The sequence below is a fragment of the Vigna unguiculata genome, chromosome 4 (genome assembly GCF_037176805.1).
Source record: "Vigna unguiculata cultivar grain cowpea cultivar isolate G323 ecotype 2 chromosome 4, ASM3717680v1, whole genome shotgun sequence".
In the NCBI taxonomy this organism is placed as follows: Eukaryota; Viridiplantae; Streptophyta; class Magnoliopsida; order Fabales; family Fabaceae; genus Vigna; species Vigna unguiculata.
Genome location: NC_140795.1, coordinates 15,824,590 through 15,896,678, shown reverse-complemented (window position 1 = coordinate 15,896,678; position 72,089 = coordinate 15,824,590). Strand labels below are relative to the sequence as shown.

The following is a 72,089-nucleotide window of genomic DNA, read 5'->3' as shown; positions in this document are numbered from 1 at the left end:
CCACGCGACGCGAGTCAATTTGGCTCGATTTTAGTGTTTTGGGGTTTTTGGGTTGATTCTATTCGGGGGGAAAGATAGTGCCAACTGTTTGGAAATGATTGGAAGCCCGAATTCGCGGAAGTATATAAAATTGAAGGTTCGATTGGGTGAAAATTGCATGAATATCAATTATTGGGTGGATGAATTGGGGATTTCATAGTCGCACTAGATTAAGTGATAAGGTTAGTGGAATTTTGAATATGGAAGAGTGTTATGAAGGAATGATGAATATAAACATGTGAAGGCAGCCTATTGTACCGTAAATCGAGTGGAATCAGAATTGTAGGGGTTGGAATAAGGTTCGCAGGTGTTGAGGAAATTTCTAGGTTCCTAGAACTGCAGGAACCGCCTAGCGACACCCAATTGGCCGCCAGGCGCCACACCAGAGGTGCGTGGTGTTTTCATTCAAGAATAACGCTATTTTTCGTACTTTTCGTGCAACAGTAACCGCCAGGCAGTAGTTTAGTCCCGCCGGGCACCAGGCTCCTGATTCTGGGCGCTAGGCGCCACCAATTTTTCTGGTTCACGTAGTTTTCATAAAACTGCATTTTCCGGTTCGTTAACTTTTGATTGGCGGTCCATAACATGTGGTTCTTCACTTTGAACGGTGGAGATTGGATTTGGAGGTCAGTAGCTAGAGATATACATTACTTAGTATTGTTGATTTTGGAGTTTGTAAAATACATGAATAAGCCCTTGATTAGTTCAAGTAACTTCTAATGAAGCATAATTGGGTTATGTGGTAAGTCTCTATCAATTTGAATGTTCCTTTGGGTTAGTCACATGTGGAAAATTGGTTTGGTGAAGGCATGGGTGTCAATATTAAATTGCATTGGTGCATAAGATCATGTGTTTAAAATTGTTAGAGTGTTGCTGCTTATATTTTGTTTGAGCATGTTTGGTATGGTCTTAATGACTAGGGGATGAATGCACATGTGAGGTGCTATGAGGCCTGGAACATTATAAATGACAATGCTTTTCATTAGGGGTACTCTAGAATGAGAGCAAATGAGAGCAACCTGTGTGAAGTGTGCTTAAACCTGAACTAAAACCAGTATTGCGCAAGTACTGGTGTAGCGCCTGGTGGTGGTGATCGACTCGCCAGGCGACAACATAGAAACAAGGGGTTCTGGATCACGGTGGTGCTTGGCGGTAAGGAGGGGTGTGCCAGGCGAAGTCTGAAGTTCAGTAAATACCAAGGCACGTGGCGCCTGGCGATAGAGGAAGTGTCGCCAGGCGATAGTTGTAGTGGCAGTGAAGACTAAGGCGCTTAGCGCCTGGCGGTACGTGTCCCCCGCCAGGCAATCTGGAAGCGGCAGCGCCTGGCGGTATGTGTCCCCCGCCAGGTGATTTTGCTGCAGCAGATTGGTGTTATGCTTGCTATAATGTGCGTGATCTACAAGGCTTCTAGGATATCTTAAAGGTTGGCCATCTGGTGTTTCTTGAGTTGAGCTCATAACGTATCCCTTGAGTTGAGCTCGGGATAGGGGTTAAGCACGTGGCATTCCTCTAGTTGAGCTCGGAATGGCATTCCTTGAGTTAAGCTCGGGATGGCGGATGAACACGAGGAACCCTTGAGTTGAGCTCGGGTTGGCGAGTGTTGCCGGTTTGTGTTTGGCGATGATCGTATAAGCGGTATACGTGAGCAGATGGTGTTGCAGGTGGATCTGGTGAGACATAGAGCCGAAGCGGGGGGCTAGTCTTGGGGAAATTTTCTCAGAGTTTTTACATTGTCTTTATGATTTCAAATCAGTTGTAATTATTAATATTACTAGACTATTTGTTAATGGTAATAGTAATTATATTCAAGGATTTTGGAATTATTATTGAAGTAAATAAAGTTTTGAAATTTCCTGCATTTTTTAATTATTTAATAAAGTTACAAAAGATATTGATAAAGGACTATTCCAAGATTCCATATAAGAAGAACTTGAAGATGAACTTTTGGGTTTTCTCTTAGAAATTAGTTATGTTTTATGTTTTGGGGTTTTGAGCTTTCTTTTATAATTAGTTTATGCTTTTATGTTTTGGGCTTGGGCTTTCTTGTAGGGTTTGTAGGTTTTCTTAAACTTATGTGCCTATAAATAAAGGTACTAAAAATTGATGTGGACACTTTTAGTCATATATTGAATTTGATTTCATTAAAGAGAGGGTTCTCTTTGTTCTTGGCTTAGGCCTCTGGTTCTTATCAAAGATTAACATCTTTGTGGCGAATCTTCACTTGACTTATCAATCTGCTAGATTGTTGTCCTCCATCTATGTCTTATTCCGCGTTCTTCTCTGATTTATTCGTGTCGTGCCTCTTGAGGATCCAAATTCAGAAACGATCATACTCTTTCCTGGATAGGATCGTATCATATGGTATCTAGAGCAAGGTTTTGGTTTGAATTTCTTCTTCTATGTTATTTTTCTGTCATATGAAAAAAAATTACAATTTTTCAATGTCTGCTTGTTCTGTGTTTTGTTTTAAATTTTGTTTGTTTCATTTGTAAGGAGTAAAACCCTTAAGGTTGTTTCCATTTTGGTTGAATTTTTTTTTCTTTGGCATTTTTTTTCCTTCTTTTCTGTTATCTGTTTAAATTGTGTATTTTGACATTTGATTCGTGGAAATTATTTGTTATTGTGTTTGGGATTTGCAAGTGCACTTACTTTGATTTACATGAGTATGAGGGTTTAAAGGATCAATTGTTTAAGTTTGTTTTTGTGTTGAACTGCAAAAAAAAAAACAAAAAAATTACTGTGGATCAAGTACAAAGGAAACAAATATATATTAAAAAAAAGAAGGATAAAATAAAACGGGGAGTTCAACACAACTTTTATTGCAATTTAATTGTGGTTTATTGATATCTACTTGCAATCAGTCTTTCTCTTAAAGTCTTCGTGTTGTCTCATTTAAATCTCTTTGGTAGTCCTATTATTTTCTAATTTTAATTTTCTTGTTTTGTGTCTTTAAAATTCCTTGAACTTTTGTCTAGAGTTTTGTATTTTCTTTGTCCTCTAAAGTCAAGATTTATATCTCGCAACATTTTTCACATTGTTTGTTCACTCTTTGCTTAAGTTACTAGAGTTATTTGTCAAGCCCTAAAGGGAATTTGAGTGGTAAAATGCAAGAGAGTACATTCAAGAAAAGCCTATAAGTGTGATACACGAGTGAAAAATTGAGTGAAACACTTAGCAGAGTGGTGAGTTAAAAAAAAATAAATAAATAAAAATATTGTTGCTAACATTTGCTTGTAGGGGATGACTTCTTCCCAGAATAGTGAGCCTCTATCACCTAAGACTGCGACATTTATGGTTGCACTTGATAAGCTCACATTACAAATGAATCAAATGCAACAACACAACCAACAACAGTTCGAAAGGCTCCAAAAGTTTAATAAAGATGTGAGCGTGAGATTAGAGAGAGTGGAGAGAAGAAGAAGGAGACATGAAGATTCAGACCATTCTTCTCATAATGATGAAGCGACAAATGTTTTTAGGCCACGGCGAGGCCAAATACGAGAGGCATTTGGGAACCACATGTTTAAGAGGGATAATGATGAGGGGGAGCATGATTTTAGGCCAAGACAAGGCCAAAGACGAGAGGAGTTCGGGAACCACACACCTCGAAGAGATAAGATGTGGAGGAAGATTATAATTCCTAAATTTAATGGAGCTAATGACCCGGAAGCCTACCTGGCATGGGAAATGAAGCTTGACCAAATCTTGAACTCTTACGATTATAAGGATAATGATAAGGTGCTTATGGCTTCCTTGGAGTTTGAAGGTTATGCTATGAATTGGTGGAATCAAATCACCATGGACATAGCTAGAAGAAGGTGGTTGCCAATTTCTACATGGGAACAATTAAAGGTAGCTATGAAGGAAAGATTTGTGCCTCCTTATTATAAAAAAGAGATCTTCAACAAATTACAAAGACTTACACAAGGAAATAAGAGTGTTGAAGAGTATGTTCAAGAGATGGAGGTCACCTTAATGAAAGCTGAAGTGGAAGAAACACATATGGCTACAATGACTAGATTATTGAATGGATTAAATAGGGAGATTCAAGATGTGGTGGAAATGCACCATTATGAGACCTTGGAGGATCTTATTCATCAAGCCACCAGAGTGGAACAACAGCTCAAGAGAAGAAGCGCCTATAGGAAGTCATCCACCTCATGGAGAGATATGAAGAAATATAAGAAGGAAGGAGCTACTTCTACCATTCCTAAATCTAAGTAGAAGGAGTCCTCAAAAGGTAAAGTAACTTCTCAAGCTAGTAATGATGATTCTTCACGTTCTAATGCAATAAAATGTTTCAAATGTTTGGGTAGAGGACATATCGCAGCTGAATGTTCCAACAGAAGAACTATGATGTTATTGGCGAATGGTGAGTACATTAGTGAGCATTCCACAGGTGAATCATCTGAATCATCTAGTAGTGATGAGGAGGAAAAGGAGTGTGAAGTCCCCCTTGTGGAGGGAGATCTCTTGATGGTTAGGCAGTTGTTGGGTAGTATGAATAAGGAGGAAGATGAGACCCAAAGAAGAAATATTTTCCATTCTAGATGTATGGTTAAGGGAAAGATGTGTTCACTCATCATTGATGGAAGAAGTTGTACAAATGTAGCTAGTAAACGGCTAGTAGAAAAGCTTGGTTTAGTGACATCTATGCACCCTAGTCCTTATACTTTGCAATGGTTGAGTGAGGATGAAGAATTGGTGGTAGATAAGCAGGTGAACATTGTTTTCTCTATAGGTAAATATGTTGATGAGGTAGTATGTGATGTGGTACCTGTGGAGGCGAGTCACTTGTTGTTGGGGAGGCCTTAGCAATATGATAGAAAGGTAACCCATGATGGTCTAACCAATAAGTATTCTTTCCTGTTTAAGGGGCAGAAGGTGTCCCTAAAACCTTTATCTCTTAGAGAAGTTTGTGAGGATCAAATTAAAATGAGAGTGAGAAGAGAGCAAGAGATAAAAGAAGAAAGAGAGAAAATTCCAGCAAAAGGCAAGAAAAAGGAAGGTAAAAATATAAGGAGTGATAAAATCCTTTTATTGAGAGAAAAAGAAATAAACAGAACATTGATTAAGAAACAACCCTTATATTTGCTTATGCCTAACAATATTTGTCTCGCTTCTGTGCAAGCTTATTTGTCTTTAGGTATGTAGCAACTTCTCAAGAAGTATGATGATGTCTTTCCTAAAGACATCCCTCATGGTTTACCTCCTAAAAGGGGTATTGAGTATAATATAGATCTCATTTAGGGTGCATCCCTTCCTAATAGGCTAACCTATAGGAGTAACACAGAAGAAACTAAAGAGATACAGAAGCATGTGGAGCAACTTATGGACAAAGGATCGGTTCAGGAAAGTTTGAGTCCCTATGCTATTCTAGTCATTCCGGTACCTATGAAAGATAGATTGGGGTCTATGTGCAATGACTGCAGAGCCATCAAATATATCATTATAAGGTGTGTATTTGACCCGGCAGGACCTTTCAGAATTCGGGTCAAATTCTCTTCAAACAGGGGAGAATGATAAAGAATCTTCAAGTGAGACGAATTTGAGAACAAATTCTTTTTAAGAAGGAGGGTACGATAGAAGTCTATTTCCTAAACTTCAAGTGGTACGAATTTGAGGAAAAATTCTCTTCAAGAAGGAGGGAATGATAGAGGACTTTTGGGTTTTCTCTTAGAAATTAGTTATGTTTAATGTTTTTGGGTTTTGAGCTTTCTTTTATAATTTGTTTATGCTTTTATGTTTTGGGCTTGAGCCTTCTTGTAGGGTTTGCAGGTTTGCTTAAACTTATGTGCCTATATATAAAGGTACTAAAAATTGATGTGGACACTTTTAGTCATATATTGAATTTGATTTCATTAAAGAGAGGGTTCTCTTTGTTATTGGCTTAGGCCTCTGGTTCTTATCAAAGATTAACATCTTTGTGGTGAATCTTCACTTGACTTATCAATCTGCTAGATTGTGGCGTCCTCCATCTATGTCTTATTCCGCGTTCTTCTATGATTTATTCATGTCGTGCCTCTTGAGGATTCAAATTCAGAAACGTTCATACTCTTTCCTGGATAGGATCGTATTAGATATTTTTCATTATAAATTTAAAAGTTTACAAAAGGAATATTTGTCATTTAAAATATTTTAAAATTTTAATTAATTTATAAGTTTACATTAATTTTTTTCATTTTCATTATAAGTACTTTTTACTTTTAATAATTTTATAAGTTAACAACATAAATATTTTTCATTATAAGTTTTTTTTAATTTTTCATTATTTTTTAAGTTTAAACATAAATATTTTTCATTATAAGTATTTTTAATTTTTAATCACTTTATAAGTGTACAAGATTAATATTTTTAATTATATATCAATATTTTTAATTTTTAATTATACAATTTCATACACGGGATGCATCTTATATGGCTGAACGAGTCATACTAACTCCAAAAAATGAAGATGTAGAAAAACTTAATGACATAATTATCCATCTATTTTCAGGAGAAGAACATAATTTGTTGTCATTTGATGAGGTAGACACATCATTTATACCAACAAGAGCACTTGCACACTATTTCTCTAGGAGGTTTGCCTCATAACTTAAAGGTTAAAAAAGGATTCCCATTAATGTTGTTACGAAACATAGACCCTCAATCTGGATTATGTAATGGGGCAAGATTACTATGTTGTGGGTTCTACAAGAACATGTTGGATGTTGAAATATTGACAAGTCACCATGCAAGAAAAATAGCTTTCTTACCAAGAGTTAAACATAAAACAACAAAGAGTGCATGTCTTCCTTTTGTGCTTATTAGGAAATAATTCCCTGTGAGATTGAGTTTTGCAATTACTATAAATAAATCACAAGGACGAACTATACCTACCGTTGGGATTTACATTCCACGACATGTTTTCAGCCATGGTTAGTTATATGTTGCTTTATTAAGAGGTGTTTCTCAAACTTCCACAAAAATCCTTATTAAAGAAGGATACCTTGAAGGACAACATGACATTTTTACGAAGAATGTTGTTTATAAGGAAATTTCGTTACCTCAAAACTATGTATTGTTCTTTTTTTACTTCATTTCTGTCATAAAATGTGTATATCTTCATATTTTACTTAATTATACTTCAATTTACAACTATGATAGTAAAAGTCATCATATTTATTTGATACCTTGCAGGTACGATCATAACTAAGGACACCTTACGCTTCAATGAAGAAATACATGTAAGTCATTTCCACAATTTCATACCACAAGAGGTCATATCCAATATGTGTAGTTTTAAAAGTTTAGTTCCTAATCTTGCAATAGTTGAAATTTTCTTTGTAGAATATGGAACTTTTAAACCAATGGAACACTTAGAAGGATGAATATTTGTAAAACCCGGAAAAAATTAGACCAAAGGGAAACACATGGAAAAACATAATGGCTTGATTAATATTGTTGATTTATTTAATTTAATTAGGTTATTAAATTACGAAATATGAAATAATTATTATTTGAGTGATTTAAGTTGTTGTATTTATAATAATTATTTAAGCGATGTGTGTTTATATACGTGTAGTGCGTGACAAATAACAAGAATGCGTCTAGTTCAGTGGCTAGCGCTATGAAGTTGTGTGTGCAGGTACATGGGTTCGAATTTGGTCGACTTGATGTAGTTGGACGATTGTGGTGGGACGTATGGCACTATCTGATTCATGGGAGTGAGAGCCAAGGATACAGCCGGTACTGCAGAAGGTTTTCTTCGCGTTTGTACGTTACTGAAATCATTCTAGCCTTTCGCTTGCTTATCTTATTATGTTTCTAGTTCTCGCTCGTGGTAAATTGTATATTCATACTTTCAGTTCAAAATTAATTTCCCCAGACCCGACATAAGAGAATAAAACAAAAGAAAGAGATGATGTTGTAACAATTTCATTTATTTTCCTTTGTCGCCATTACAAAAATCAGATTCTGTTGTTTTCTTCTCTTTCTGTTGTATTTTTACAATTGTAGTCGATTTTCACGTGCAATATTTCATTGTTCGTGCTATTTTTATTTCCCTTTATTTTTCTCTCTCCTCTGTGAGTCACTCTTTCGTTTTGGTTTGTCTGTTATGGGTCTTTTAAAAGAAAACATTGTTGTTATGGTTCTTTAATTTAAAACGTTGTTGTTATGGTTCTTTAATTAAAAACGTTGCTGCCATCTATTTTAAGTGAATAAAAACGGTAAAAATTTTATTTATCTTTTCCTTCCCATATTTTCTCTTTAGTAGATAACCTAGGGTTAGGTTTGGGTTGATGATAAAACACCCCTAGTTTTAGTTTTTTTTAAGTGGGAGAAAGAAGACAAAACATGAGGGAATGGAAGAGGAGCCGTGAAGAGTGAAGGTGAAAGTTGGGAAGAAAATGTTTGTGGAGTGTTGCAGAACCAAGTAGGGGAAGCCAACCTTGTTTTCTTCTCTTGTTTTGTTTGCATGATGAATGAAACTTGAAAAGCATGTATGTGTAGTATATGGGAAGCTAACTTCGCTTTCTATTTTTCTGTTGAAGCTAGGTCTTGTCTTCATTCTCTTTATCAATGCATGAGTTCATATAAGGATTTTGAATGTTATTGTTTGGTCTTCTGCTTTGCGCGTCTGAAAGTTGTGCTTCATATACTATGAGAGATTGTGCTTCATATACTATGAGAGATTGTGCTTCATATACCATGCGGGATGCTCTTGTTCCATTATCATTACTTAGCACATGATTCATTGGGTTGTTTTGAGTCAACCCTAGTGGGTGCTACCAAGTGCCTTGTAGAAACCTTGATGTGCATAGGGTCGTTTACCATGGGTGGATGAAGTATGCGTTTTGGTTTGGGGTAGTGTGCATGAGTAATAGGTTAAGTTATAGCTTTACGTTTTCTTTTTTGTTTCTATTGACCTAATTTTTCCTTTCTTCTAGGTCACCTACAATATTGACTTGAAAAATGTTACATATTTTTGTTTTGTGTGCAACCATACAATGAATCTTCTCTGATACGTATCAATTCATGCATCCTAATCCTTATTTGCTTTTTCTTTCTTCCTTGTACTTACGTGAGATGCATTGCACATGGTTAGTTGAGTGAGGGGCTTAGGTTTTAGATGTTGGGTCTCATTAGTGTGGTATAGATTGGTACCGTGGTTGGTTTGCATATAAATTTCTTCTTCTCGTTGTTTCCTCTGATATATGCACACACCAATATGCTTTCCTTCTTCTCGATTGTAGTGTGTTCACATATTCGTTATAGCCATTTGAGTCACAGTGTATTCAAGTTTCTTTTTTTCTAGTAGGTTTCATTGTTTTCTTTTTTGTTAGAATGGTAGGTTTTGACTTTTGCATGGTTGTGTACTATGAGGCTGAGGACTCACATTCTGTAAATAGGCGGACTACGTGCATTTTACTGTGAAGGAAATTCTTGTTCGTGTTTAACGCATAGAAATATTTGCGTTGGAACAGTTTCGTTTTTATATTGTATGCATGCAAATTGTTTCATTCTTTTAGTTAGTACAATTTCTCTTTCCTTGAGTGGGTAGTTACGTGCTTGGGTCCTATGAGGGGTAGCATACATAATAATCAAATTTTGGGTCTATATGAAGGTTTTGTTTTCTTTTTATTTTTCTTCAAGTTCACTTTTGCAATCACGTTAAAATTTTAGCATGGCATCTTTGATGGGACCCACGTGTAAACTTACTTTTACTTCTTTGTGAGGATTTTCGTTGCAACATTTACGTAAATGCATGGTTCAATTTTAGATGGTCACAAATTTTAGTTTCATTCACACTTCATACCACATCCTTATTTCTCTCATTACATGTGCTTGGAATAAAACCAGGGGGCCCACATATGCATGCCTTTTGTTTCCATTCTTGATGTTTGCGGACTTTACGTAAAAGCTAAGTGCATATGTTAATGTTTTAAAAGTCATCATATTTCTTTGATACCTTGCAGGTACGATAATAACTAAGGACATGTTTTACATTCCACGACATGTTTTCAGCCATGGTTAGTTATATGTTGCTTTATTAAGAGGTGTTTCTCAAACTTCCACAAAAATCCTTATTAAAGAAGGATACCTTGAAGGACAACATGACATTTTTACGAAGAATGTTGTTTATAAGGAAATTTCGTTACCTCAAAACTATGTATTGTTCTTTTTTTACTTCATTTCTGTCATAAAATGTGTATATCTTCATATTTTACTTAATTATACTTCAATTTACAACTATGATAGTAAAAGTCATCATATTTATTTGATACCTTGCAGGTACGATCATAACTAAGGACACCTTACGCTTCAATGAAGAAATACATGTAAGTCATTTCCACAATTTCATACCACAAGAGGTCATATCCAATATGTGTAGTTTTAAAAGTTTAGTTCCTAATCTTGCAATAGTTGAAATTTTCTTTGTAGAATATGGAACTTTTAAACCAATGGAACACTTAGAAGGATGAATATTCACTCTCATTGGTTAGGCCAATAGACAACAAGGTAATCAAATTAATTCATTTATACTATAATATATGTCATGTTTACATATATGAGTACAATTATATTGTACATCATGTTTACATATATTGTTCTTCAATTGTAGATTCATCATTTGCAAATTTATTCTATTGGTTGGGGATCCACTGTGATAACTGATAAAACACAACTTTCTAATTTAATCAAACGAGAATTACTTTCTCAAAAGACATGCAGGTATTATGCAAATTTAAAATTATTTACTTTCTTCAATTATTCTTCTATTATACCACACAAAATCTTTATTCTTTTTTTTTATCTTTCCATTACCAGGAAACAACAAAAATCATTACCATTCATACTCACTACAACAACAATCTTTGTGTTTATCAAAATATATGCACAAATGAGGTTATTACTATTTCTTCAATATTTGTATACCATTACACACACACACACACACACACACACACACACACACACACATATATATATATATATATATATATATATATATATATATATATATATATTTATATATTTAATGTCTCAAAAGTAAATCACAATATTCAATTGCAGCTTTTAGTTCCTTAAAACTCAACAACTTATGGACTATGTCTTCTACAAACAATTAAGAAGACTACTTCACAGGTAAATAATGATTTTTGTTTATTATTTATACATAAATTCAATTGCTACATAATATTTCTGTTATTTGCATATATATTAAAAAAAATATTTACTTTTTATCAAATGCATAGAAGCTGAAACACATTCTAGACGTCAATCTTGTTTTGGTCTTCCAATTAAAGAAAAGTTTTAGGATGTAAATCTATGATACTTTCATTTACTAATTTGTTTCTGCATCATGTATGTAGTAAAGATATATCTCAGTTTCTTAACGAATGTAAATTCATTCTATACATGGACTTTAAATTTTAGACACCTACTAAAATAGTATGTATATTTATAGACAAGTACCATTGACTCCATCACATATAGCACATTAACCCAAAATCTTGATCAAATGTATTAAACATTCGTTGATGCACAATCTTATGAATTAGTAATTTACTGTTTTCTTTTTCAACCAAGCTACGTAAACCCATGATTAATTGCCATATGTTCCACACCTTGTCCTCAATCCTATTACAACCTTGAAAAGTCCTTCAGATATTGATTTGCATGTGTTTTGGTTTGGTTATTGGTTCTAGAGGCTTGCCAAGTCTGTTTGATGTTTGTTTTTCAGGGGTGCTTTGAGAGTAAATAGTAGCCTAGAGATTTGAGTGATACAATGTGTATTTCGTGAGGTTATGTTGCTTTCAATTTATCCTTAAGTTGAACTGAGTACTTGACATGTTTTGAAGAGTTTGGATGATGTTCATGGATAACTTGCAATTTGGAATCATTTTGTGTTGGATATATCTCTGTCTTTCTGTTTCGTGTCTGTTTATGTGTGTGTCTCTTTGTGTTGTCTCTGTGTCCTTGTTTTGTTTTAAATTTGCCCAGGTGTGAAAAAGGGTAAGTGTGGTTGATTTTGATATGAGTCATTATTTTCCTCCATTCCACTAGCCTTTTGTTAGTTTTGAAATGGTGAGTTTAGCCAAGAAGGGGGGGTTGAATTGGCTTTATAAAACTTTTTCGAAAGTTAAAACCTCTTTTCAATTGAATCTAATGGACTGGAAAGTATGGATGTAAATGTAGCAGACTAGTACACTTTCAATCGATTAAAATATAAAACAGCATACTAAATTGTTCTTGATGCCATGAAACAGTTGATTAAAAAGACAAATCAGTCGGCTAAAATACTGGAGAATTATGCAGAATACAGAATTCGCGAATTCAACTCAAAAAGCAATCTTTTACATACAAGACATGTTCCAATCAATATTTATAACAAGTATAAAGCCTCAGATTACATAAGAACGCATTGAATCACACTAAAGATCAAATTGCTTGTTTTTCTTGAGATTTTAAAGAGTTTCAAAGAGAGGGAGATGAGGGAAAGAAGAATGCACAGCTGTTTTAATACTGGTTCACTTAATTACAGAGCTACATCCAGTTTTCTAGGACAACCTGAGCCTGGTTTCCACTATATTCAAAAGTTTTACAAATCAAACACCAAGATTACACTTTTGAACAACAAAGCACACAAGATTTTTGACTCACACAAAAATTTAGAACCACAACCTACAAGAATCACACTTGTAGACCTGAAATCACATCAGGCAAACCATCTAGAGGCACAAGAACATCCAAACATGATAGTGGTTGTCCCTAGCACACCATACATGTGTTCTTCAAGCTACTCACAAGCCAAAACTTGAAATACAAATGAATGTATTGAGTTATTTGGTTTTTGTTCACTTGTGGCAGTTATGGTTATTTGACCATTTCTTGATTCCAAAATATGATTTTGGAAAATCAAGCACAAAGTTTTCCCGAGTATTGCAATGGATGGATATGAAAGTTGCAGAGGACAAAATTACTACTACTTTGAATAAGAACAAGATATGTTTCATTCCATCACATTATTGGATTGTGTATGAGTAGTTTGTTGTAGTTCTTGACTTTATTTTTTGAAGTTGTATTATGGGTTATGTTGTAGTTGTTATTGATGTTAGTGTATCAAACTTTGAGTTTTCACATCCTTTTGTGAAGGAAGCTTTTGAGAAATATGGTACAAGATTTGAGGTTCATGGCTGCATGTGATAACCTTATGGTCAAGTTCAAATTGTGTAGAATGGATGGACATGGTGGGAGGCCATGATTCCTAATGCATGAGGTGAAAGATCCTCAGCGGGGGTATTGGGCTTTGTTAAATTGCTTTGGGTAAGGGTTTATGATATGACCTTTTAATGCATGTTAATTTCATTGAGCTCACCCTTTCTATTTGTATTTAGTGATGATCATGTGACTTGTCACACATGAACAAATGTTATTTCAAGTGATGCAGATGACGCATAGATTTGGAGTGGGGGCTCGTTCGGATTTATTTTAAGAATATTTTTATATACTTTGCATTTCATTTAAATATGGTTTAGACTTTGGAACTTGTAATAGTTAAGTCTTAAATTATGGATTTTTTTTGTTTTAGTGCGTTTATTAAATTTTAAATTTCCTGCGTTTTTGGAAATAATTATTAAATGTTGAGTAATTTCAATTATTATTTTATTATGAAGTAATATCTACCTAGGATGTTACAACCATAATATACTTTTGGACCTAGAAGACTCGTTACTCCCATAGTGGAATTTTGGACCTAGGAGATTGGTTGCTCCAATAGTAGATTTTTTGGTCATAGGAGAATTTGCTCCCTAGTAGACTTTTGGACCTAGGAGATTGGTTGCTCCCATAGAAGAGTTTTTGGTCTTAGGAGATCGATTGTTCCTATAGTAGAGTTTTGGATCTAGGAGACTAGTTGCTTCTATAGTAGATTTGTTGATCCTATGAGACTAGTTAGCTAATAATATACTTTTAGACCTAGGAGACTAGTTTCTCCCATAGTAGATATTTGGTCCTAGGAGATTGGTTACTAAACCAACATATTGCCATTAGGGAGACTAGTGCTTGACCAATTATGTGTTGGGAGATTGGTTGCTTAACCAACATATTGTCATTGGGGAGACTAATGCTCGACCAATTATGTGTTGGGAGATATATCGCCATTTGGAAGACTAAATGCTCAACCAATTATGTGTTGGGAGACTGGTTTCTCAACCAACATATCGTCATTTGGGAGACTAATGCTCGACCAATTATGTGTTGGGAGACTAGTTGCTCAACCAACATATTGCTTTTTGGGAGACTAATTGCTCGACCAAATTAATTGAGATTTGTTTTATGTTTCTCTTGTGAAATTTCTCATTTTTATTCATGCCTCATTAAAAACCTCATTTATAATGAGAAAAAAAAAGTACATTTACAACAAAAATTCTAACTAAAATAAAAATGTAAATTCTTATTTACCATGATCATTTGCCTTCTCTGACTTGACCACCATATCATGCACATATGACACTGGGTCATTTGACTCCTTGTTGATGATCACGCTTCAGAAACATCTAAAAAAATCTCTCCTTTATTAGCCTTTCAATTTGACGTCTTTAATGTGTAACAATTATTCATATTATGTACATATGTTTTATGGAAATGACACTAGGCTTCCTTATCTGGTCCCATCAATGGGTGACCTCTACCTCTCCCTCTGTTATGCTATAAAGTACAAACAAACTTCTTCAATAGTAGACGCCTCATTCTCTTGTTGCAAATCTTCCTCCTGCCTTTGGTATTCGCTAGCCTTCAATCTGACCTCCTCATTTTGTAGCCTTAGTTCGACAATCATTTCCACCAACTGCTCCACTGTGGGAGGAGTGAATCCCAATCCTTCTGACATCCTTATCCATTTTTTACTTATTTATTTTGTATCCAAATTTGTGACGCAAAACTAGTTTTTACCCGTCCCATGGTGGACGCTAAAATGTTCTAGCCAAGAAGACTGGAGTGCAATTAGGTAGAGCATTCAAAGTGTTCCCCCTTTTTTCTTGTGTCATGTGCCCATTTTTATCCTACCTTCCCTCATTCTCCTCAGCTCCTTTGTCTCCTTAACACTCTCTTAATGCCTCTTTGATGCACTTATTTACTCTCTATGATATGTTATCTGACCTGGACTTTAATCCCCTCATTTATCGTTATACAACATCTTAAGTTGATCTATTTTTTCTCTTTGTAAAATACATGATCTGGTATTCGACCTACTAACTCTTTGGAATGTAAAAGTTATAAGAAAATATAATTCAAAATGACTTTAAAAAAATTTGACTGATTGAACTTATCATCATACCCCTAGCCTTTAGCTATTTGAAATATAAATACTAGAAAGAAAATAAGTTCAAAATAACTTAATTTAAAAAAAAATAATGGACTTATTTAACTTAATTTAAAATAACCTACTTTAAATAAGAGCGACTCATTGAACCTATACCAAGATTTAAACATGTTTGTAAGGTTTTCCGTATGAACACAGAGAACGGGATTTGAAGTGAGAGAAAAGAACAGAAGAACATTTTCCAATTATGAATGTGTGTTTGTAGACTTAATTGAGGAAACTACGTCTTCACTTGCTTCCATAATGGCTTTGATTTGATTGTTTTGAAGTGCAAAGAAATGTGAGACACCTTGACCCCACTCTTAACCTTTGGGCACGATTGACGGGAGAAAGCCTCCAATGACTTTCACTGTGTCAGAAGGATGTTTAGGCTCAAATCATTAAAAAACTAACTTTCCTTTCACACCAACTACTTATTCAATTAGACCTAAACTAAGGTATATTCGAACTAACTTTTTCAAACTTTAGAAAACTACATAAAAGGAAAATAATAATATTTAAATATCTCACATTCTTTTTGCTTAATTGTGATATTTTAAGCGACTGATTTCATCTTGAATAAGGAAGCTTTTCATTCCGGATTAACTATCATAGATTCTGTATTTACATTAATAACTACCTATCATTAAGAAAATTATTTCCTTCACAAGTTACAATTAGTTTTACTAATATATATATATATATATATATATATATATATATATATATATATATATAAGTCAACATTAACGAGAAAAACCAATATACAAATACGTGTATTTATAAAAACATAAATTGTATTAGTTTTGAAATTTTGACTCGAAGTATTGTTAATTAAGTCAATGCTAATTTATTATTAACTTTTAAATTACTTTTTAATTAAACTAGTTTAGCATTTAATATATTTTTATTTCCAAATTTATTTAATTTAGCATGGGTTTTATTTCAATATTAATTTAGTTTCGTACAATCTTTCATTTTCGATAAAATAAAATATAAAACAATGTAGTGGATGAAGGATATGAACAGAGATTAGTAGGATATGATACAACAAAATGTCATACATATAACAAATGTTATATTTGGCCTAATAGTTATAAGATGCTACAAAATTCCATTTAAGCTTCTATGAATAAAAGCTTCTATACTTTGTTATTATCATTATTAAGCGACAACATCTTATTTACAACACTCACAATTCTTCACGAGAAACTTCTTCAATATTGCAAAGCATATTAATTTTCTTTGTATAATGAATATTTCTATATTACTTGATGTATTTTCATTTCAAGAAAAGAATTCATTTCTTTAAAATCAATACTTTTCTCAAATAGTCAAATGTTGTGTTTCCCGAAAACAAAATGATTCTGGGTGGAACATCAACACTTTATCATCTAAATCTTCTTCAATTTGTGAATATTGTTTTTGGATATTGTCTATTTCACAGTGAATGGATACCAAGTGTTTCTATCCTATTTTGTCTTCTAAGTTTTTTTAATTGTCACCTAAAATAGCAAATTAAACGGTATAAGATGAAGTGAATAATTTAGTTATTCACCCAAAACAAAGCAATTAATGTAACTAGACTCCTAGAGTGATATTTTAACTGTGGTCCTTCAAATTATTGGCATGACCTTTTAGAATATTATATGGATTTATTGATTCTTTCTATGTTAATTGGTACCAACTTTCACTTTGACAGCCACGCATGCAGGGGAAGAAATGGTAGATGGGTCAGGCAGTGATCAAAGTAGAAGAAACAGAAGCCTCTTCATTGGAACACCAAAGCAAAAAATTATAAGGCATAGGACTTTTGTAGCAGAAGTAAGCGTGCATGTTAAAAAGCAGAAAAAGATCATTGAATTAGACCAACACTTACTACACTTTCCTTTCCCTTGTACGTGCAAGATTGTCAATGTCATCACACTTCTCTGCACTATATTATACATAAAAATGTCTATGTTTCTAGTGATATATGTATAGATAGATAGATAAAAAGAAAGTATATTTAAATGAACTAAGAAAAAGATTTTGTAAAATAGATAGATTAAAATGTAAAGTATAGGAATCAAAATTGCAGCTAAAATGAAGAAAAAAGGTCTTGGAAAGCAAATAGCAGAGGCTGTATTTAAGTCCTCAAGACAAATAAACAAGTGGGTATAACTTAATTTCTATTAATATATATTATATATATAGGTAACCGAAGGGGAAGCAATTAAATTAATACATATTAATTTGTTTTTGGTCCCCAGCAGTTATATTTGATTAATTTGATGGCTAATAGTATTGATGATGATCAGCAACGGTTTCCCTTTCTACAGGTAAGTGCACCAGCAGTGACGGTCATGGATCCAACAAGAGAAGAAGGTCTTGCACTGAGACTTGAAGCCCTAGCATAGATGGAAGAAGCACCGGCACCAGATTGCCTGAAGTATGCTCCATTCAAGAACATGTCACCCTCTGATCTCCAATTCCAACTCATCCACTCACTCTGTGGGGCATCCTCATGCTTTGTTACCTCTTTGCTGAACCTAATGTCTGGGGCAAGAAACCTGTTTCCCTGGCTGTTTATGGTGGGGTTCGCACTCCCTCCAATGGCATACATTTCCCAGTGTGTGTAGTCGTTGTTCACCACATGAAAATACCCGTGTCTGCATCTGCAACAACACTCACATTCTTATGGTTAGTGTCACCACTGTCACCAAAGTTCAATCATCTTTGAGTTACATTACATACCTTGGCATTCTCTGGACAAGACCTTCTCCAAAATGATTGAAGGCTATGGTGACCTGCATGTCCTTGTCCTGCGTGTAGGAATCACTGTGTCCCAAAAGCATAACCTTGTCATGGTGGGTCATGTAATTGTTGGAGATGGTGATGGCGGTGGATCCATGAATGGCGTCGATCAGTCCATCCTGACAATTCGACAACGAGCAATGATCCACCCAGATATGCTTCGAGTTAAAGATGGAGATTCCGTCGCCGTCCGATTTCGTCCAAAACCCCGAGTGCTCCGGCGAGTCTCTGATGTTGGTGTTCCCGGTGGGCTTGCAATCGTGGATGTGAATCCCATGAACGATCACGTTGCTCACGTAGTGTATGGTGAGGCAGCCCCCACCGGCGATGTGCACGCTCGCGCCTCTGCCGTCGATTGTCTTGAAAGAGTTCACCAGAAGCTCTTGCTTTAGCGTGATTACCATGTCCCTCTTGAAGATTATCCACAGGGGTTCGTCTTGTATGGCGGCGTAACGGAGGGTTCCCGGCTTTGGGTTAACGGCGTCGTCGTCGCCGGAGTCTGTGACCTCGTAGATTCGGCCGTTTTTTCCGCCGATCGCGTCCTTGCCGAACCCGATGGCGCAGTCGGCTAGCCGCTGCCGGTTGTTCTGCCAGTTAGGGTTGCACCGCCAGCAGTCGTCGATGGGGTTCCCGGTTCCGCATGATAAATAACCCAAGTTTCTCCTTGAGGCATTGATGCTTCTGCAATCACAAAAAACAGTTACAGTACTGTCGGATTTTTCATGCTTTTTTGTTGTTAGATGGAAAATGTTTCATATGCATTTGTTCCAAGGAAGATGTTTGATAGAGACCCCAAAATACTACTACTACACTACACCAATCAAATTTTACACACACACTATTTTACTTTTTCTTTTGTCTTTACTTTTAAAAATTCAAAAATTTATTTGTTAATGGCAAATTATTCCTAAAATTAAGTTGTTAACTTGTTAATAATGTATTATTTTTTTATGAATACTCCACGTCAGTTATATGTTACTAAAAGAAATATTCTCTTTACATTGTGTTTAAAAAAAAAAATAAAAGATAATGATATCTTCGCACTTTAATACATTTTTGTATTATAAAAAAAGAGAGAGAAAAAGAAGACAACATAATAGATATTTCAACAACTAATTATATTAATTTATTTGAAACTAGTTATATAAATATATTGAAATATCTAAGATATCATTTTCCGTTGCTACATAATTATTGCAATTCTAAACAACTTTTAAAGATCTATCAATATTAGAATGCGTAAAAGATGATGGCGATTGCGATAGTTTTTTAACATTATAATAAAAAAATTTAAAAGAATGATACATAGAAATATATAGTTTTGATTTCCAAAACATTCTTACCAACATGTTAAACTTCTTTTCATCATTTATTAATAAAAAACAAAATTATTCATAATATTTAATAAGATCAAATTTAAAAAATAATATTTAGTTGAAGTTATAAAACATTTTATTAAAGCCACCATTCATTTTCTTCTAAAATGTATATTACATATTACTACGTACTATATTATAGTATCCGAATAATCTATGTTAACTATAATGAAATTTGTAAGAAATTATATGAACAACCTCATAACAATAATTGCAGTCTTGACATTATGCTTTCTAAATTTCGTGAATTTTGTCTTCTAATGTGCATTTCCTCTCTGAGTTAGTTTTTGGAAAATTTAACTTTTGATTTATACAATTCTAGAAATCTATGAACTTAACAAATAATATTTAGCGAAAATATCCACACAAGATTCTGCTTTGTTATCATATCAGGGCATGATATTCTGCTACATGCTACATTGTCAACATTTTCTTTAAATATTGGATACAAAGTTCATAAACAAACAAAAATTATAGACCTAAACACCGACAACAGTAAATTCATCAAAAAAGAAAATGGAGGGATGACTAAATATGGTAAATTGGAAAACTAAGAACAAAGGGTGTAATGAAAGTCAAAATTTTACACTATATATACAATAAACTGTTAATTATATTTAAGTAAGAAATTGATACTTTTTTTTATCAGATTTCTAAAATGAAGTCTAAAAGCAGAAGATTTATGAAGCTAAAGAATAATGGAGATTGAGAAGAGAAGCAGAAAATGAGGTAAATGGTTTTACCTTTGTACCTCTTGAACAACCAATTCAGGATCTGGAACTGCAGAGGAAGAAATAAAAGAGAGTGTGAGAAGAGAAAGAGCAAAAAGAAGAATGAAGCATGAAAGGGGAGCCATTGTTGCTCTTCTCCTTGTTCTTAGTTCTTAGTGGTGAGTGAAGTGGGTGGGGAAGTTTTGGGTGAATTGTGAGAGTTTTATAGAAAGAAAAAATAATAATAAAAATATAGAGAGAGAAGAAAAAAAAGCCGAGAGTAATGGCGTGATTAAATTTTTTGAAGTGGGTCCACATTATCGTAATTTGAGGTTTAAGGTAAAAGGTGTTTTACGCTTTGTTCGTTCGTTGTTGTACAAATAGACATGGTTTGAAACCGTTATATTAGTTCAACTGTGGAAGCCACAAAGTCAAATTCGTTGACCTCAGTGGAAAAGGAGGAAGACAGTGAAAGCCACTGTCCCACTCAATTTTAATTTATTGTTTTTCCATTATCATTTCGTGACTTGCATTTTTTTTTTAAATAGCCTTTTTGGTTAATTGTATTGTGATTTTTTTTTATTGTTTTTAAATAGTTATTGAGTCATCTAAAATGTTGATCCACTGAGATAATGAATGGTTGTACTAGAGGAGTATGATGTTGAAGCCTTGGCCTAGAATAAGATAAAATTAAAAAGGTCTTTGAATTGAATATTGTTTTTCTAATTTTTGGAATAAAAGAAGATGTTTATATTATCCGTTGAAAATTTTGTTGTGGATGATTGGTATGGCATTGGATTATTATATAGCATGACATATGGTCTTCTTCCCTTAAATTGTGGCATGTTTCATTAGGGTGTGATCCACATGTATACACCATACTTAGCTACATAATGCCTTTGCTCTACCAATTTCATCATTTTAATTAGGGATTGTGTGAAAGAGTCGAAGGTGTTTTGGATATTTATTTCTCCTTTTAAACAATTTGAGAATTAGGAATATAACATTCTTAACATAGTGATATGTTGTCATTAAATAAAATAATATAATTTTTTATCTTTTTCTAAGTTTTTGTTTTCCTTTTACGATAATTTATAAGAACTAATAATGCATCAGTCGAATGTTTGGAATCGGTGTTAAAAAATATGATTATTTTTCTTCCTAAGACTCATTATTAGAACTTTGCACAGTATTTTATTCTTCATTTTAAGACTTTTATCCTATTTAATGAAAGTTTCTTATAAAACACATATTTTAAATAGATGAATATTATTGTAGAAAGTAAGACTCTTTACTTTTGTTGGGAAGATACCCGCCTCACAACTTTCTTTTAAATACTAAGTTAACACTCCTAATTAAATATTATTGTAAGTAAGATATATATGACATTTGTTTTATCTTTTATTAGTATCGATGTAGTATGTGGTCAAATTTAGAATAAGGGTGAATGTTTGTTCACACTTGCATTGTTTCTTTGTCTTCAATAGTATTACTTTCGTATATGATAATTCTTATAAAGCAATTCAGATTTTCTACTAGATTTTGGTGATGTCCTTATTATGAATGACAAATAAATTCATTATCATGCTATTATCCGAATTTATTCTCATTTTTTTGCATTGACTAAATATGGATATAATACATTTGATTATTTTTACTCCTTTTTAAAATTTTTATTTATTGTTTATTTTTTGTATGTTTGACTCTCAATTTTAAGTGTTCGAGTGCATAAACTTTTAATTGAATGGGTAACATAAAAAGACGTATCATCATCTTCTTTATTGTCTTTTATCCTTAATTTTTTATTTTCATTTGAAGAACCTTTATTTTGTTTAAACAATTTTCATTATCTTTCAAAGTTCCGATCATTCGGTATCTAAGAAGTTTTCTTATATTTGTAAGGTATTTTTTCTTTTATTATACCCTTAATTATATATTTTTTCTTTTGTATAATTTCATGCAATGATTTATCAAATCGTTTTTAGGACACTTATTTCATAATTTTTACTTCTTTCTAATATTTTTATTTGTTGATTATTTTGATCATGTAGAATATTATTTGGATGATTTTTTATATAATTCTATGTTTTATAATTAATTCTCACATAAGAGAAATTTTACCACCGCAATTGTATAAATATGTTTCATTTACTATAATATAATAATTTATTATCATAAATATTTTTTATTCTGATCTTTTACAAAATTAATAGATATTTTAGTTATTATGGATTTTTGTTATGTGCAATTGTTTAGTATTTTATATAATGCCTTGAATTTTCTCGTGTCATTATCTAATACTCTAATTTGAGATTCACACAATTAATATTTTTCTTAATATTTAACATCTAGAAGAAAAGAGAATATGTTTTTATAATATTGAATATTTTGATAATATAATGACTTCTTTCTTGTAATTTTTTTTTATAAAAATTATTTAATTCATATTTGAAACAGTAAAATAATAAGTATAGGTAATGGTATATGGACATACCCGAAGAAAAGAGAATATATTTTTATAATATTGAATATTTTGATAATACAATGACTTCTTTCTTGTGATTTTTATTTTTTTATAAAAATTATTTATTCATACTTGAAACAGTAAAAAAAATGGGTATAGATAATAGTATATGGATATACCTGTTATCTGGTAGGATGCAGATGAAACAAACAAAAATTATATACATGTTGAGTTTGGGTATGAGAATGAAGATAAATATTTACTGCGAGGATGAGGATGAAATAATAAAACACGCATCGGCATTGCCTTTTTCTCATACCTAGTCCTTAAATTGTGCATTTAAAATATATTGATTTTAATATATTAATTCTTATTAATATATTATAAAATATAAAATCAGAAAATTTAAAATTATTATTGCCATTATAAGAAAACGAAGAAGATGAGAATAAGAATAAAACATATTTTATTATTATCATTCGAGAGATCTTTAACAAATATTTTAGGGGTGTCAAAGCATTTAAATATATATATATATATATATATATATATATATATATATATATATATATATATATATATAAGTTTTTTGAGATAACAAATATATAAAATATATTAAAAATTAAAAAAATAGTTTATATTATATATCAATTTATATAAATATAAAAAAAAAAATAGGGTGCTAAGGTTCCCTTATGTCAATAAAAAAATCCGTCTTTACATAAAAACACATGAAAAATATACAAGTAACAAACTTTGTCTTTAGATGATGAATTTCAACCATTTCAAGAAATTAAAATTATGATATTTAAAATTTATTATTAAAATTTGTTTCATTTTCTATATTTTATTTAGATAGAATAATTCAAATATCTTAATTTCAAATTTATTGTTTGGATAAAGTAATTAAATTAGTCTTTTAAGATAAAATTTCATTTTAAAAATATGTATTTTAAATTAAAGTTTTAAAAAAATAATAGTTAAATTTAAATATTAAAGTAATATTTAATAATTTAAAATTGTTTTTCAATATGTATATTGTATAATGTGTATAGAAAGAAGAATTTTCCATTTGACCTAGCTTATAAGGTCTGGCCTTGATCCACATTAGTTAGAGCTAAAGAAGTCTACAAGGTCAAAAAAACCCACATAAAAAACCCACAACGTCGAAAGAGTACCAAAAGTGTAACATCTTAGTTGAATATTACTTAATAAAAAAGGTACTATTGAAAATAATTCAACATTTAATATTCATTCCCAAAAGAGCAGGAAATTTAAACTTTATTCAAGCGCCAAAATCAAAATCCATAATGTAAATAATTATAAAATCTGAGTTCCAAAACTGACTTAATTAAAAATTACAAAATAATCAAAACAAGTTCCTCAAATGAAATCCTAACAGCTAGTCTTCACTCCGACTCTAAGCATCACCAACATCACCTGAAACAACATATGCTCTCGTGTGACAAGTCACACGATTATCGACAAACACAAATAGAAAGGGTGAGCTCAAATCATCATAACGACACATATTTAGTAACATAGACACCCCACCCAAGAGACTCCAACTTATCACAATGCTCACTTTTAACACCCTAGTTGTCCAAGGTATTCTAGATCCTCGTCTCATCACCTATATGAGACTAGACTATTCATTCCTAACAGACACGTATTTAACCATGGCCTCAGGATATATTATGCTTCCACAAACCTATCTGTTTGTGGTCCAACCTTTACGAACCTCCCCGCTCGTAGTTTAGCCGTTACGGACCTTCCCATTCATAGTCCAACACGTGTGATCCATACAGCTATGAACCTTCCCGCTCATATCCTCACACGATAGTATCATTAGTATGAACCTCTCTGTTCATATTAATCATGTGTTTCATAACTAATCATGAACCTACCTGCTCGTGATAATGTCAAGCATATCCTGGCCTAGGTTCGACATTTCAAAACATGGAAAATGCAACAAAATAACACATTGTCCCTATGTTATTGCTTGGTGCTGCCTAAGCATCGCCAAACAAAATTCCAACGTAGACCGCTTGGCGGTCTCAACTTGTCGTCGAGCCCCGCTTGCTCCAAAGACTTCCCTAGTTCACCTATTGCCTGACGGCTCATTCCACACCACCAGGTGTTACACCAGTAGCATGATTTTACTAGATTAATTACTGCACAACAGGTTTTAAGCCTCTCCTATCATCATATACATACCTTAAAACACCCAATTCACACATAATTCAGTTCAGTTCTTATTGCACCATTATAGATTATATGCCTAAACATGAACAAGCACCCATACATTCACAAATTTAAACTCATGGCATCACTTGAGTTTGGTTAATAATACACATTGCACATATGAATAAAAAAGGTAGTAAGCAATCATGCCTATAATCAGCAGAACCACAATAGTACCTATAAGACTTACTTTTAGTTCAATAACTTCAACTAATTCAAGTTAGTGGTATCACAGGTTCCAAAATTCATGCATTATCCATTCCATGGTGCTAATCTTCACCATTGATCATAATACCTTATTCACCAAACCAAGGAAAACCCCTCTGACCCCAACTCAACTCCAAAACAGCCCACCAAAAGAAGGACTTTTGGACAGGGGCTATGGCTTGACGGTAAGCATGTACCGTCAGGCGATGCATCAATTCTGGGAAATTTTCCATATTCCCTTGCACTTGCGAGAGACCCTAAAACCCCAACATTCATTCCATTCATCAAATTTCACACACTAATAGTTAGTCATGCGTTCAATTCCACCTATAATCCATTGAAACTCAAATGCACAAAATCTCATTACAATTTCTATAACAATTAAACCCTGAAAATCATATTCCTAATTCTTTCCCAAACCCTAACATGCATTCATGGTTATTCATGCAACGATTCATCCAATGCATTAACACACAACACAATTCATCAATTTTATAGTATTAACAACTCAACATAATGCACAAAACCATATTCATGGAATCAAAATGACTATTACACCAACCAAAACTCAAAAACAGACCAATCAGCTTCATGTCGGATGGTAGACCTTCATCACCGCCAGGCGGTTCATGGTCGAACCTATAAATTTGGGTCAAACAGGTTGTGTAGCCTAATGGGCCTTCATTGTTGCCAGGCTGTTTCTTGGCAAAAGCCTAGAAACTTCGAAAAACAACGTAAAATGGGGGAAAATACATGCATCTAGACAGTGGTATAACACGAAACACATCATTGAAATTAAAAACAAGTAGGAATAACTCTCCTTACTTGGAATTCCCACTTCGAATGCACTCTTAGAGTTCTTTCTTGCACAAAATTATACTCAACCTTGGCTTCTACTAAAAGGACCCCTCCTAACCTTCAAAACTCTTCTTAGATCTAGTTGTAGTACTCTCCTAAACTCTTCTCAGCTACCACACAAATTTCACTGCCCTTTTTCCTCACTAACTCTCCCTTTTCCTCTCTTTTCAGCTACTAAATGTGCAAAACAATTATGTAATTAAATTAACACTCTAATGACATACAACAAACTCGAACCAAAGAGTTCTCAACACAACTAAGTACTCTTAACCACTTGAGCTAGTATTGTTCCTTGTTAGGATTGGCCCATTTAATTCCTTTATGTGCATCTTCAATTCTAAAATATTGATAATTAAATATTTATTATATTTAATTTTCTTGGGTCTTACAAAAGGCCCAAATAATCATTCTGAGTTGAAGGTCGAGCTGAGTTGGTCTAGGTCGAAGATTGACTAGAGATGACCAAAGCTAAAGGTCAAGCCAAGTCAAACAAGCTAAAGAATCAAGTCGAGTTATACAAGGTCGAATGTTGCACTAAGCAAGCAGGGGTCGAAGGTTGAGCTAAGTCAACCAGGTAAAGGTCGAGCTATGTCGATATCGAGTCGAGATATGGTGCCTAGGCCTAAGGTCGATCCAAGTAAGTCAAGCTAAAGAATATAAGTGGAGTTAGACCAGGTCAAAGGTTGAATTGATCCAATATGGGTTGAAGGTCAAGTTAAGTCGATCGAACTGAAGAATCAAGCCGATCTGGCTTGGGTTGAAGGTCGAGCTAAGTCAACTTGAACCAAATAGGCCAAAGGTCGAGTCAAATTGGCTGGAGTTTAATTTGAGTTAGCCCGAGATAAAGATCAACCCAGCCAAATAATTAGGGTCGTCAAAACGGGTCAGGCCCGCCAAGAAAAAGCGGGTTGGGTTAGAAAACAGAACTCGTCAACCCGTACCAACCCAGCCCGTCTAGCCCGTCAACCCAACGGGCAAACCCGCGGGCCAAAATGGGCCAACCCACATGCCTTCTAAGTTAAAAAAAAAGGGTGCACATGCATTCAAACTGAGAAAGAACACCCTCTGCTAAAGTGCAAAAAAATGTCATAGATATTCATTTACGCCAATTAAATTTAGGAACACGTTTCATTTGGAGTTATATATGTACACAACTACAACATTCAGTTCAAATATAAGTTTTTTAGTATTTTGTCTACACTAACCAACAATCATAACAAAAGTTTTGTTTTGTTCTGCTTTTTGTTTTTGTTTTTGTTTTTGCAGGTATGAATCTTCTTAAGTTTTACATATTTATTAAATGATTGTAATATTTTTCCTACACTAAATATTGGGTAGAACTATTTTAAAGTTCTTTTTTTGTTTTTGCGGTAAAACATTTCCATATGTAAAAGCATGTATGTCTATCTTTATTACTATCTCAGATTTTGTGATTACATTAATTAAAATCAACATTGTTAACACAAATAATTGATGAAAAAAAATGATTTGATAAAAAACAAGACAAAGATTTTTGGACCTCCAATTTAAAAAAAAAAAAAACAAGTCAAAGCTGGCCTAGAGGCCAGCCCGCCAGCCCGCGGGCTGGGTTGAATAAACGAACCCGTTTTCCATTTACGGACCAGCCCGGCCCAACCAATTTATAACGACAAAAAACGGGCCGGGTCAAAACGGGCCGGACTGAACCATTTTGACACTCCTACAAATAATCAAGTGGAGTCGGCTCGAATTGTAGGTTAAATCAATTAGGATATAACAAATATTATCACATAAGTTCTTTTGTTATATGGTGAATATATATTGAAAGAATTGGACTATATTAGTACAATTATTTGTTTAATTAGTTTGGTCCGACTATTAATCACTTTTCACTATTGATCCCTTTAGTGTTAATTTCACTATTACTAAAATCATCAATAAACAAATATGGACAGTTTAATTCTAAAACTAGCAATGTGAATTTCAACCATAAAAAGATAGCATTACCGTATTTTTTTAAATAAAAGAGAATTTTATTGAAACTTGAAAACGCCATATTGTTATATATTGAGAGACTTAATTTACACTTTTACTAATAAATAGGGTGACTAAATCGAATTAAATAAATAAATAAATAATAAAACTAAAATAATTATAAATGGTTTTATTTTGTATTGAGAACAACAAAGAGATTTTACTTTTTGGCGTGATCGAAGCAGTAGAAACTGTAAAGAATGGGCAGTACACATGGTACACATAATTAAACAACCATAACTTTATCCTGTTTGTGTGTTGGTTGGGCAACATTTCCTTTCTCTTGGGCCAATGGAACAACCAATTCCAATTGATTTTGCCACTTTCTATTATTGGGACATATTTTCTCAACACTACTTTATTATCATGCCTCTTGTTGACTTAGTGATGCCCTAATTCAAGCACATAACTATGAACTCACTTATTCACGGGCGGATCTTAATAGGAATAAACAATTTTTATTTTCTAAATTCATTGTCAATTTTTGTTTAAGAGTACAAATAGAGGTTAATGTTTGTGATTAAGGAACGTGTAATTATTTTATATTACAATGTCTAAGTGGTGAAAGGAAGAGAAATTTGTCAACAAATTCTAATTATTTTGTTAAAAAATCCGTTATTGAATATCTTTGGTGTATCTTTAGGAAAAAAACCTATCATCAGAGTTTATAGTTCATATTGGTGATCGATTCAAAAAACTATAATATGGTTGAATAATCTTAATGTAATTGTATCGAAAGTTTTTTAACAAAGATTACATGTCTTGTTATTGTGATAAAGTGATATTATAAGAAAGTCATTATTGAAGTTACGCTAGTTGACAATGTTTCTACTAAAAAGAATGTACCAATAAAACAAAAACAAAAAACTCAACCTTGAAAAAAATTATTGCAAATTAAAGTGAGTCTATGTCTCATATTATATAAATATAAAAAAGTTGAACACTTTATAAAATAAAAAGCTCAAAAATTTATTATTTTAAAATTTTTAGTTAAAAATAACATTATTTTTCTTGAAAAGACCCATAAAATATATGTTTAATTTAAATATATTATTTTCACCTCCCAAATTATTAGTTAAGATATGTAAATTAGTGATTGAATGTCATAATGTTTTTTTTTATTGTTTTTTCTAATTAATTATCATATATTTGGCACACCAAGTCGTGGAAGCAGCAGCATTAGCCAAAACTCACATTTTCCATTGCTCAACATGATGCTGTTTACTTTTTTCCACTGACTGCGGTACACATTTGACTTACCAATCTTTCACGTCACAATAATGAATGGTAGCAAAAAATCATTTAGTTAAAAAAACGTGAAATTTGATTATGAGTGTAAAATGTCTTTTAGTCCTTCCAAATATTTTAAAACGTTGATTTAATTGATATAAAAATTTAGTTCAATTTTTATCTCTCTATATTTTTAGTGCTATTCAAAAACCAAAATAAGATTTTTTTTTTTTCCAGTAAGAGACTACAACCCTTAAATTTGCTTTTAGTCTATCTAATTTGTGATACGTTTTCTATCGATTTCAAAATTAAAAATTGTTTTACTATTTTTGTCTCTAAGATCGTTAAAGATTTGACTTGCATGGTTATCAACTGCAAATCATATTCACACTAACTGCTATGCATTGATATTTGACCAAAGGAGTTAAAATGGACTGTCTTTTTTCTTAATTGATAGTCATTAAAAAATTAATTTTAAATCCAAAGGATAAAAAATTCATATGTAGCAATCGTTAATGTAGTCATTATTTTCGTTTTCTCATCTCTATCTTGCTAATCAATTTAATTATTCTCTCTTTGATTCTTCCTAACTTCTTAATCAAATTACGTTTTCTTTTTTTCAATTAAATTGTAGATCAACTCATTTTTAGAGAAGAAAATAATTAGTTGAAGAAAATTGAAGAAGAAAAAACAAGTTAATTTCTGAGTTGGAGAAGGAAAAACGAAAATGGTAATTATAACATTTCATTAACAAATTCAAATAATAGGATGTTTAAACTAAAATATATTTAGAATACTCAATAAAAAAATATAAATTTAATTAAAAATATCAAAATTTATTTAATTTTTAAACTATAGAAAACATACTTGCATCCAAGCATTAACTGATCATGAATATTTCAGGTCAGAAAGAGGTTGGAGGGGTTGGTGAAGAATACATTGGAAAAGTGAAACTGGGCACATGATCATTTCCAGCAATCACTATTCATTATGTGGAAACTTCGAAGACAAAAACAGAAAAAAAAATAATGCATGTTTTTTTCACGATAGAATGTGAGAGAAATTTGTAAAAGTATATATATATATATATATGATTTAAATTTTTATGAAAAAAATAGTAACATAAGAGGCTTTATAACATTTGATAAGAAAATCGATTCCCACATATGATCGGACAAGATCTAGAGTGACAGCAGAATGTTTCGCAGCACCTTTTTGAAATTTACAAGAAGGTTTGATAACGTATACTTCATAAATACAATTTACATTTTCTAATAAACAAGTGTTGTAATTTAATATACGTACTATAGATTTGATATTTCAATATATCTTAAATACTCAAACAAACAATGGAGTGGTCTAAACAGGTTTTTAGAAACATGTTATAAAATGTTACTATTTGTTTCCGTATACCACCGTCCTAGCGAAAAATTCAAAGATTAAAAATAATTTAAATATAGTTTTATGCTTCAATTTTTCAAACTCAAAAGCAAATAATATTTTAGAGACTAAAGCTTTTATTAAGATTTTGTTTTTCAAAGATAACTTAAAAGGGTTGAAGGAAGAAGATATATTTTGATTATCTTTAGCTTTGACTTTTAAGTGATGTGAGATTATTATGTATATCAAAACAAAATTTCCTTGTCAAGAACTAAGGGTGTGTTCCTTTGGGGTATAAATTTGCGCGAGAGTGTGAATATGGATTTGTGTGGATTTGAGTGGATGAATTTGTATGTTTTCTTTAGTGGATTTAGAGGTTTAAGTAAGTGGATTTGAAGATAAGTTTTATGAAAGTTACTAAGAAATTTGATTGATGTAATAAATAAAATAAATTGTAAAAATAAATAGAATTATAAAGTTACCAAAATACCCTTGTGTAAAAAGAGAATGATTTTGTAATTTGATGTTATAAAAATAATTAAAAATAATTAATATGAATTAAAGAAAAAGTATTAAAATAATTAATGAGTTAAAATTATTACCTGCAAAAACACAAACATAGTTAAAAAAAATCAAAACACACACACACGACACCAATTACGTAACCGATGTCACTCTTCCTTTTGCACAAGCATCAGTTACGTAACCGATGCCACACACTCACACTACATCACACTAGTTATGTAACCAGTGTGCATCCCCCTTCCATCAGCCTTCCTCCACCACCTCTACCATCTTCATCCCCCACCACAGCCCACCACCTCTACCATCTTCCTCCCCCACCACAGCCCATGTGTCTTCTTGCACTCACAAACCTACACCACACACCAACATTGGTGCATTCAATTCACACACACCACTTCTGTTCTTATGGTGAAATAAGACCACCACTGACCTTCGAACAAATGACAGACCATGGTGGGAATGTCCAACTCCAAAGCATCCACGAACATTCACAACCACACACTCACACAACAACCCATTTTAAATGGCAGGGCAAAGTTCAAACACAAGCACACAAGCAAATTCAAACGGACGGGAATCTTGTTGGCAAGAATCTTCAGGTGTAGGTTCAGGAATCTAGCAGGTTGGCAGCACGAAAGCAAAAGGAATCTTGGAAGCTTGAAGCAGAAAGGAACCTGTGAAAGGAGTAGTTGGTTCACTGGTTTAAGTGTTTAAAATAAGGGTTAATTTCGTAATGTTATCCAAAATAACTCAAATCAGCTCACTTTTGGGTGGATAGAATAAACGCTCCATCCCGCAAATCGACACCCACAAATCGCTGCATATACTCTTAAAAGAACACAGGCAAAGTCAAAAATTCGTCCTCGCCAATACACATAAACAATACCATCGTCTGAAAGGAACACTACATAAGAGAGTTTTTGTTATCACAAACAACGTGATGAGTGCGTATTTTTGCCCTCATTCAGTGTTCAATTCTGGGTATTTAATTGAATTTATGTGCTTAAACAGTGATTTAATTGATAATTCTGATAATTAGGCTATTTGAGCTTGTGTGATAAAAATGTCTTAAAAAGTGATTTTTAGTTGCATAAATTATTTCTTGGATATTTTAACGTTTGTTGATGCAGCTGAAGTTAAGATTAAGCTCATTCAAGGTGGGAAAATAAATTGATTAAAGTTACAAAACACCTTTAAATAAGGCTGAAATTAGCAAGTTCTGGAAAAATCACTTATGCACCCCCTAATATGTCTATTTACACCCCTCCTACCACTTAAACCCAACTCACTCAGATCATGCCATGTGGCAATCCCCAACTTTTAAATTTGTCCAACCACATGTTGACTTGTGTCATAATCCTACACTCACCAAATTGACCAATCAGATCTTGCCACATCACCATCTTCCAAAATGAAACCCTAACCCTAATTTTCATCATCTCCTTCCATCACCATGGCAGCCGCCGTCCGCCCTCCACCTTCGCCGGCAGCTGCCGCAAACTCTCCGGCCACCACAGTTCCGTCAACCATGCTGCAGCGAATGCAACCACCGTGACAGCGAGCCTCCCTGCACTTTCATTCCTCACCGAGTCAGAGTCCACCATGGCAGCAGCCGTCAAAGCTCATTCCTCTCCGCAGCCAAAGTGTGAGAGTGAAACCCTAATTCTAGAGATAGAAGGAGCTGCCATGTGTCAGTCTGCTATTGCACAGTCAAACTGGTCAAAGTTGGTCAAATCTGGTAAAAAAGTCAAAGACTGGTCAAAGGAGAGGGGTTTAATTGCAAATATTGATATTTTTGGATGTCTCTGCAAATTTGGACTACAGGATTAAAAATAGACTATTTAGAAAATTAATACAAATATTATTTGGTGATAATTTATAATATATCTTTAAATAATTTATTTATTTAATTATATAATAAATTATTAGCCAACTATATTTGTTAAATAGTCTATATCTCTCCAAATATCTTTGAATATTTATCTTTATCTTTATTTTAAAAGATATTTGAGAGGTTTTAGTAACAGAAAAGCCCAGTCCAATTCCTATATAAAGAGACTAAGGGAGAAGCAAAAAAAACAAGTTCGGGACTTCGGAGTTTTGGAACCCTTAGGGGTGCCTAATTTCGTTTCCTTTCTCTCTCTTTTCTTCTCTCTATTCTTCTATTTTTATTTTGCATTCATGGAGTTCTAAACTTCTTGGGTTGATTCCATTGTAATTTCTTAATTGGATTCTGAGGTTAGATCAATTAATTTCTTTGTTCTTTTTATTATTGTTGAGGTTTGCATTCATCTATGTCTTTTATCTTTGAATCACGTAAAAAGTAATGAATTTTAAATCTATATGCATGTTGATCATATGAGTACAAGGGTTTTTAAATCTAATTGAGACTTTACTTTGATTTTATTTAAAAACTTTCATATGATTAAATGAGTTTTTACCAATAATTGAGACTTTACTTTGGTTAAATGTATTTACTCTAACTACAATTAATTGAGACTTTACTTTGATTAATTAAGCTTTTTATTTGGCGAGAAGATAAAAGAATAGACATGATTAGGCATAGTAAATTTGATTGAGACTGTACTTTGGTTGAATTTAATGTGGATAATCTAAAAGTCCTCACTTTTAATTGAGACTGTACTTTGGTTAAAAGTGAGAACGGCAACAAATTAATTGAGACTTTACATTGATTAATTTGTAAATCTATAACAATAATTAATTGAGCAATAATCTTTAAATAACTGATGATGAATCTATTTTGAAAAAGCAATGGAATCATTCTATTTTCTTTACTATTGTTTTCATTTCTTTTTATCTTTTAAATTTTATTTCTATCTTTGTTTATCTTAATCCCCTATATTTTTTATTTTATTTGACTAACTCATTTGTATAGTTTTATAAGAACTAATTTGTTAAAAATCAATTCCGTGTGCGTTGGGAGACGACTTAGGGTTACTTTACCCTTTCTATTTTCTTGACTACTATCTTAGTAATACTGAAGTTGCTATAGTTTAGTAGTATTAATTTGATCGCGTCAACGACAGTGCTATCACAACGCTAATGTTTCGATATCAAGTTTGTTGAGATAATATAATTTGGGTCAATCATCACATCTAAGATATTGTATATTTTCGTGTTTGAAAACCATTTCATGATTTTTGTCCTTATAAGACGCTTTAAAGAATTAGAGGAGGAAGATATATTTAAATTGTGAAAACCTTGGACTACTTGGCCCATTATACAAGGTCCAAAAGAATATTTTACACTACTTGCCCATGATTCAAGGTCCAAAGAAAACCCTAGACTACTTGACCCATCATACAAGGCCTAAAAGAAACCTACTCTACTAAAAACTCACAAGTCCAAAAGAATAAGAGTTTGGGTCCACCTATCACAGATGAAACTCATTCTTCTTGTATGTGCTTAGCTATGGATTTTGTGGATAGTTCTTTGGCTAGGGTATTTGCCATCAGATCTCTATTAACAATTCGACTATTTTATCTAAAGGCAAAATCTGGTTTACTTTAAATGGCTCTCTACCTCGAGAAACTAATTCTCTTTTCTAGTGAGTATAGTTTCAAACTAAACTTCAAATCAAGTTGAACAAAAATATGAAATGACATATAGAAAGGATGATTCTTTCTTCCATTAGCAATCCATTTTTTTTTGTCTTTTGTTTATGTAATTTATTTATAAATTCCTTCTTTCTATGATTCCTATATTTAATTTTGAAATAAAATCATGTTGTTACATGTGTGCTATTTTGTTCAACTAAAGTAAAAACACGAAAGAAAAATTGAAACAAATAATAAAGAGTAATGTAATTTTATTAAAGGAAAGAAAATTACAATATATACTAATTCAAATGTCATGATTGTATTATGATTTGACTTACTTAACTTTCTCAATAGTATAATTTGATGTCATCTACAATAATAATGTCTCCCACAATAATTGTCCCACTGAAAATAAACTTGTGGCTTTGAATTTGATATCAATTTTTGGATTAAGTTTATGATGCCAAAGTTATAACTAATAGTCAAAGCACAATTATTTCTACTAAACAATGTAGCAACGTAGTTGTTATGTTTGATTATGACTTGAGTCACCTAGTCTTTGTCACAAGACAATTGATGTTATCTATAATAACTCAAAAGGTCGGTGAACTTGTGTCAAAATCATCTTTGAAAACTTTTAGTCATCTTACTTTAAGTCTAGATGTAATCCATTTATCAGTTTCACATCTAAGCTTCGTCTACCAATGAACTGACATCATATAATTCCAACTTGTTTCATCTACATGTTTGTACTAGGTTTTAGTCTTTTCATGCAATGATTTGCCTACTCTTTAAGTAATATATATTCTCTTTAGTACTTAGTAAATTTGTCTAATCTTCATTCATTTATGTCTCATGCATCTTATAGACTTCATTTAGTCTTTCTTTGTATGATTATATCACTTTATTTGACATGTTTCTAGTATTTGCATTTGTAACACTTTTTTGTAGCATAATTTTTCGTGTCTTATAGATATTTATAAAATATATTACACACTAAATAATATTTTTAGAGACATTAAAATATGATATTATTTTTTATAATGGTTTTGATAAAAACTCTTAAATTTAAACTTGTATCTAATAATGTAAATTATCATTTATATCTTATTAGTTATATTTTGAAACACCATAAGTGACTTAATATTGTAAATTTTTCTATGATCACTTAAATATAATTTTGATAATTTAATATGTAACTTTACCTTTTTAATTTAAAATAGAAGCATTTAGGTTTTTAAAATTAGATTTTAAGTTGAACATCTAAATTAAAATTTCATTGTGTATATTAATTTTGATTCACAAGAACCAAAATACGTATTTACCAAACTATACAATTAAAACAAATTTAACAATAGTCTATAATAATGTTTATAATTAGGAAACTAACAATAATAGGAACAAAAGTGGGCATTTGGTCTAGTGGTATGATTCTCGCTTAGGGTGCGAGAGGTCCCGAGTTCAATTCTCGGAATGCCCCTCTCCCATTACATTTTTTAACTTACAAGAATTTTACGCGAAAATAATTTTTTTTTTTGTTTTTATTATTTATTTATGGGTTACCTTACCAATATACCTAACATGGTGCAAGGCAGAGGGTAGTTGACAAGTGGTATCCAATAATTGATTTAGTTATTTTGGTAACATTAAGAAAAAAGTTTTTTTTTTTTTACATGTTTTATTCTGTAACTTATATATCGAAATACTCTGTTTTAAATATAGTATGCTGAATTTAATTTATAAGTTTTAAAACTAAATTATCTTTGACTAAATGCTCATAACAACTATATACTTTTTACAAGTAAATTAAATTAAGCTATGTTAATATATATATATATATATATATATATATATATATATATATATTAAAAAAATAGCGTTTTAAGAAATAATTTTAAATATAACAAGAATAAAATATATCCGCAAACAATATCAAACACAAAATATACTTGTTTTAAAAGCTTGTGGCCGTTGCCGTTCATGGTAAAAGTTTTTGATTCTTGTCAAAGGATACGAAATTTGAAAAAAGAGAGAGTATGATATGCCGTAGAACACAATTGTTGAAGTTGAAATGTTTGATTGTTTGAGCCAAGAACAATATATTTTTCGAGTCAAATATTAAATTAAAATATTATAATTTTAAAATAGTGTGTTAAACTTAACTAATATAATAATATGAATATATACAATAAAAATTACATTTATAAAAATTAGACAAAGGAATTATAATTTCGGAAAAAATCACTTTTTAAAACTCAAGTAACACATCTAGGAATTAGATTTTTTTTCTTATTACATTTAAGAGGGACTAGGTGCAAGTTCATCTTGGCAGTACAAAAAAAACCTTCGTTCATAAGCATAATTAGAAAATATATCTAAACGACACTTTAATATGATATACGCATGGGAATTTCTTCCATACACTCCCACGTTTTCTTCTTGCATTCTCATATTTTTTTTTAAATTTTAATTATACTTATACTGAAACTATAATTTTGAATTATGTAATCCGTAGATATTTTGGATTATACAATTTAGAATTTAAAAATATTATTTTTACACATTTTTACTGGTGCAGTACAATTTTAACTTTTTAACTCGGATGATATATTTCAATTTTAAAGAAAAAAAACTTATAAAATTATGGTAGTGATTTTGAAATTTTTGTAAACTTACAGGCCTCATTTGTTGACGCCTTCAAAGGAATCGAAGTCTATAATTCGAAAAATTTTTAAAATTGATACTTTTTTCAATTATTTTATTTTAGCACTGAAGTATTGGCCTCGATTGCTCCATAACCGAGGCATATACATGCTATATGTTTTGGTTGCTTCAAAATTAAGGCATATAAGTTTGTTAAAATTTCAAAATTGCCACTTTTTTTTAAAATTTTTATTTTACACAAAGGTTTAAGTCTTTGTTACTCCATAACCAAAGTCTATGCATGTTATATGCTTCAATTGTTTCATACTTGAGGCCTATAAATTTTCTAAAATTTCAAAATTACTACTTATTTTTTTATTATTTTATTTTACACAAAAGTTTAGACTTCGGTTGTTCCATAACCGAGACCTATACATGTTATATACTTCGTTTATTTTAGAATCGAAACCTATAAATTTGCAAAAATTTCAAAATTGTCACTTTTTTTAATTGTTTTATTTTACTTAGAAGTTTAGACCTTGATTGCTCCATAACCGTGACATATACATACTATATGCTTCAATTGTTTCAAAATCAAAACCTATAAATTTGCTAAAATTTTAAAATTGTCACTTTTTTTTAATTATTTTATTTTGCGCAGAGGTTTAGTCCTCGGTTGCTCCATAACCAAGGCTTATATATGTTATATACTTTAGTTCTTTCATAATCGAAACCTATAAGTTTCTAAACTTTCAAAATTGTCACATTTTTTTAATTATTTTATTTTACGCAGAGATTTAGGCCTTGGTTGCTCTATAACCTAGGCCTATACATGTTATATGTTTCGGTTGTTTCAGAACTAAAATCTATAAGTTTACTAAAATTTCAAAATTCACTTATTTTTTTAATTATTTTATTTTACACAGAGATTTAGGTCTTGGATGCTCCATAATTGAGACCTATATATGCTATATGCTTCGGTTGTTTCATAATTGAGGTCTATAACTGTGCTAAAAGTTCAAAATTGTCATTCCTTTTTTCAATTATTTTATTTTATATAGATTTTTTTTTTACCTTAATTGCTCCATAACCGAGACCTATAATACTGAGGCCTATAATGTTATATGTTTTAATTGTTTCATAACCAATACCTATAAATTTGCTACAATTTCAAAATTTTCACTTTTTTTTATAATTATTTTATTTTACACTAATGTTTAGGCCTCAATTTTGCCTCGATTATTAGTAAAACTGAGGCATATTGCTTTGTATACTACAAATTTTTTTAATAACTGAAGTCTAAGACCAATGCAATTAGAAATACATTAAAAGAATTTCACCTTAATTTTCATCCCTAAATACATTGTATTTAGTTTGGTTATTTTTTTAACATCTCTCTGCTCATTTTCAAGATAGAAAAATGATATTTTGACAACTTTTTTTTTACGACTTGAGATGACATCTTCTAAATGGTTTTAAAATAGAGAAATAAAAAAAGAAAAAAATAAATAAAATGTCATCTCAGATTATAAGAGAAAATTATCTAAATTTAATTGTTAAAAGATCATTTTGGTTGATTTGGATGGGTAGAAAGAAGAAGGGAAACCAACAATAATGGGTATTTAATATATAGAAGATTAAAGAGTTATGTGTGTGCATGGGTTTGGGTGATTGGCATGATTGTTTATGCATTTTTGTAAATGATAAAAGATTCTGTTAGAATTTTGTAGTACCCTACACCAAAAACTTGAAAGAAAAATGGAGGAAAAGGCCAAAAGAGGAGTACAAGGAGAGAGGTTGAAGTTTCAAATATGGAGTGAGAAAGGACAAAAGACAAGGCTTTTCCAATTTGTCCAAAATAGATGTGAGCAGGGAGCACGTATCCTTACTTATCTGCTGTGACAGCTAAACTTTGTTTCCCCCTCAATCTCCAATGCACTCTCAAGATTCTCTCCATCTATAACTATACAACAACTCCTAAAACCCAACCTATACTCTATTAGACAAAAAAAAAAGCATCAAAAGTCACCATGGAGTGTACCATTGCCATTACAAACATTTCTACATGTAATCAATCAAATATACAATGGATATATCAACCCTTCCATCTTCAAACTTTTTGGATTCATTCACATATTACATGTTACTTACTATCGACTCCAAATTTTTTACTGAATTTTTTGACGATATCCTCTAAGTAACATTAAAATACACTGATGTTGGTATATTATAATTTTGTTAAAGATATTTTAAAATATTAAAATCATTTCAATCGGTATATTTTGAAGATACAATACAAAAAATTCAACAGAAAATTTAAATTTTCCAATATTCTACGATATAAATCCATTGATATGTTTCTTTTCTCTCACAATTTCTTTTTAATTAAGTTTGCTATAGATATCTATATTAGGAATTTAAGTATAAATAAAATATTCATATTAAATAAAAAAATAAGAAAATTAAATAACATATAAAAAAAATTTCAATCTTAAAATTTTGAGTTAAAAGGAATAATATCAAAGTGCACTTTTTTCATTACTTACATGTATTAAACTAGTTTTACCGAAAAAATTCTTGAAAAACAAAAGAAAATGAAAAATTTGGTTAATAAATTACAACTAGATGTGAAGATCCAAATATGAGATACTAGGTTTCCATTAAAGCCAAACTTGTTGCAAAGTCAGGTTGATTTGTAAGCTAGAATGTCACTCTCCTATAATAGTATTTTTAGCATACTCTTTGTTTTAAGTAAAGGACAAGTGGGTCACATTAAAAAGAAACAAAGACCAATGAACATGAGGATTTTTTTGTTTCTACTAATATATATATTTTTTCAATAATAATCGACGTAAATACAAAAATGAGATCCAAATAAGATTCATCTATATTTCATTTAATAATAAAGAATGTACTGAAATGAATGCAATAATATATATTTTATCATTTGTCATATGTGTTCTATCATATCAACAACATATGAATAAAATACATAGATACATAGATTCCAGCTATGTCTCTGAGAGCAATCCTATATATTTATTATTACCTTACTCCATCTTTTCTCTTTTTTCAGCTTAACTGGGTAATCTAATTCACCTTTTTTGAGACATATTAAGATCAAGTTAAGAGATTAATGTAAAGTTCAAACTCTTATCAATGTAATTAAAAGATATAGTTATGTAGATAAACTCCAAGTCACTGTAACCACTCACAAAGCATATCTGACTCAGTCAAGTCAACTGCTGAATGTGAAAATGTGCTTTTCCTTTCTCAGTGCTAGCTGTGTTGAATGAATACTTCATAGTTTATATATAAACACAGTTAACTAAACTACAAATCATCATGCAGCCATCGATTGAAGCAAGAAACTGTTGAAAGCAAAGACAAATTTTGAGTGTTTTCTGATACCTTCTTTAACGTGTGCTTTCGAATTAATGCAGTGGCACAGTTGCAGCACAAACACATATATGTGTATAGATGTTAAAGTATAGAAGCAAGCACTAACCTGAGTCTTCTCCCTGAGAAATTTGCATGTTCAAGAAAATCAAACCAAAGGGTATTCAATTCTCATATGAAATCATGAAACTAACAAGAGTTGGTGAGAAACTGAGTACATTGGCAGAAGATCAGAGAGCACAAAACTGCACACACACAAAACCTTTTGGGTATGTTCAGCTGTGCTCTCTATCTTCTGTCAATAAACTCTTCAACATGTCCACCACTTCATTCAGACTCTCTGCACATATAATATATATGAATATATAAATAAAAGAAGGCAAGAAATTAGGATATATAGAAAAAGAAACAAACTAATTAAGTAATATTCATTTGGATTATAGGATGATGAAGAAGCACATATATGACAGGGGAAAAAAAAGTAATTAAGGGAATAGAATATATACCTTGACACAAGTTGTTGATGGCCTTCTCACAAAAACAGGAGTGAGGAGTTGAAGAGAACAGTGAGTGAATATTAAAAGGTGTTTTAACCGGAAGAAGGAAGAAACCAGAGAGAGAAAGAGAGAGAGAGTTTTTGGCTATGGTAGGAGACAAGTTGGAGAAGAATCGGTTTAGGTATTGAAAAAGTAGTTGAAGAATAGATAATGACAATTCCATAGTGAGATAAGGAAAGAGAACATTGAAGAAGACATGTTTTCAATCAAGTGGTTCGTGTTTAATTTGGACAATGGCTACTATATATATATATATAACTATGGAAAAAAAAATCAATTGTTACTATTATTTCTTATAAATCTTTACAGCTAGGTTCTGATTGGATATTCGAAGAAAAATAAAATTTTAACACTGAATTTTCATTTATTTAAAGATTTTTAATTCTCTTAGAAATTTCAAACTAAACCAATCCTAAGAACTTATTGATTTGGTTAGAGGGATGGTTCTTTTAATTACTTTCATGTTCACCTTTTCTTAAAGAAAAAAATTCATCTTAATTTTTGTGTCTATATTTAAGAAGTGAAATTTTTATCTAACTTTACTGTAATAGAGTAAAAGATATGATCGTTCCCCTCCTATATCCTAAATGCTAATTAAATTATTTTTTTATAAAAAATAAAAATTAGAAAGATAATATTATAATAGATTTTTTCTTATCGAAAATGGACTTGATCCGAGGTGAACTAATCTGATCTCGGAAACAAGCTTAATATGCCACATAGAGAAAAGTTCCGTGAGTATAAGTATAAAGAATAAATATTTGATTTGTATACTCCATGTGTTATAATGTATTTATAGACTTTTGTGGGTTTGTCAATATAATAACAAATAAGATAGAGTAAAGATATAATAATATCTGGATTCGATATCATTTTTTCCTGATTGTAAGGGTGTTAATATTTCATATCTCTCAGTTTGATGTTTTGCTTAATGAATTATTTTAGACCTCATTAGCACAAAAATAACTTATAACGTCTCCATTCCATGTTTGACCACAACAAATTCAACGTTAAAGATGACCGATGACATTTTTATAATTAAAACGCCAGAAATTGACGTTGGCTAGCCCTTCCCTCGACGTTGAGTTCAAAATTGACATTGGCTTGTTGTAGATTGGACGTCAAATGATGTCGGCATTCCAAATCAGACGTTAAAAAAGAAACACGAACGCTTTTCTGTTGCACTGTTCGTTGGCACTCCTTCTTCCACAGGCACACAACAGCGTAAATGAAGTTTTCGACTACCAAGAAAGGTAATTTTTACTTCATTTAACTCAATTGGAAGTTGATTGGCTACCTTGGTTCAAATGTTTTAGCGTTTTCACCAATTGTTTTGTCCAAATTTCGCATGGGTGTTGTAAAGCTCCTTCGATGACGTTCAACGACGACAGTGACGTCTAGCAGTAGCGTTGACTTAGACTGTAGTGTCCAATTTCTGCAAAACCAAAGCCGACTCGAACCACGATGGGGGTGTGGTAGAGGAAACCAGAATTGGAACCCAAAGCACAAGGCGAAGTTGTTGTTCACTTGCGGTGATTGTGTTAAGCAGAAAAAGGGAGAAGCTGAAGAGGGTAAAGAAGGAACGACAATGGAGTTTCAATGCTTTTGGGAGTCCCATTTTGGTGTTGTGAACCAGTAAGGGTTCTTGGTGTTGTGAACCAGTAAGGGTTCTTAGTGTTGTGAACCAGTAAGGGTTCTTGGTGTTGTGAACCAGTAAGGGTTCTTAGTGTTGTGAACCAATAAGGATTTCTGATGAAGGATTGACCCCAACCAAGGATGGAGACACATGCTTAAGAAGACTAAAGATGTTTAGAAAGGAAGTTCACTAATCCTTCACCCCTTTCATTTGTGTTTGTTATTTTTGATTCCCTAAGTTGACTTAGTTGAATCAACTTTAGTTGACTTGTTGACCTTTGACTAGGTTTGACTTGTTGACTATAGTTGACTTGACTTAAGCCAACATGCTAATCTATGTTTATTTGCTTTGTAGGTTAATTAGGAGTAAGAAAGCAATGCTAGGTGGCGCATGGTGATTGGGGAGCATAAATGATGTGGATGAGAGAGTAAAGCAAAGACATAAAGCATAAAGTAAAAGGCATAAAACAAGTGTACCTATGTACCTTTGGTCTCCTTTGTTTTTAGCACACTTTGGCCACTTTTTGGAGACATATGAGACACATTCTTTGTCTCCTTTTGTGTTAGAACGAAATTAGCCTTGCATTCACCATAGTTGGTGTAACATCCCGGTCGGATATTACTAATTTAAGTAATAAAAATTAAGAAATATGATGAAACATCATTTATTATACTTCGCTTCCCAAAAACGCGGGAAATTTTAAAACATTTATTAATCGGATGTTATCCAAAAATCCATAATTTATGAAACTCCAATACAGTATCCAAATTCACAAATCAGTAAGACACTATTTACAAATTTCATAAAAACAATAACGGTAAAACTCCAGTAAAAGCTTTTCCCAGTTAACCCTCTCTCCGATGTTATGCCTCATCAGCACCACCTGCAACATCATCTGCTCCCGTGTAACGCATTACACGATCATCGCCAAACACAAGTAGATAGGGTGAGCTCATAAATAATTAACATATAAGTTAATAAAAAAGTCAAGATACACCCATCTATTTTATTCCAGTTAATTCTTGGCCCAGACCTTAATCCCCAAGGCTTTTCAACCTTCACAACACATAAATAATTAGCCTCGGATTCAGGATTTATGATGCTCACACGAACCTGCCCACTCGTGGTCCTGCCTCTACAAACCTCCCCGCTCGTAGTCCTGCTCTACGGACCTACCCGCCCGTAGTCCAACACACGTGATCCACCAGCTACGTACGTCCCCGCACGCAACATCTCTCAAGTGTGAGCACGGAACATACGAACCTACCTCGCTCGTATCCCCACACGAGAGTAACATGATATGAACCTCCCCGCTCATATCATCACGTGTTCACCACCATCCATGAACCTACCCGCTCATGGCACAGCATCCCCTGATCCAAGTTTCACAACACAACATGATAAAGAAAACAAGCAAAGCACACCACCCTACACAAGGTATATACCCAAGCTGGTCTTAGGGATTCCAATGCTTCCACGAACCTGCCCGCTCGTGGTCCAACTCTACGAATCTCCCCGCTCGTAGTCCAACACACGTGATCCACCAGCTACGTACCTCCCCACACGCAGCATCTCTCAAGTGTGAGCACGGAACATACGAACCTACCTCGCTCGTATCCCCACATGAGAGTAATAGAATATGAACCTCCCCGTTCATATCATCACGTGTTCATCACCAGTCATGAACCTACCCGCTCATGACAACATCAAGCATATCCTAGACCAGGACCCACACCACAAGCCATGCAAAACATATCACAATGCACCCTACCACTACACCATCGCCTAGCGTAGCCTAAGCGCCGCTAGGCGAAATGGCAGTACAGACCGCCTGGCGATTCTACATCACCGTCGGGCGCCACAACTTATAAGACATTCCTGTTTCATACTATCGCTTGGCGGTTCAGTCTACACCGCTAGGCGCTACACCAGTAATGTGACACTACTGGTTTTAGGTACTCTAATTCATTTCCTAGAATTCAACCATTTAATTCTCAAACATCCAGAAATCAACATACACATTCATATATTCCAAATTACAACATCACAACACATATGCATCTTTCAAGTATAAGCACACAGTCCTCTCTTTTATAATTCATATATACTTACCTCTTAAATCAATTCCAACACACACTTTATTTTCCCCTTCTCATTTTCCCAACCCTTTGCATGCTTACAATTCCATTACATTTAAAGTATGATTATCATGTTCCCATACTTTTCCAAAACCCGTCATGATCATGCAACACTCCGTCATAGTGATATCATCAATTGTGGCCTTATTCTCACACTTATAACATCTTACATTCGAGCTAACATATATAGGTTCATATATTCAACATGTCTCAACAAGCACTACCAAAAACATATTCATCAATCATGCATCAATATATTTATATATATACATTCACCAATCAAGGCCATACTAGCACTTGATCACACTTAATCATCCATTAGTATCATACTATTAGGGAATTCAACAACCAATCATGAGTGACGTATATCTCCCTCTTCAGGCATCCAATTTGAATCTCCACCGTTCAAAGTGAAGAACAACATGTTGTGAAACACCTTACAAAATTTTACCCAAATCGGACGGTTAACGAAGCGGGAAATGCAGTTTTACGAAAACTGCGCAGACTAGAGAAATCGGTGGCGCCTGGCGGCATGAACTACCGCCGGGTGGTTCCTGTTCCACGAAAAGTACGAAAAACAGCATTTTTCGTGAATCAGAGCACCATGTCTCACTGGTATGGAGCCTGGCGGCCAAATGGGTGCCGCCAGGCGGTTCCTGCACCTGCGAACCTTACCCCCTTCACAACAACTCTAATTTCCATCAATTTCTGACTCTATAAGATCCGATTCTATCTTTTAGGATTACAATTCATCTCTAACACTTTCCATACCCGAATTCATTCACATTTTTCCATTTAGATGAGTGTCGTTTTCGAAATCTCCAATTCATCAACCTTAAAAGGGTGTTCTTAACAGTTCTCTCAAATTAACTCTAATTGATAGTGAAATTCCCTAATTTCTTTAGTCAAGTATTCAATTAAAAGTTAAGGATCCCTTTCCTTCCATTTAAAATCCAATCAGAACACTCAAAACACCAAAACCGAACCAAAATTGGTTCGCGTCACCTGGCGGGTGTTCATCACCGCCAGGCAGTTCAATCAAAAACCCAGAATCTGGGTTGGTCGTCACGTGTCGCCTGGCGGCACAACGCTCACCGCCAGGCGGTTCCTCTCTGGAACCCAGGAAACAAGTAAAAATTGGATGAGTCGCCTGGCGGCAGTTCATCGTCCGCCAGGCGGTTTTTGGAAAATTCCAGAAACACGAATTATACACAGTAGGGCATTGTACATGCCTCAATTTAATCATACAGTTCATGAAATTAAACAGTACGCAATTAAAGGTACAATTCCAGTTCCCCTAACCTCTGATCCTTGCTCCAAACACGGATTGCACGTGACTTTTAATTCAAACTCACCCTTGCTCTTGCCTCACTCTTCCACAATGGTTTCCCACTCCAATTCTCCTCTACAATTCATGCCAATCGCCCAGAAGCTTGTGATTCCGTATGCACTCCCCTGTCTCAGACCCTTAATCCCTTAATTATCCTCTCTTACTCTAATTCATTCCACCCTTAATTTCACTTAACCTTTTAAAACGAAAATTACAATAAAAGTGTGTGTTAATGTCTACTCAATATCCCTCACAGTGTATTTTTCCAGCACTCACGACTGCCTTCTGTGCTACTAGGTTTTTCCAAACCTTTTCACATTCATGCCAAAGGAAAAATTGGCAAAAAGAAATTATTTAGTTCTCAACAAGGTTTGAACCCACACCCATGCATATACCAAACCAAGGCCAAACCATTCAACCAATCCAGATTTCATGATAACTCTTACAATTCTAGGAATTTATCATCACCCCATGCATTCAATATATAAACACACAAAAACGCATAATTTAAATAACACCCAAGTGGCACACATAGGACTCAAACCCAAGTCCTCACACACAATAAAGTACTCTCAACCACTTGAGCTAGTACTTTTCCACGTCATAGTTCCTCACATTAATTGCTTTAAATGTTTCTATTACCCGCCATAATTAAATAATTATTTAAATAACTATTTAATTTTCTCGGGTCTTACAGTTGGCTCTTTTGTGTATCATTTTTGTAACTTTATTTGACCTAGTTTCTAGAAGCTAGGGTTAGGTTTTTGTAGAGACATCCTTAGGTATCTTCTATTTGCTTAGAGGCCCATAAACTCTTTTATATAAGGGGTGCTCCTAAACATGTAAAAGGGTTGAACATTTTGAAGTAAAAACACTCTTGTGTCTCAACCATTTGTGAGAGTTTCCTCCCTTGGGAGTGAATACTTTTAAGCCTTATCTTGCATAGCAAGTGGCGGCACACATCCACTCATCTTCAAGGTTGTCATGACTTCTAGCCTAGCCTTGTAGTGGCGTGCTTCTCACATTTTTTACCATTTCTTTCCTTTCCATTTTATGTTTTCTTCTTCCTTTAATTATTCTTGGTTTTCTATGGTTTATGTGTTTTCCATTTCCTTTTTGTTTTGAATCAATCCATCATCTTCTTCTCAAGCTTTGTGAAAGGAACCTTCACATCTAGATAGCTTGCTATCTTAATGTCCAGTGGGGATTTCACTTAGCTTTCTTAATCAACTCACACCATATTCAATCATCTTAAAAAGGAACAAGATAATCCTTCATCAATTTCAAACTATCAGAAGCCCCTCATAGCACTATTGGTCGTGTTCGCTACCGCTTAAGGGACGTTGGGCTCCTTACAACCGACGTTTAAGGACGTTGGGTTTTAGTCTCAACGTCAATTTTAACGTCACCTGGTACAACGTCGAAGTTTGGACATACGTCAAAAGCAAAAAATAACGGATGTTAAAAGTCATTTTTGTGTTAGTGCTGGTCAATAATAATGTAAATTTAGTTCACATAAATACAAAATTTAATATATATATATATATATATATATATATATATATATATATTCTACGGCATAAAATATTAAAAAATAAATTATAATTACATAAGTATTAAATCATCATATCAAACATTAAAAATCAAATAATTATATTAAAAAATAAAAATGTTTAAATGTGCATTTCAAAATTTAATTCCAAAACCTAAAATTATAACAATATGTTAAATTTTAATATTTAATAATATGATGAGTAAAAGTAAAATAATGAATTTTTCGCATGACCAATATAATTAATAATTGCTACATAATTTGAAAAAGACACTTAGCCTATGCTTGAATCTATAAATTTACTGCTAAAGTGGAATGAATCTATAAATTTACTGCTAAAGTGGAATGAATCTATAAATTTACTGTTAAAGTGGAATGACAAGGAGGAATTTGCAAGTTGTATCAGCATTTGTTTTTGAAGATCTGCATGGATTTCAAAGAGTTGATTTGCAAGGATAAAAAAGATGAGAAATTCGCGCATTTTACTTTATATGAATGTGTGATTTACGTAAAAACCCTTGCTTTTATTTACTTGTAAGGAGAGAATAAGTTATGTGAAAAACTTGAATTGATTATTTGGGTGGTAGGAAGCATTAAATTGATTTTAGAAAGTGATGAAATAGGATATGTTGTATATTAATGGGATCAATTATGACAAATGCATCATGATGAAATTATTTTACATTAACTCTAATAATAAAAATTAATTATTATTTAAATTAATGTTGATAATAATTGTAATAATAATATTCAACTTATTATTTAAGAAAATATAATTAAAATTTATTTCTACAATTTTCTTTTAATTTTAATTTCATTTTTTCAATTTTAACTTTTTTCTAATTATAAATAACAACTTCAATTCAATATTAATATAATTTCTACCATTTACATTTAAATTTATATCACATTTATTCTTAAGGATAAAATGGTAATCATCTAATTTTATCCATTAAAATATTTTTTTAACTTATCATACCAATCACATCATACAAAAACTCTCACAAATTCTCATCTCAAAACCATTTAAATCATATTATATATCCCTTAAAACAAACAACACCTCAATTCTCTTTTCAGCGCCTTAAATCTATTCACTCACTCTCTCTCGAATATTCTCCAAACGCACCCTTAGTGATAGATTTTCCAAGGATTCAAGACCTTTCTGATTTTTTTTAATTTTTTATATAAACTATTTGTTTTGGTGAATTTTGCTGTAAAAGAAAACATAATATTGTATAAGTTATGTGCATAAAAAAAAATATTTATTCTAAACATAATTTCCTCACATATCTATATGTTAAATTTTTATGAATGAAATGTTTAAAAAGTTAATGAATGGAAATATTACTTGAAATAAAAAAGAACTAAATGTAAAGTATTTAAATAAATATAATTTTAGTTAGTCATAACTTTTTAATGAGTTATATCTAATTTTCATCGTAAACAATTTTAATATTGGATTTCTAGTATTGATAATCTTTTGATCTTCATATTTTTAAAATTCTATTTGAAAATCATAAATAGAAATAATATCAAAATTAACGGTATAATTAGTTTTAAAATTAAAAAATGATGAGTTTTAATAAAGTTTTCATTCTTTAACTTTTTGTCCTGTTAGATGGAGTATTTCCTTTAAACGATGACTAGGGATGACAACGGGGTGGGGACGGATTTCGTTATCCCATACCCATCGCCATAAAAAAATTTATCCCTATCTCCATACCCAAACTCAACGAGTATTAATTTTAATTAATTTTTATAAAATAATAAAAAATTACGGTAAAAGAAAAGTAATATTATCAAATATTTAAGAAGATGGTTGTTTCTTCAATATCAAATACTTTGAAATAAATTACAATTGTTTACATTTTAGATTAGAATACCAAATAAAATTTCACTAGAACCAAAATATTTATTAAATTTGAAAACATTAATGAAACCTAGTTGATAAAATTTAAAAATATTTTTAAAAAAATATAAAAGAAAAATAAATATTCAAATTAAAATATATTTTAAATGTTTGTTTACTTCAATTTCTTAAATTCTAATCAATATATTTTTTATACACTAATAAAAGTTATGATACATCACTTGATCAAAATGATGCAAAGAACAAATAATAAGCATAATTTCCTCTACTTATCTAAATCATATTAAAAACATAATTCATTTAAATTATATAATTGACATTCATAATCTAGTCATTAGATTAATATATCAATTAGAGTTTCGATCCTAAACTTGTTAAAAATCCTTTATCATATAAAACACAACAATATTCAAGTTCAAGTTCAAGCATTGAAACTGCTTCTCAATCAATCACAAGCTCTACATACAAACAAAAGATCTAGTGACCAAGTTACTTTCACATATAGGTCATTTATCGTATAGTTCTATATCAAAAATTGAAATAGCTTTCTTTATCTAAAATGCTGAATTTTAAAGCAATTTCCAAACTGAGCAACAAGATAATTTCAAAATCTAGGAACTATAATTGAAATTTCGATTGGGTAAAAATGCACCCTAACTCCTCAACTACCGTGAGGTGCAAATTGATCACGAAAGAGATGAACTATGGAGAATAAACTTTAGAGAGAAAGGAACAAAGATATTTTTAGAGAGAGATAAAAGGAAAAGAAGAAAAAAAGAAGGAAGGAGGAATGACGGGGAGAGGGTCTTGGGTTTTACAAATTTGACATGATAATTACATGATATAATGTTATTAGTTCAACACATTTTTAAATGACATAAAATGCTCTAATATTCCTAGTGAGAAACTTCTTTAGAAGACTAGAGTTCAATAATGCTTGTGAGAAATAATAATCAAAGTGGAGGTTTAATTGATTGTAAATGAGCTCGGTACAAATATAATTAGAGCAATATTTTTAACTTACATTAAAGAGAAAAAGTTTGTACTCCAAAAATGAACTTCATAACTTCTAATATAGGGTTGTCATTCAAATTTCAAATAAGACAGTTTTCTATTTCTTTATGTTTTATGATTATTAATAAAAGTCAAGGACAATCATTATGTCATGTTGGTCTATTTCTTCCAAGATTACTTTCTACCCATGGTTAACTATATATAACTTTATCTAGAGTAAAATCTAGGGGTGACAAAACGGGCCGGTCCAACAGGCCAACCCATTAGCCCATGTTAAATGGAACGAGTTGTGTTGAAGATTTCAACCTGTCAACTAGTTCTGACCCGTCCTCTTCCAACCTCTCAATTTGTCAGGCCAAAATATGGGCTAACCTGTTTTGGTCTGTTGGCTCGTTTTTGAAAAAATAAAATATAATAAAAATAATTAAAAAGACTAATTTTTTATATTATATTTTTTAAATGAGTAAATATATATTAGTATTCTAATTTAAATTATTAATACTTACAAATTAAATTTTAATTATTAGTTATAATTGAGTAATTTAACATGTAAATATAATAATTATTTTAATTTATCTAATTAAAGACATTAACACTTAAATTAAAAATTTTAAAAATATTTTATTTAATTAAATATGCTTTTAATATTAATTTGTATGTATATATAAACATATTTTTAAAATAAAAAAATTTGAAAAATTTGAAAAAAAAATTAAAAAAGTTAAAAATATAAAAAAATATGAGAAAAAAATTAACAGGCCCAGCCTGATCGTTAGCCCGTCTTATACGGGGTGACTTATGATTATTTTTCCATTTCTGTTTGATGGGCAGTCCAACTCAGCCTGTTATTTTATTGTTATTTTACGGGTCATGAATGGATAAGGAAAAACAGGTTGGGTTAGCTCGTTTTGTCATCCCTAATGAAATGAAGAAAAGATTTAAAGATACTTATTTTATATGAAAATAATGGTAAACCATGGACCAAAGATTTTTTTTTTTCAAGAATTCTTTGACAATATTTAATTTGAGCAAAGTATAATTATATTATATAGAATACCATATTAACTATACAATATATTTATTATATCTCATTCAATTTAATATCTCTTAAACAAATAAAATATACTTATTAATTATTTTATTAAAGGTAGTCATGTTATAAAAGTTCAAAATTTTATCATCATTTTATATAAGTATTCACATGAAGGACAATTTACAATAATACGAGAAGGGCAATCAAAGAATATATATATATATATATATATATATATATATATATATATATATATATATATATTCTTATGAAGTTTTTTAAATGGATTATATTTGGAATGATATGCTGTATTTTCGACTATATAACTTATTTTATTTTTTTATATTATTTATTTTATTTTAGTTATGTTTCCTATTATAAAATATCTTATAATTTTTTTTAATATTTTTCATTTAACCAACTTTTGTATTTTATTAATTTATATTTTCAAATTAGTAAGTAAACGTTTCATGAAAAAAAAAAGAGTTAAATAGGATAAAATTGTAATGTAAAGTGTAAGGTCCACTTTTTATTACCCTAATGCTTAAGGGCCTAACCTTGTTTGTTGGGCCTAAGACCGGTCCATAGGGTACCCACCCCAAAGACTTCTTTTCGGCCTCTTCGTTTTCCATTCTGTTCTCACATTACAATCAACTCACTTCTTAAACTCTCCGTTCTTTCTTTTTAGAGCTTTGTTAGGGTTTGAGCTAGTTCCTCTATGGGGTAATCGAACTCTACTTCTGGGTGAGTAGGACTTGAATCTCAAGCTCCATTGTGTTCCTTTTCTGTTTCCAAGTTTTGGTTCCACACTAGTCTCTATCATAGCCTCATCTTCGTTCACCTATATGCTATTTTCAGTTCCGTTAGCTGCTCGTGCTTTAGGTGCTAGTCCGCTAAGGATCTCATTCTCTTCGAGTTAGCGTTTAACCAAGGTAAGGTAAGCTAGGGTTTCATGTCTTTATGATTATTGTGCCTTTTGTTGGACTATCTATTTCCGTGTTCTTAAATGTTCAAATGTTGTTGTGATTGTGTGAATACTATTTGGTGCATTTCTTTGATTGAATCTGGTGGCTGCACGAGTGAGAGCAGGTAAGCTTCTATTGAACTTGCCCAGGTGAGCTGAGAGGTTGTCCAAAACGAAAGCTCTCGCTTAAGCGAGAACAACAACAACTCACCCCCTCTCTGTTTCGAGGGCTCGCCTAAGCGAAGGCCACTCGCCTGAGCGAGAGTAGTCTCGCCTGAGCGAGAGTAGTCTCGCCTGAGCGAGATGGGCTAGCTTGAATGAGACCTCGACATGACCTCTGTTTGTAGTCTCGTCTAGGCGAGAGCTAGTAGATTGAGTGAGGGGTTCCTCTCGCCTGAGCGAGAGCTCTTTAGCTTGAGCGAGATTTACAGAGTTGATTGTACATGGGTGTGTTTCACATGATTGGATGATTTGTGTGCTTTAAACATTTCAAGTATGATGTCATGTATGCTCTATGTGATATATTGGGTTTTAAATTGATGAGATTGGTATGAATGAATTCATGAAACATGATGGGGTGATTGGTTGGATATTGGTATAAGTCATTATACATGATAAATCTATGGTTGGTTGGTGAGACATGGCTATGGTATGAGTTGGACGTAATTCCATGAGTCTCTTGGTGGATCTCATGGTGGTGCCTTGTGTGATGGACGTAATTCCATGAACCTCTTGGTGAGATCTCATGGTGGTGCCTTGTGTGATGGACGTAATTCCATGGACCTCTTGGTAAGGTTTCATGGTGGTGACGTAGTGTATATAATTAGGTAAGGGTTCAAGTAAGGATTGCATCCTGAAACTCTAAAGAGTCAGTTAGTCTCACATAGAACAGACTGACTCAAGTGGTGAGAGTAGCAAGAGGCCCTAGTCTTTGGCAGGATAATGGCCTTAGATGTTTCAAGGCTAACCTTGTGCATGGTAGGGTGAAACCCATTGGCAATGGCCCTGCAGAGCAGTAGAGGCCACCATAAGTGCAAGCATCTGGTGAATCCGACCGATTATATGTATCCGAATAAATTGAGTCTTAGAGTCTTGTTGTTTGCTATCACATGCTTGGTTGATTTATGTGTTCTTGACTTTTAAATTGTATGCTTAATTGTATGATAAAAACCTTTTCACTCTAGCTTACCCTTCTTGTTTGTGTTGTCTTCTTGTGTGGTTTTTCGTTTTTGCAATGATCATCAATCCCTTAGTGTGAGTAGATATAGGAACTCCTGGTGATTGTAGTGGCGACGAAAATGCTACAGCTTAGTTGGGCATGGTTTGGTATTGGGCTCACTGTTGAGCCCACGTATGAAGTGTCTTCATTATTTTGTAATCCCCTGCTTGTGGGCAAGCCTTTGGATATCCGTTGAAACTCTTATTTTTGTTCGAGCATTGTGAAGTGCCTTTGTTTTCCTCTAAGTGTAATTGGATGATGTAAAATCCTTATACTTTAAGTCTCGTGCCCCTTTGAATATTATATTCTATGCGATGTTTTATTTAATTAGATTTATCTATTAAATGGGACGTTACATTTATGGTATCAGAGCAGTCATTCCTTATAGTCTGTGGACTTGTGTGCTTGCTTCATTTTCGTTGTGTCTTCCTAGTATTGCTAGCTAAGTCTCTCGTCTACTCAAGTTTGATTGATGGTTTTTCTTGTGTGCCTAGTCATATGGCACCCCCTCGCGTAAATCCTCAACCCCCTCAGAGCGATGCACCAGATATCGCAAGGGCGATAGAGGCCATGGTGGCAGCCTTGACCCAACAAAGTAATGCTATGATGCAGCAACATGAAGCTTCTATGCAGTGACATGAGACATCCTTGGAGCAGCAGCAGTTGGTTATGCTGCAGATGAAGGCTGTAAGAGTGGCTTCTGAGGCTGCTCAGAGGCAACATATGGAGGCCCTCTGATAGTTAGAGGAGAGTAGGACCGTTGCCCCTGTCTACGACCTTGAACCTCAACCTCCGCACTTGGAGTGGAGCTTGGAGGATTTTCTGAAGCATCACCTAGCCAAGTTCAATGGCAAAACCAGTCCCGATGTCATAGACCAGTGGCTGAAGGACATGGAGAGGATCTTTGATGCCAAGATGTGCCAAGAGAAGAGCAGGCTTGCCTTTGTAGTGTACATGCTCACTGTAGAGGTAGAAAACTGGTGGGCTAGCATGAAGTCTATTATGGGAGAGAAGTAAGGGCCAATCACATGGGAAGCATTTAGGAGGAAGTTCCTCTCTGAGTACTTCCCTGATAGTGTGAAATACGCTAAGGAGGTGGAGTTCCTCCAACTGACTCAGGGAAACAAATCTGTGGCAAAATATGTAGAGAAGTTCAAACACCTCGGTCGTTTCTACACCATGCTGCTAGATGAGGAGTGGTGATGCAGTAAATTTGAGAACAGTCTCCCAGGAGACATTCGCTTGATGGTGGATCCACTCTCCATCAAGGATTTTGCAGCCTTGGTGTAGAAGGCTAGAGTCATGGAGAGGTAGAAGCTCAACACTCCTAGTAGTAGAGGGTTAGTGGACCATTTGTGTAACACCCCTTTCAAGATGTCACGTGTAAGATATTTTTTTTACATGAAGCACAACCTTCGATACCATCGTATAAGATAGGAATTTTCACCATTATTTTCATCTAAGAAAAACACCTGGTAAAAGATTCACCCAACCTCTTTATTCATCAAGGAGAAAACATAGCTCATATAATCAAATAACTTAAATCGTTCGATGAGGTTAAATATCAAATCCTTCATGTAAAAACTCAAAAACCACTACACTATTACATTTTATTTCAAAGAAACCTCTTCAAAGGTTAAAATACAACTTCTCAAAGCTTCCCCACGAACTCCTCACAGCTAAGCTTCTCCAGCAGTATCTGCATTAACCTCTACTCCCGTATAACGCAAGTCATACAATCATCGCAGGTGGAAACCACATCCACAGACATGCAAGGGTGAGTTAACCATGTATCACATCATATAATAGACATATTAACATGTAACTCATGTAGCAAATTATGATGTAACAAAACTCATTCATAAAGAAAAACACCACCAACACATGTTCTCAACACCACAACTTAAACTCATCAAAATATTACTACCAAGTAATATTTAACGGTATTACATTCTCTCATAGCTAACCATTATACCTTTTCTACGCACCAATGCCTCTAGGAAAAGTCCATTCCACTGCTTTCCATAGACTTACTAGCAACAACTCCACCCGCTCGACAAAGCCTTGGGTGGAGCACTCTTGCTAAGCTCATGCCAAAGACTTACAAGGGAATGAAACCCCTTTATCCTGACTCGACAAAGTCCTCTAGGTAAAGAAACCATCATGGCTTTACAATTATTAAAGAGTTCATAGTGTCTCATCACATATGTACACCCATACATATCATACCTCAACACATGATCAAACATACCTCGACTCATCATGCAATTAAATCATATCGTGTCGCATCATCATCAGATTAATCATAAATCATTATCTTAGCATAACCCCAAGCATTATTCCCTTACACTTAAGGATAATAACATACAATTTACCCAACAATTCTGCACTAAATAATACATAAACAACACATTTTTTAACTACCACCAACATCATGTTAAAACAAACCACGACAACAAAATAGTAAGTTCCACGTGTGACCAGTGGAGTTTTCCACAACCTATGGATTTAGCTGTAGAAAACAAAAATGCGAACCAATGAGCTCTACAAGTGACTTGTGGATCACAACCTGTGAATTTAACTTCGAATATACAAGAGTCAAAACAACGAATCCCACAAGTGACCAGTGGATTCTCCCACAACCTGTAGATTTGGCTTCGAATGCGCAAGAGTCAAAATAGTGAGTTCCACAAGTGACTAGGGTATTTTACAACAACCTGTTGATTTGACTTCGAAAAATGAAAGAGGCAAACCAAGAACTAAAATTCACCCAAGCATTGACACAACTGATGGATTCTTAATAAACTCATAAAATCTTACTACACTTGAACCTAAATTAACAATACCCTTAGGAACCATACTCACTCCACTAACTTTATCCAAGACCCGAAATTTAACCAATTCATAGTACTTTAACACAAATCATAATTTCATCATCATAAGAAAACATCTCCAATTGCTATTACACCATGGATTCCCCATATACTGAAGAAAAACAACAAAACAATTTTATTCCATGCAACATTTCACCTATACTTTTCTAAATGATAAAATCCAGTTCATAAAATACTTTAAACAAAATTTCTAATCAACTTACCACCAACGTCCAACACTTCACAAAATTCCGTAGCCTTAACCAAAAACCCATATAAAATCATGCTTACCTCAACCATAATTAACACTCCAATGAAAACAAGTTATATTTACAACCATTTCCCCAACCTCAAATAAATTCACATGGTAACAAGATGAATATCAAAATCCCTAATTTCCCAATTGATTCATCCAAATCAAAAATTAAAGTAATTAGATTAAACATCTTAATCCCATCCTTAAAAACAAATTTTTCCATCTATCTCATCTCAAATTCACCACAAAAATTTGACAGCAATTGTAGACAAAAAAAAAAAATCTGTTCTTATCTATAAACTTAATCCCAAACAACACTACCACCATGACTTCAACCATTAAAGAAACTTGTTATCATCTCCATCCATAAGAACAAAATTACCCTTTTATAATTCCATATTTTCAAATGGTACTAATAATGAGAACACGACTTAACACCTCCTTACACCAAAACATAACCCAAAGATGCATTTCACAATTCCTTCATTCCATAAATCAATTTACAATCATTTCTCAACACATAATCATGTAATATCAAGAAAATGATTTAGCATCTCTCACACGAAAAACCCAACATTCTTTTACCACAAGGATAAACACTTCTTATCTCATATACAATACATTCATCATATAAATAAATAACTATAGATACAAGGTGTAGCTCCCCTTACCTAGAATTCTTGAAATGTGATCACCTTAACTTGATCTACCCTATTTCACTCTCAGTCCACCGTTACCTCCAGTAATTTCTGCAGTTCCTCTTTTCTTTGCTCTTAACTTATGTTTTTCTTCCTCTCTCCCAAGCCCCAAATTCCAATTTTTAACTTAGCTAAAAATGACCCTCTACTTTCCCTTACCAGGCTATGAAAAAAATAAATAAAATAAAAAACTTATTGTTGTACTGCATAATTTTCCTTCAGTTTCCCATTTTCACATTTTCACTTCTCCTGAATGTTTCGCCTCCCTAAGCATATCATGAATTTACTAAAAAAAATAAGACTTTATTTTCCCCTTTTTTTTTCTAACCAAGATTTGAACTCACAACCCCCAAGACTTAAATAACACTCCAACTTATATGACCATCATGTGTTTCTTGTTAATCCACACGCACCACAAAATTACAATGTACTCGCATATTCATTGCATTCAAGAAAGCAGCCAAAACAATATTCTTAAATGTGGCAATTAAAATTGCTAAGTTCCTATAGGAATACTTCACGTTCAAGCACACACATGAGCATATCTTAAGCAATTATAAAATAATAAAAAATTTATAATTATTCTAACGTGCACAAAAGAATCAAACCCAAGACCTCCAAATCCCATGGCAAAGTTCTAACCAACTATGCTACTCTCCATCTTTGTTATGAACTTGTATATCAATTCAATTAATATTCCTCGCATCCAATTATCCCTTAGAATTATAATTATTTTCCTGGGTCTTACATTCTCCCCAACCCAAAGAATTTTCGCCCTCGAAAATTGTACTTACCAGGATTCATATACGGATATGACTTCATGTTATCTTCCAATTCCCAAGTTGCTTCTTTTGTTACTTCATCCCAAATCCCAAAGCACCTTGACAGTACAAATTTCTTTCCCTCGAAGCTTTTTGACTTGCACATCTAGCACCTGCATTGGCCCAGCGTCTAGGGTTAAGTCTTCTCTAATCTAAACTTCATCCTCCTCTAGCACATTCGTAGGATTAAAGACGTACTTCCTCAGTTGCGATACATGGAACACGTTATGCAAGTTTGCCAATTGCGGTGGCAGCGCAATCTCATAAGCTACTGGACCAATCCTCTTGAGAATTTAATATGGCCCAGGAAACTTCGGTGTCAACTTCTTTGATCTGATTGCTCTTCGGACACTAGTTGTCGGAGTCACTCGGAGAAATACATGATCTTCCACCTTAAATTCAAGTGATATTCTTCTCTTATCAGCATATGACTTCTGTCTACTTTGAGTTTTCTCGCATTCGATCTTAGATCAACTTAACTTTCTCCGTAGTTTGCTGCAACAACTCTGGTCCTATGGTCACCTATTCTCCATTCTGATACCAACACAATGGTGTTTGACACCTTCTTCCATACAAAGCTTCATATGGTGCCATCCCAATGCTAGAGTGGTAACTATTATTATACGTGAACTCCACCAAGGATAAAATCTCACTCCAACTACCCAAATGATCCAGTACACAAGCCCACTGAATAGTTCTCTCAGATTGTCCATCTGTTTGAGGATGATTTGCGAAACTTATCCTCAATTGTGTACCTAGAGCTCCCTACAATCCTCAACTTTTCGCCTCCCTAGGTGTATCACGAATTTACTAAAAAAAAATAGAATTTATTTTCCCCCCTTTTTTTTCTAACCAAGATTTGAACTCACAACCCCCAAGACTCAAATAACACTCCAACCCATATAACCATCATGTGTTTCTTGTTAATCCACATGCACCACAAAATTACAATGTACTTGCATATTCATTGCATTCAAGAAAGCAACTAAAACAATATTCCTAAATGTGGCAATTAAAATTGCTAAGTTCCTATAGGCATACTTCACGTTCAAACACACACATGAGGACATCCTAAGCAATTATAAAATAATAGAAAATTTATAATTATTCTAACGTGCACATAAGAGTCAAACCCAAGACCTCCAAATCCCATGGCAAAGTTCTAACCAACTATGCTACTCTCCACCTTTGTTATGAACTTGTATATAAATTCAATTAATATTCCTCGCATCCAATTAATAGTCCACCCTTACTTACTGAGTCTATGTCAATCTAGTTATGTCTTGGCTGCCATGATTGTTCTATTTTAACTTATTCAAGTTAGATAATCATTACTCCTTATATGATACCATCGTTCCCCAATTGCTTTGGATAATGAGATAATGTATACAAGACAACTCTGGGTATAATGTGTCTATCAATGAACCTTACTTGTTCTGTTCAATACTTGTATAGTTGTCTCAGTATAACCTTTCCAATTAGTGACACTATTCAACTTTGTTGTTAAAGATTCAAGTAGGTAATTGCATACTGTACTAGATAATTCTATTTTTCTGCACTATAAACTCACTCTAATATGTTCATAGTGGCTATTTGGCTTTACCAACCTAGTTAATAACCTCACCCATGATAGACTCATCTTACTATTTCATAGTGTTTTTAATAATTGACATGGACACCGACACCACTCAAAATACAAGAATGTTACACTCGAAAGTTTATATTTCATTCATGACATGCGTTCAACTATGCTAAATATAATATTTTGTCTACGTCTACGTTTCTTTAAATAAATATTACTCTATTTTTATGGTTTCATATGGCTTATATAATTGATAGTCAAACTCTTTTTTCTATTTTCCATTTATTTCCATTAGGTGATGTCGCAACCGAGATCACAGTGGGATGGCGAAAATAACTTAAAAGGTACATAGGAGTCGCCACCATAGTTTATTATGGAAAACTATAGAAAAAAAGAATGGTCTTCGAAACCAAATATGGATTTGGGAGTTGGTTAGGTTTGGGGAAGGTATTAGCACCCCACAACGCCTGTCTTAAAACGGTTCCCTCTTTAATTAGGTGCGCAAGATAGAATTTGATGCTTAAAATATTTGTTGTTCCCTGAAAAATCAAACAAAATAAAAAAAAAACACATACAAAAATAATAAATATTAAAAACAAAAATATTTTTTTTTATTTTTTTGGCCCGACGAGAATTGTACCTCGCTCCTACGTATTTCCATTTGGAAAATTAGGGATAACGTAGTTCTTTATAAAAAAAAGTTGTTTGACATTATTATTATTTGATAAATTCTAGATTTACACACACACACATACATATATATATATATATATATATATATATATATACATATATATATATATATACATATATATATATATATATATTATTAATATCAAGAGAATCCGAGATTCTACATGTAAAAGATTTAATTATCAAGTAAATCCGAGACTTGACATGATATTCAAAAATAATTTTATAATTTTTATTTTTTATTATTATTAATTTTTTTTAAAAAAGAATTAAAAGCATATGAATGAGTGTTTTGATTATCAAGCAAGTCCAAGACTTGACATGACATTCAATACTCATATAAAAGAAATAATATAATTATTTATTTATTTTTTATTATTATTTTTTTAAAAGAGAATTAAAGCCTACGAAAAATCCTTTCTAATGACCAAGATTATGGCATCCCAAATAAAAGGAAAGAGAAGGGTTGAGCATATCAATGACGAACCCAAACCCAAAATCACCTAATGTTCAAACCCGAAACACATTTAGTCATACAACAGGTCAATCGATCATACATTTGATATTATAAGAGAGCCTGAGCAATAAATGAATAACATTAGGAGCAAAGAGAATTTATCTTTCATGGTCACGAATAGAGCAAAACTGACTGAAAGGATTTTGCGTGTGTGCTCTGGTAATAAAAAAGAAGAGAGGTTTTTTGAATTTTTTTCTTTGTCTTGCATTGGAGAGGTTTTGTGCTTATATAGGCACTTGGGATATCACTGAAATCCTAGTCTTTAATTATAATAAAATACATGAGGAAGGAATCGGTCTTGATGAAACATATTATAGAAATTAAATCGTTGCATAATATAGAGGGTATTGATTATAGTTATTAACAAAATATTGCCTATAATTACTAGAATCATATATTTTCTAGTACACGAAGATTGTAACATCCCTACTGGACATTACTTAATTAAATAAATAAATAAGAATGGAAATTCAAAAGTCGTCATTTATTATTCTCAAAACGCGAAAAAATTTAAAATGTTAAACAACACAAACAAATTTATGAAAATAGTAGTAATAAAAGTATTACAATCTCCAAAATCCAATACAATGGTAAAATAAAACATGGTAAAATCCCTAGCTCTAGTCTCCAAGCTAGCCCTCGCTCTATCGTCTGTGCATCCACAACATCACCTGTATCATCATCTGCTCCCGTGTAACGAATCACACGATCATCGCCAATCACAAACATAAAGGATGAGCTTATACACAAAATAAAATAGATATAAATAATATAAAAGTATTTCACCCATCTTATTCATTCTATTTTGTTCTTGGCCAAGACCTTATCCCCAAGGCTTTTCAACCTTCACAACACACAAATGGTTAGCCTCAGATTCAGGATTTATGATGCTCACACGAACCTGCCCGCTCGTGGTCCTGCCTCTACGAACCTCCTCGCTCCTATTCCTACTCTACGAACCTCTCGCTAGTAGTCCTACTCTATGGACCTGCCTGCCCGTAGCCCAACATATGTGATCTACCAACTACGTACTTCCCCGCACGCAACATCTCTCAAGTGTGAGCACGAAACATACGAACCTACCTCCCTTATATCCCCACACGAGAGTAACTGGATATGAACTTCCCTGCTCATATCATCACATGTTCAACACCATCCATGAACCTACCCGCTCATGGCACAACATCTCCTGATCCAAGTATAACATCATTGTTTAAACACATCGCACAAGTCATAGACCGCATCTTTATCGCCTAGCGCAGCCTAGGGGACGCCAGGCGAAACCAGTGCAGACCGCCTGGCGATTCTCGCTTGCCGCTAGGCGCCAAGCTCCAGACAGACCAACTGTTTCAGGGTCTGTCACCTGGCGGAACATACCTTGCCGCCAGGCGCCACACACACCTACTCGTGCCGCTAGGCGCTATATTAGTAGCGAATTTCTACTAGTTTTATCACCTAACATAGCTTGGTCTACGTACCAAAGCCATCCCAACATCTAGAAATACACTCATCAAATCATAAACACTCATATGGTTCAAGTGTCTATTATTCACAATTATCAAGTCCTTTAATCAAGGCCTATGCTTTTACCAATTACTTCAACATATCATAATACTCCCAATCAAACCTATGGGATAGACCCCAAACCCAATACCTTACAATTAAACAGTTTATTACTCCTGCTCCACAATGATACTAACACTTTTCCATCAATTACCTTTCCAATTAATTTGCACAATTATTATGAATTCCTTTACCTGCCATATTAAAATCTCCCAAGGTTTTCAATCTGTCATTCAACGAAATCTTACCATCCCAGCTCTTACAACCCTAATTACCATTATCCTTCATTTTGTTTTAGATTCTAGACCCATATTGCCTACCAAATACACCTACTATGCCTATAATTTCTCATCATTTACATTTCTACCTTTTTAGTTTATTACAACTTAAGCATACTATTCTCGTTTCCCCAAATTTCACATCACTGTTTAATACCCGAATCACCATTCCACGCATCCACAACTGCCATGCGACGTATCAGAAGTGGAGAAAATTCCCAGTTTCTTCTTAATGTGGAATCCCTTACTCCTTGCCGTCTCGTCTCACCGCACACTAGACCGAAATCGTTCGTCATCCTAATATTAAGTATGTATAGAATAATGCCAAGAATAAATGCCATTTACCCGCTGGAATTTCAAATTCCCAATTGTCCTCTTTCATCCCTTCTCACAATTCATAAACACCCATTCGCCATTGTCAATCAATTATTAAATCGCATAATTCCATTCAATTAGTAACATTCATCATCACATACAAAGATTAAAGCAAAATTTTCAGAGGTCGCAAGGACTCCTACATCAAATAACATCAAATAGTCGCGAGCGGCATCGCGCCACCTGGCAGATATTCATCGCCGCCAAGCGGTTCATGCCAGAACCAAGAACAAAGACAACATCTGACGTGTCGCTTGGTGGTAGGGGTTCAGCCGTCAGGCGGTTTCTGGGGAAAACCCCAGAAACTCCCGAAAAATTAACACATAAAGGAGTGGAAATCATGCAATATTACATGTCAATGCATAGTTATTCGAACACAAAATAAAAACATAGAAGAAAACTCCCCTTACTTGGATTCCTTGCTCCAAATTCGAATTTGATGTGTGTCTCTAACCCAAAAGCTCTCTTCACCTTTGCCTTCACCCCAAACAATGCTTCCACTCCAATTCTTCTGTTTCACCAATTCGAATTCCCTAAGATCCTTCTGCTCAGTGGTTCACACGAAAATTCCAGGCCTCCCTCTCTCTAATTCCCATCTCTCTCAAGGTTGATGCTTTCTTAATTATCCCATTAACCTATTAAAACGAATTTAATTATAATTTGGCTTAGTGGTTATTCAATAATCATTAACAAAATGTTTTTAGCCCCCTAAGCTACCTCTCTTGGCTACTAGGGTTCCTAAACCCTTTCATATCCATGCCAAAAGAAAACTTGGCAAAAAGAGAGTTAATTCATCCTTAGCAAGGCTTGAACCCACAACCATTCAATCACAAAGCCAATACACAACCAACTCAACTAATCATTTTTCATGATAATTCCTATAATTTTAGGATTACATTATCACCAACCACATTCAAACATATCATTAAAATAATGCACAATTAAAATAACATACAATTAGCATACCTAGGACTTGAACATAAGTCCTTTCACACAACCAAGTACTCTCAACCACTTAAGCTAGTACTTTTTCACATCATAGCATTCCACATTAAATGCCTTAAATGCTTCTACTACCTACATTTATTAAATAATTATTTAATTAATTATTTAAATTTCTCGGGTCTTACAAAGATCCTGATCAAATCATAATATAATATTCATATAATTGATTCTAATTATTATGAGGAATATTATCTTCCAATTATTAAAATTGTACCATTCTCTAGAAAACAATATTACCAAGAATATTTGCTTCTGATTATTAAAATAATATATTCTTTGACTGAAAAACTCGATAAGACACATCACATAAGCATAAATTCAAGATATTTATTCTAATTATTATGAAGAATATTGCTTCTAATATTATACCCTTGTCTAAAAACAGAAATTATAAAATGTCATTTTCTGACGTGTCATGTGAAGAGTGTAAATAGCAAATCAGTAGGGTGAAAATATGTATAAAACATTTAGGCCCATGATAGGGGTGTGATAATTAAAAACAAATTAGATTCTCCCTTCTCTTTTTTCATGGTATAATTAAAATTAAAAAAATCTACCATCAATAAAAAACATATTTATTTTATTTTATTATTTTTTTATATATTTTTATATTTATATTTTTTTTAACAAAAAAAAAAGCATTTACTCAAACAAAATTGGGTGTTGATAGGTGAAATTGTTGGAAATTGACATTAGAGTGGTTATGATGCACTAAGCTCACTCCTACCCATCTATCACATTGTTCCCAAACTCTCTTATTTTGCAACCAAAAAATAAATGAGCAGTCTCCTCATTTTTATTCCATAGCTGACATAAGTTGTTACCAAATGTACTCAATTATACGAAAAATTTACCTTTGTTGGTACCCTATCTGGAAACACTCTCCATATGAAGTGTTGTGCAGTTGGGAGAGCCTTGAAACTCTGGTAAGATTTTAACATGTTAGTATTTCCCCCACCTAGATTGTATTATTGTATGTGTTATGCAAACCTTACCGTATATATTCCTTCCTCACCTTCCTTCCAAACCCAAGTATACCCATTTTGTCTTTTAAAGGACTGACTTGTTATTTCCTTCATAAATTGTTGTTCTTTCTATGTCTCTCCTCCATGTCAAATTCAATTCCTAGATGCTATCTTTCCAATCCCCCAATTCTATTGTATTTTTTTTCTTAAGATAGTGTGTAATCTAGTAAACCTATAGTTGAGCGACATTTCTTCTACCTATTTGTCCTCCCAAAATTTGATCTTGTTTTCTATGCCCACTACATTGTTATCAAACCAACTTGCTTGTTGCCTTTTCTCTATAGTTTATCCATCCCTCTCCACCACGATTTATCATTTTCTTTATTTTTGACGTTTAAGTTCCTCTATGACACATATTTAGAGTCTAAGACATCCTTCCATGGGCCCTTATTTTCACTCCTAATCTCCATTTCCATTTTTCTAATAAAGTTGTGTTAAAATTTCTCTGTCTCTTATTCCTAGCCCACCTTCTTCATCTTATTTACACAAGTTTTCCCACTTAATCCAATTTATCTTTCTGTCCTCAGACTCCCATCTCTAGAGAAATTTCCTTTACATTTTTGTGATCTCTTTGCATATACATTTTGACGCATTAACGAAGGATGGATAAAATAATGAAAGGACTTGAATTACAAACTAAAATGGGACATACACAACTAGTAAAACATAGTAGTCTACCTTTCCATCTAGTAAGGTTATTCCTAATTTTTTCACCACATCTTGCTATAGTTTTGGTTTCTTTGGTTCACCCCTATAAGCATTTTTAGGTACTTGAATGAGATTTTCATATAGTCATAATTTAATATTTTGGATAAGTTTTTCCAATACATCATCCTCTATCCCCATTCCTCCTATTTTGCTTTTTTGGAAGTTAACCCTTAGTCCTAACAATAACTCAAAGCTTCTCAAAATGTTTTCTATAACCATTAAAGAAAACACATGCACTACGCACATATGTGTTCACTTTTTTTAATTTTAAAAATAAATATAACTAATTTTTTAAATTTTATTATAAATGTTTTTTTATTTATTTTGTAAATAATTTTTTTATTAAGGATGCTTATTTTAGTTTAAAAGTGATTAATTTAAAAGAAAAATTAAATGAATGAATAAGTTAAATCTATGAAAGCGATTATTTAAAAGGTAAAAATGGTAAAACAATTTTTTAATTTAAAAAACCGGTTATTTATTAAAGGGTAAAATTGGGAATAAAAATGTGGACACCAAAATGGGGTATCCCCTTTATATATAGGTATAGATGATATTTTTAACCTTAACCTCAAACAAATAATGTGTAATTGGTGAACTGTAATGGGTTTACCATAATTCCTTTATTCGTAATTCTTACTCCTTTAAATATATGGTTGTTAGTCGTGTGTCTTATAATCCTTGTTCACCCGTTTGATACTATATATTAGTAATAAGAATGGGGTCATTGGGGTCCCTTGTTTCGATCTTCTTGTGAACTTAATTTCTCAAGTTCGATTGTGATAATCAAATAGAGATTGTGGATGATTTCATACATGCTTTTGTCTAGCCAATCCATTTATTGCAAAAACCTAGTTTACCCATCATATAGTACATATAAAAAGTCTTAAAGTCCCAACTCCTTCGATTGTAGGCTTTTTCATTGTCCACATTGACTATTGCCATGCTCTTCTTCTTCCTTCACTCTCTTCCAAACTTCATTAGCTACAAGGATGTTATCTAACATTCATCTCCCTTTAATATTATTGATTGTGATTTATTTATAATTTTTAAAAACACTCTCTTCAATCTGTTTATCAACATTTTATTGATGATTTTATACACAATTTTGGTTTATAATTTGAAAATATGCCTAAAAAAGTGGATGTAAGAATGAGAATATTTTTTTCCACCTGTTACCTCTTCATTACTTTATTTACTACAATAATTTGAATTATAAGTCTCTATTGCTAATATTTTTAATTTAATCTCTCTCAACTTATTTAGTGAGAAAAATATGTTGTTACTAGCGCAAAAGGAACTAGAAGCACTGAGTAAATTTTATTTTTATGATGTCCAAAAAGGTAAAGTGTACATGACATGTATGTCTCCCAAAGTGTAAGGCCAAGCTAAAATGCATTATAATCAATATAATCTGAGCATAATCCATCATGAATAAATGTGGCGCGAATTTTCAAAACATCTGAAAATTGTGAAGTTAATCTATTAGACAAATAATCTAATAGTGTAGAAGGCTAATCTATTATGCCACTAATAAAATCGATTAAATATATAAGAACTGAATTTTGATCATCACAATGGATTTTCTAACTTCATGAAAAAAAAAAACTCATTCTAAAAAAGATTAGTGAAAGTTTTCTTGGAGCATAATGACTAAAACAACTAGATCTTTTCAAGATCCTTCAAGATTGCGTTGACTCAAATTGATCTTGGCTCTGCTTAGGAAGTTGGTGTGAGATCTGATTGTACAAGTGTATCCAATCTAGTCATTGTTGTTGAATTTCAATTCTGTTATTTGGAAATCACTAAGTGTATGTAGCCTTACATAAGAGCATTTTTCTTGATTGGTTTTTGAAGTGTTTTGTGTCCAAGAGTTAAGATTGATTAGAAGTTTTGTTAATCTTGTAATTCTTTTGAGACATGGTGAAAAAAATTCTCTAGCTAAGGTTGCTAGGGTAAACTGGATGTAGATTCCAAAGAATCGAACCAATGTAAATCCTAGTGTTTATGTGTTTTACCTTTCCCTTACCTCATTTTTATATGGTACAAAGAATCCAACACTTTGGAATCCAATTACATTGTGTTAATAAGTTTTAAACTGATTTTGAAAAGATTAAATCAAGTGAAATTTTTAAGTACCAATTCAACCCCCTATTGATTTGAGAAGATTGGCCATATCATTTTAACAATTAGAGTTGATTAATCGCAAGATAATCGATTAAAAGATCTTGATCATGGCTAATGTTCCACAAACTCTTTCTGAAGCAACTTCAATTAATAGACCACCACTGCTTGCTGGAGAAAACTATCGTTTCTAGAAAATACGATTAAATTTTTTTGATAAAAAGGTGTATGGGATGCTATAGTAAATTAACCCTTGGTACCTACAAAATCTGCAGATGGCAATACTGTTCCTAAACATTTTCCTCATGGACTCTTGATGAAAATAAAAGAGCTCAGTATGATGTAAGAGTTAAAAACATAATTTCATCTGCACTAACATTGGATGAATTTTACAGTGTGTCAATTTGTGAATTAGCGAAATAAATGTGGGATGTGTTAGAGGTGACACATGAAGGAACAAATGAGGTTAAAAAAGCTAAAAATAAAAATCCCATTCAAGAATATGAGATGATTAGGATGAAGGTTGAAGAAACAATCTATGAAGTTCAAAAAAGATTCACTCACATAGTGAATCATCTTCTAGCTTTGGAAAAAACCTTTGATAAGGAAGAGTTGAACATCAAGATTCTAAAAAGTTTATGTAAAGCATGGCAACCCAAGGTCACTGCTATATCATAATCTAGAGACCTTATAAGCATGAATGTGGCAACCCTCTTTGGAAAGTTAAGGGAATATGAATTAGAACTAGGAAGACTGAAAGAGGAAGAGAAAGGAGATAAAAGGAAAAATATTGCATTAAAAGGAACATTAAAATCTGCCAACAAAAGCAAAACAAACAAAGCTAAAACCATGGGAGATCAAGATGATGGGAACTCTGACAATGAGACTCTGAATATGATGGTAAAATGATTCTCTTAATTTCTGAAATACAAAAATAAAGTTAATTCAAAATTTGAAGGCAACAAAAGATTCTCCAAGAAACAAGACCAACCTACCATACCAACATGTTATGAATGTGGTAAAGCTAGCCATATTAAACTTGGCTGCCCAGTTCTTAAGCTCAAACATAAATTGGAAGAAAAGAGTGAAGTTGCCAACAAATCTAAGAAAGTGAAGAAGGTCTATATTTCTTGGGAGGATAATGATTCCAGCACTTCTAGTGAATCAAGTGATAGTAGTGAAGAAGAAACAAATCTTTGCTTGATGGTTGAGATTAAATCATTGGCTAGTGGTGCAACTAGTTTTTTGCTTGATGTATATAATTAATTGCATGAAGTAGCCAGAAAGTTACAATACTCAAATAATAGACATAAAGGTCAAAATAGATGGCTTGAAAACAAATTGAAACAACTAGAAGCAGAAAATGAAAGTTTGAAAACTAATCTAGAAAGCCTAGTAAAGGGCATAAATAACATGGCATGTAATTGCAAAAAAATGTGGTAGGTTGTGAAAATTATCCAAGGCAATTAGAAAAAATCAAATATTTGATGAATACTCTTACTAGATTTACTTTAAGAAGAAATAATCTTGACGTTGTTCTAAGTTGATGACAATGAAGTGTTTTAAATAAAGAAGGTATATGTTATGCTGAACATGCTATTAGATTACAATCTAGAAAATTTACTAACATGAGTAAACCATCTTCTATTGTATGCTTTTACTGTTGTGAGCTTGGTCATCCATCAAATAGGTGCTATTTCAAGAAACATGATGTTGATGAAGGTAAATATAAATGGATACCTAAAGAGTTAAATGATTTGTCTAACATGAAAGGACCCAAAATCAATTGGGTACTTGCATAATCTTTTTAATCTGTCCTGCAGTTAGGTCTAGAATCTAAGGATTCAATGTGGTATTTGGATAGTGGCTGCTCAAGACATATGACAAGTGATGTAAAGAAATTCAGCAAAATATCATGCAAAGCAAATGGTTATGACACCTATGATGATAATAACAAAGGTAAAATTTTGGGTGCAGGCAAGGTAAAGAATTCTTCTTTTATAGTAGTTAAGAATGTATTGTTCGTTGAGGGGCTTAAACATAATTTGCTTAGCATCAATCAATTATGTGATAAAGGGTTGAGAGTGACTTTTGAGACTAATCATTGCTTGATATGTTTTGTATCATCAAATGAAATAGTGCTTATTGGGAGAAGAATTCAGAATATCTACACAATTGATTTTGAAAATATTGATTTTAATTCCATTATATGCTTGTTTGCTAAAAAGGATGATTCATGGATTTGACATAAAAGGCTTGCACATTCATATGGCACATTTAAACAAACCGGTTTCAAAAAATTAGTAAATAGCTTGTCTGAAATTAATTTGAACAAAATTGACTATATGATGTTTGTCAAAATGGTAAGCAAGTAAAGGCTTCTTTCAAATCAAAGCAACATGTTTCTACATCTAATCAAGTTGAATTGATACAAATGGATCTATTTCGACCATCTACAACTAGGAGCATTGGTGGAAATTACTATGCTTTAGTTTTGGTTGATGATTTTTCAAGGTTTACTTGGACATTCTTTATCTCAGCTAAAAATGATACATTCAAAGTCTTTAAGAAATTTTATAATGCTGTACAAAATGAAAAATATTTACAAATAAAATATATTAGAAGTGATCATAGGGTGAATTTCAAAATATAGTTTTTGAAACTTTTTGTGAAGAAAATGGTATTTTACAGAATTTCTTAGCTCCTACAACACCACAACAAAATGGTGTTGTAGAAAGGAAAAACGAATCTTTGGAAGCAGAAATATGTTTTTGATGATGTCGAAAAAGGCAAAGTGTACATGACATGTATGTCTCCCAAAGTATAGGATAGAAGTTGAGTTGACTCTAGTGTAAGGTCAAACTAAAATCCATTAGAATCAATATAATCTTAGCATAATCCATTATGAACAAATGTGGCATAAATTTTCAAAATATCTGAAAGTTGTCAAGTTAATTTATTAGATAAATAATCTAATAGATTAGAAGACTAATCTATTATGCCACTAATGAAATAGATTAAATATATCAAAATTGAATATTGATCATTAAAATGGCTTTTCTGACTTGATGAAAAAAAAATTTATTATGAAAAAGATCAGTGAAAGTTTTCTAGGAGCACATTGAAAGAAGCAATTGGGTTTTCTCAAGATCGTTCAAGATATCATTGAATCAAATTGATCTTGGTTGGGCTTAGGAAGTTGGTGCGAGATTTGATTGTACAAGTGTATTCAATCTAGTTAATGTTTGTTAAATTTCATTTTTGTTATTTGGAAATCACTAAGTATATGAATGTGTTACTACAAGTGTGTCCTTGAGTAAGAGCATTTTTCTTGATTAGTTGGTCAAGTATTTTGTGTCCTAGAGTTAAGATTGATTAGGTGTTATGTTAATCTTGTAATTCTTTTAATCTTGTAATTCTTTTGAGACTTAGTAAAAAAATGTTTTCAAGCTAAAGTTGCTAGGG

The 72,089-nt window shown here is 32.6% G+C and overlaps 1 protein-coding gene, 1 long non-coding RNA gene and 1 other non-coding gene across 3 annotated transcripts; 1 reads left to right on the top strand and 2 right to left on the bottom strand.

Moving 5' to 3' along the window:
- Positions 1-17,486: 17,486 nt before the first annotated feature.
- Positions 17,487-20,479, bottom strand: LOC114181173 (pectate lyase-like). The gene is made up of 3 exons (XM_028067534.2): positions 20,301-20,479; positions 18,122-18,862; positions 17,487-18,042 (listed from the first exon to the last, which is right to left on the bottom strand). Exons 1-3 carry the CDS (start codon positions 20,411-20,413, stop codon positions 17,682-17,684), a joined length of 1,215 nt encoding a protein of 404 aa, XP_027923335.1. The 5' UTR covers positions 20,414-20,479; the 3' UTR covers positions 17,487-17,681.
- Positions 20,480-36,156: 15,677 nt separating this feature from the next.
- TRNAP-AGG (transfer RNA proline (anticodon AGG)) lies at positions 36,157-36,228 on the top strand. Its single transcript has one exon. It is a non-coding gene; the product is annotated as a tRNA-Pro (tRNA).
- A 724-nt stretch (positions 36,229-36,952) lies between these two features.
- On the bottom strand, positions 36,953-41,558 carry LOC114182393 (uncharacterized). The gene is made up of 3 exons (XR_014994363.1): positions 41,297-41,558; positions 40,900-41,130; positions 36,953-40,762 (listed from the first exon to the last, which is right to left on the bottom strand). It is a non-coding gene; the product is annotated as an uncharacterized LOC114182393 (long non-coding RNA).
- Between the last annotated feature and the right edge of the window lie 30,531 nt (positions 41,559-72,089).

Bases quoted from the DNA above. Each gene is read 5' to 3' on its own strand.
- LOC114181173 (XM_028067534.2), bottom strand. From the start codon at position 20,413: ATGGCTCCCCTTTCATGCTTCATTCTTCTTTTTGCTCTTTCTCTTCTC. The intron at 18,863-20,300 runs GTAAAACCATTT...TTGTGATTGCAG, and splicing joins GTTGTTCAAGAGGTACAAAG to AAGCATCAATGCCTCAAGGA. The intron at 18,043-18,121 runs GTATGTAATGTA...GTGTTGTTGCAG, and splicing joins CTTGTCCAGAGAATGCCAAG to ATGCAGACACGGGTATTTTC.